The sequence below is a fragment of the Pelmatolapia mariae genome, linkage group LG6 (genome assembly GCF_036321145.2).
Source record: "Pelmatolapia mariae isolate MD_Pm_ZW linkage group LG6, Pm_UMD_F_2, whole genome shotgun sequence".
Lineage (NCBI taxonomy): Eukaryota > Metazoa > Chordata > Actinopteri > Cichliformes > Cichlidae > Pelmatolapia > Pelmatolapia mariae.
The window spans coordinates 36859415-36930655 of NC_086232.1; the positions used below are offsets into that span (position 1 = coordinate 36859415).

At 39.9% G+C, this 71241-nt stretch overlaps 4 protein-coding genes across 10 annotated transcripts in view; 1 reads left to right on the top strand and 3 right to left on the bottom strand.

Moving 5' to 3' along the window:
- Positions 1-11139: 11139 nt before the first annotated feature.
- wiza (WIZ zinc finger a) lies at positions 11140-19384 on the bottom strand. Of its 2 annotated transcripts, none has more exons than XM_063476835.1 (9): positions 19341-19384; positions 18723-18805; positions 18076-18564; positions 16679-17491; positions 16151-16507; positions 14134-14348; positions 13914-14055; positions 13656-13815; positions 11140-11945 (listed from the first exon to the last, which is right to left on the bottom strand). In XM_063476835.1, exons 2-9 carry the CDS (start codon positions 18733-18735, stop codon positions 11789-11791), a joined length of 2346 nt encoding a protein of 781 aa, XP_063332905.1. In that variant the 5' UTR covers positions 18736-18805; positions 19341-19384; the 3' UTR covers positions 11140-11788. The 2 variants fall into 2 exon arrangements, with proteins under 2 accessions (XP_063332905.1, XP_063332904.1); XM_063476834.1 differs by having other exon boundaries at positions 18723-18816; positions 19341-19382.
- A 4769-nt stretch (positions 19385-24153) lies between these two features.
- prdx2 (peroxiredoxin 2) lies at positions 24154-28726 on the top strand. Of its 2 annotated transcripts, none has more exons than XM_063476840.1 (6): positions 24154-24282; positions 25213-25333; positions 25454-25607; positions 27603-27725; positions 27855-27985; positions 28342-28726. In XM_063476840.1, the coding sequence occupies exons 2-6, from the start codon at positions 25231-25233 to the stop codon at positions 28422-28424; spliced, it is 594 nt and encodes a 197-aa protein (XP_063332910.1). In that variant the 5' UTR covers positions 24154-24282; positions 25213-25230; the 3' UTR covers positions 28425-28726. The 2 variants fall into 2 exon arrangements, with proteins under 2 accessions (XP_063332910.1, XP_063332909.1); XM_063476839.1 differs by having other exon boundaries at positions 24158-24286.
- Positions 28727-29758: 1032 nt separating this feature from the next.
- On the bottom strand, positions 29759-31826 carry LOC134629483 (transcription factor JunB-like). 2 transcript variants are annotated; one of them, XM_063476838.1, is made up of 2 exons: positions 31294-31823; positions 29759-31033 (listed from the first exon to the last, which is right to left on the bottom strand). In XM_063476838.1, the coding sequence occupies exon 2, from the start codon at positions 30993-30995 to the stop codon at positions 30105-30107; it is 891 nt and encodes a 296-aa protein (XP_063332908.1). In that variant the 5' UTR covers positions 30996-31033; positions 31294-31823; the 3' UTR covers positions 29759-30104. The 2 variants fall into 2 exon arrangements, with proteins under 2 accessions (XP_063332908.1, XP_063332907.1); XM_063476837.2 differs by having other exon boundaries at positions 29759-31826.
- A 31125-nt stretch (positions 31827-62951) lies between these two features.
- The window catches only part of best2 (bestrophin 2), a 9384-nt gene continuing 1094 nt past the window's right edge, over positions 62952-71241 (bottom strand). For 3 of the 4 annotated variants that reach the window (XM_063475486.1, XM_063475487.1, XM_063475488.1), the window contains 7 exons: positions 69092-69325; positions 68557-68711; positions 68387-68464; positions 65233-65385; positions 65033-65113; positions 64581-64735; positions 62952-64336 (listed from right to left, as the gene is read on the bottom strand). In XM_063475486.1, coding sequence (XP_063331556.1) covers positions 63556-64336; positions 64581-64735; positions 65033-65113; positions 65233-65385; positions 68387-68464; positions 68557-68711; positions 69092-69325 — 1637 coding nt within the window. In that variant the 3' untranslated portion in view covers positions 62952-63555. The remainder of the gene's footprint in view (positions 64337-64580; positions 64736-65032; positions 65114-65232; positions 65386-68386; positions 68465-68556; positions 68712-69091; positions 69326-71241) is intronic. The other variant, XM_063475489.1, reaches the window with a different exon arrangement.

Consider the following 71241-nt stretch of genomic DNA (forward strand, 5'->3'; position numbering starts at 1 on the left):
GACCTACAAAAATCTGAAACAAGGATTTTATTCTTCCTTTTACTAATGACTATTTATTACAAATAGTGCTGAACTTATTTTTAGTGTCTGTTAGGTGCATAGTAAGTGAGATTACTCTGGGATTGTGAGTGAAGCCAGTTATATATTTGACCAAAGCAGGTTTTGGACTTTAAATAATCACAAGTAATATATTAAGATGTTTACTTTCCAACTTAAACAGTCAGACACCTGTTACGTGTAGGGCAGGGCCCTTACCTCAGGTTACCCTCTAATGAGTATGTTCCGTGTTTAGTGCCTGGATCGGCTGAGTCTGGACCTTGTTGACTGTCTGAACGTGTCTGTCATCTGCGGACTTTCAAATGAACCATAGTAACCAATAACGAGTATAAAAAGAAGACAAACTCTCACTGTATACATTTCCTGGAATATATTTACTTGACTTTGATGAGTCAGTCTGTAGAGTTCCCTGCAGCAAAAGAAGAAAAATTAAAAGAACATCACAACCTAGATATAAACCAGTGAGATAAAGCTGCTTGACGACGTTATGTTTTTCACTGTGTGACAACAGAGCATGTCAACGTCTGGAATACATTTGAGCTATTTGATGTGTTAATGTGTGGTCATTTCAGCATTTTATCATGGTTGAGGTGAAGAGGAGAAGGAGAAACAAGATAATAGCAGAATCCAAATGATAACAATTGTGCATCTTCCACTTTCCCATCAAATGTGACTATCCTTCCTACCACTCATACAGGACAAGAAGTCCTGGCTTTTGAGATTGGTTTTCTCTTTAGGTACCAACATAAACAGTGAGGTCGCATTAAGAAGCCCCGAGTTGATTGTTTTTAATAGTATGGGGTTGATCTGAATGACAACTTGATTGTGAACAGCACTCTTATTAGGTTGTGACTTGCAAATTACAATGTAGGTCTGTTGTAAAGCATACTCAGCTTTGTTATTTCTGAATCTAATGGGAACAATAATTTACTAAATGAACTTCAGCTTGTATTCATTAACTGTGAAACAAACTCATCAGGAAAGTCTTTACTGATGTCATAAATGAAAAAAAAAAAAACAGGTCTCCATTTTCCCAATGACTTTTATACAATCAGACTACTTTTTTGCAAGTACAGGATTTCCCCCGATGCTGGTTTTGAGAAATAAATGCAGGTTTAAGGAACCGGCTTATCCTGGTTCACTCTGCATTCGCTTCACTGTTCAGACTTGGAAATTGCATTGATTTTTTAAATACTCTGTGGCGTTAATACATTTTTATTAAACAAATGGATATAACAGTCTGATGACATATATCTGCATTTAGCAATTAACACTGGGAAAAAACTCCAAACAAGCTGTGCCTTTATCCAACGTGCAAACCAAGTTTGTAACAAAGGGGGCGAAGATCATTTCAATAGTTTCAAATGTTTTGAGGGTTAAAAAAATGTATATTTAAAAAACAATAGCGACTGATTTATCGCTTTCCCTTGTTTTTGCACATGCGAGTATGGCGTCTGTCGGGTACCAAAGTATACGGAAGAAAACCCAAGATCAACAAAACACAAGTGTTAATACTTAGGACGATAATACAAATCCTCTTCTTAAAAAGACACGGTAAGTTCGCAGCTCTTGTGACTGGAGGTCTAATATCCATTTTCCATGGTTTACACCTGATAATTCATTGCCTGCTACATTACAGGAACCACATTGGTTTGGAACAGAGTGCGTTTGGCTAGAAGCTCCTCTGTAATGAGCACAGCTAGAGTGTCTGCCTGTGTCCTGTCACACTATCCTAGCAAGTTAAAAATGGTTCATGTAAGGTTATACAGTGTTCGCAGAGGAGACATGGATTTTCAGTGAACTATTGCTGGTGGTTGGAAATTCAGCCACTTTGATGATTTGCTTTCACTCAAAGATTTCTCAGCTCATTCATCTGAAATGAGATTTATCCCTGGGTGGATTTACACTATGTGGTTGATATGAAGGGGGACTGTTAGGGAGGAAAACGATGATTAAATTAAGAGTTCATTAGTTAAAGCTGCAGGGCCTGGGGGGAAAAATGTTTTGAATGGCACATGTTGGCAGGACCCTAAATCTATGGAAACATATTTATATATGTGCATTTTTGCAGTAAGTTAGATTTCATATTTCTTTGAATTGTTAAAAATAGAGTATGAAACAGTTAAAGTGGCATACTGGTAGAAACCAGAAACTCTACAGCATAATGTGCCACAGGATTGCCTGTCTCACATTCCTGTGCAATTTTATTGCTTTTGACAACCTCCTATAAAGAAATAAGCCATTTTACGCTCCACCACATAAGACCCCTTTAATGCTTTGGATCCCCTGTGTGTATGAATATAATTCTGAGTCATATTCTATATTTCAGTCTTCATTAGCCACACTGCCTTGGCACTGTCCCGTTAGTTAAAATGTCAGTCTCAACTTTGGCCAGACCTGACTTAGAAGAAATATTCTGCAGGCCAGATAATTTTAACTGCCACATGTTGGTACAAAGTTTATTTAAAAAAATACGATTTTGTTAACTCCTCTAGTAATTCAGTATTATCTTATGTGGGGTAAATAAGGCAACCAATTCTTTTATCTGTGTAAACCTGTCCCTGATAAATAAAACAACTGCAATTGCTTGCCTGGTTGATCGTCTGTGGAATTGGCACTATGAGTGATATTGCTCATTTAATTCTTGACTGCAGGTAACAATTATTGGACTACAGTCAATACAAATTAATGCAGCCATGGAGGAAAAACAATAAGGCTGACCAATGAGTGTGCAACTAAAATAACTCACTGGAGGAAATATGAACCAATTCAAAGGATCCAGTGTTGAAGATAGTTGCACTGTCACATAGCTTTATAAAAATACAGTGTTGTAAACAACAATATTGTGTGATAAAATAATGACAATGACAACACCTGGGCCCAGTGTGCCAGCGCTCTACAAAAGCTTTCAGATCAGTTGCTTGCTGGTGCTTTCCCCTGAGACATCTCTTTGGATTTTGGTTGCCGCACCCCACCATTCTTCCACCCGTACACTCATCTGCACCACTGATTATACTGACTACACATGCCATGGTTTGTATGAGGCTTCTTTTTTGTTTTATTTATTTAAACAAGTTTTTTGGACAACTCTGGCTGAACGCAGGGTTAAAACTGCTTCAGCTGCATGTTTGGCTGATAAATATTTTCTTATTCACAAGACCCAGTGTGAGTATTTCGGGAAGCCTGAGGGATGTGGAGGTGATGGTAAGTTACGTGATTATTGTGAGGTTTCCAGGTAAGGGGTCCAGGGCAGTTCCAAGCAAGAGCAGAGAGTGTGTGTAAATGTCAGGTGTCAATTCAATGGAAGATGAATTGCCCAGTACTCTGGGCTAAAGAGCGCTTTACTGGGGCTAAAAAGGTGAATACTATTGCTTTAGATTTGGACATGGAGTGTGGTGAGCATGTTGAATGTGCCATGGTTGACAAGCCTGGTAAGTTGTTGCTGCTTTTTGTCAGGGATGGGTGTTGTTACTCTACTCGGGAAGAACACAAAACACGTCAGTGCATTATGGGTATCCCCCCAGCAGCCGACACCTACTGCAGCATAGCAGCATAGCCAAAAAAAACTTATGGCACAACCACTGCACATGGCTACACATAGTAGCTACACATCAATCACTAACTTCCTTAACTGCATGAAGGTCCTGCTGGCTGGCTGGAGTCTTTCGTTCTCCCTGTGCCTGTGTGGGCTCTCTGCAGATATCCCATCTTCTCCCACAACCTAAAGACGTGCTTATTTGGTTAATTAGTGATTCTTAATTTTGGTGTGCAAGTCAGTGTGAATGAATTGTGTTGTGTGACCGACTGACTCTCACCAAATGACAACTGAAATAGGCTTCAACCATAAATGCCATCAGTGCACATATTAGCAGCCAATCAGTCATGCTTTTGCCAGATTGTCCTTTAATGCTTCATAGAGCTTTCCAGTCTTTGTATAGCCTGATCTAGCCTTGCCTCGGCTAAGCCTGGAACCTGAGTAAGAATCACTAATCTGCCTGTTTTATAAGCAGACTTATCTTGAATAAACTTGAGTTTTGCCTATCTCTTTCTTCACTCTGCATTTGAGTCTTTTTTTCTGACACTGATAGAAACCTAGAGCGTAACCAGAGACATTATGTATGTGCTTTACTCAGGGGTCGTATACAACATGCATGGGTCTCAAGAGAGTAAAAACCAGACAAAACACCTATTAATCTGTAGCTACTTGTGGAAACTTTTTTTGTTCAGTTACCAAAATACAAGAAAAAGCTCCACATGAGCTTCAAACACAGACACTTCTTTGTATGTACGGTATTCCATACCAGAGGCGATTTTGGTGTTAAAAGTTACACAATCATCCTTCCAAGTTTTCCAAGGTGCTTGGAACAACCTAGCTCCCAATTAGCTTGAAAAAAGTGCACATTTGTGCTGCTTTAAAGACAAGTAGTAGTTACAAGACATATTACTTGTGTTTATTTTTATCCTATTAACACTACTTTGGATGATTGCAACTGATAAATAGGACTTCTTACCTACTTACCTCACTTAATGTGTGCACACCACTCTACATCCAAACAAACTAAAGGCTACTACTGCACACAGGAGACACACACATCTGTGCATACACAAACCAGATGTGTGTTTGACTGTGTATGCACCCCGGCTAAGATGGGGCTCAAATCTTTGGTTGTAGAAACAATGCAGTGTGACCGTTGTCTGTTCTGAATATTTACAGTGGTTAGAGATTTATGGTCAGGTCTGTCTTGGGGTGGAATAATAAATCTAAAACACTCAAGTAATCATTATCACACATCACTCTTCAGAAAATAAATAACAGGGATGAAAATAAAGAAGCTCTGTGCTCAATTTGTAACTTGGGGATACGAATTCTTTGACATTTTGGCAAAAACAAAATGTTTCTATAATGAACATAATAATGATGAAAAACTTTCACAGAGGGCGAAAATATACAAAAGTTTGTTTTGTCCCTTTACAAAGGGAGGATTGGGGTAAAGTTGCATTAGGCCTGCCCTGCATCTGTTGCATCTGTTCAGTTGATGACCTGGTGCTTTGTTTTTGCTCTCTGGTGCTGCACAGCTTTCACTTGTTAATTTCTTGTGTAGCCGAGTTGTGATACACAAATATGAGTCTGGGCTGCATTTCCAGAAAGCATTTTGGCAGAAAGCCATCCAGTTGTTCCACTGAAAATCACTGTAGTAATTAGTTGTTGGTGGCAAATAGGTTTCAGATTCTCTTTGCCAATCCGTAATCTGAAGTGACCTTAATGCAGGAGTCATCCAAGATCACCTGACAAGCTAGAGGAGCACTGTTATGACACCAGCAGCAACACAGCCCACCCAAAAAAGCTGTGAGCTCATCTCTGGTTTCCAGTGTCACTACAGCCAAGTACACTCACGACCATCTTAAAATCTTCCTGCACGAAAATGACCTTGCAGTAAACTGACAAATGAGGTCATGTGATTTCCTTTGGAGGGAAAAAAATCATTTACCTTTTTTGTTTCATCACAAATCATTAATTCTAATCAGACACATTTATATACAAATATGTATACGTGCTGAAAACCGTCCATCTGTGTGTGTGTGTGTGTGTATGTGTGTGTGAGTTGTCCTTGAACACAAACCAGTGTTGCAATGTATGTGCTACAAAAACTGGAAACAACTAAATGGAAAAGTACAGATATGGTGCCAGAGTTGCACAGTCTTGGGGAATCTGTCCTCTTGGAAAGATGACTGCAAAGCCACAAGTTGTGTGATAAAACTCCATCTTCTGCCAAGCCCCCAAAGCAAACTATAAATCATACTAGAGATGCTGGAAGAATTTACTTCCAGAAACATGACTCACAGACAGACTCGAGAAAGGAAAGAAAGCCTTATTCCCTCCCGATCCACTCCCTTGCTTCCTAGTTTTAGAACAAAAACATAAAATGATTTACCGTGTAGCTGCTAGTACGCTTTATCTCTGGATATTTGTAAAGTGTGCAAAACACCTTTTACACAGCAAGTGATAAAACCATTTTTAAAAAATCGCAAAAGATGGTTAAATTATGAAAATAGAAACTTAAGAACCACTTAAAAATTTTTTCTTACCACTGTGTTTCACCAGACTTACTGCTGGTGTGAGGAACACAAGATATCTGGTGAATGTACAGACACTCTGCAGCTATCTCAAATTTAAGTAGGCACATTCTGGTCAAAGAAGATGCCAAGCTGTGGTCAAAGTGCAGGACTGCATGTTGTCAGTGGTGGTTAAAGTGGTGGTGAAGTTTATGACTCTAGTTTCTGTGTATAGCATGCACTCCCTAATGGAATGAAGTCTCCTTCATTAGCATTCAACAGTGACAGTACAACCATACAGAAATAATGTTGCAGTTATAGTGCTTTGACTGACTCTGAAACCCTCACATCTTTACATAACCTTAGAATACTAAGGTTGAACAAAAACCTGGAAGTCTGTACAAGAAGTTGGGGAGAGTGAGCAGGTAAGGCAAATTTTGAGATCATGGAGCAAAGACAGAAATGGGTAAACACGACATTCTTTAACACTGACTGTATTCAAAATACAGACGTAGCCATGGAAAAGGGTTTTTGTTGTTGTTTTGGAGCTACAAATCAACACAACTAGAGAACTTGAAATGCTAACTTATTAGCAAAAGCAAGCTAGTTTGGTTAGCAGGCTTGCATCTTTCTCTTGAAACTTCTAGTGAAGCTTTCCAACCACTCCCCTTCACATTTGTTCTCTTTTTAAGTTACTTTTGTTCTTGTGTTTTTCTGGTTCTGGTTGGATTTTCTGGTGTATGGTTTCAGGCATTTTTCTTTTTTTATTCCTGTCTTTTACATTGTTTGCTATATTGATTGGTTCCCTTTCTATTTGTGGATTTTATTTCATTTTTATCTTTTGGGTCCTCAAGTGGCCATTGGAATAAAAGAAGCATTTGGCACTTCAGTGTTAGCTTCATTTTTCAGCCCAGAAGATTTTCAGTTGGTCTTTACATAAGCAGGTGGGTGGTTAATTGATTCTACAGTCAGCTGTACCGGCCAGTATTTAACAGGAACTGATGAGTAACCAAACCTATTGTACAAGGATGCAGACAAACTGACAGAGAACGAGGGAGGGGAGAGAAGAAACAGAGAGGAACGAGCATGTCTGCACTGAATGCAAAGAGGGGACATAGATGCTCTGGCTATTGTCATATTGAAGACCAACATTTTTAGCATTAATATGGAGTCATGTTTTGGCACCCATTTATTCTGACAGCAGGTTTACTTCAATAAATCACTGAGAAAAATATTGTATCTTTAGGTTGACAAATGCCATTATGCACAGTGAGGCTAAAATATATGTAATTTAAGTTTTTTAAATGCATGTCATGTTAAAGTTAGCCCAGATGATGCTAGAGGCATCATGACTTGTATTGCCTGCAGCTGATCATATGTAGCTGATAATCTAATTTAAACTCACAGCTAAATAAAAGATGACAGAATACTGCTGAATTTAAGCTACAAAGACCGCAACAGCTGCCCTGAATGCAACGTTAATTTAAAAGTCCATTGAAAGCCTGTTATCCTTAACTTAATAAAATCATTATTAATTAATTATTGCTCTTATAAGGATATGTTACGTCCCCTGGCTAGTCTAGGGGGTTGAAGGGACGAACATAAAGGTGGATAGTGAAGGAGGAGCCAAGATGGTAATTCTAAAAGGTTTATTTAATGCAGGTGATGAGATTTGGGTTCAGACTGAGGTATAACTTCAGGGAGAGCCAAGGCCAACATAACAAACAAAAACATCCCTGATGTAAAAATAAAATAAACTTACCTAACTCCAAAGAAAACAAAATATACAACCTATAACCATAACCTACCTAACAACACATAAACAGGAGAAAACGGGATGTCAAAACAAAAGGCAGCTCTTCCCTACAAGCAGTCTGAACATGAAAACAAAAATGCACATACAAGTCACAAAGCCTGCACAGGTATGGCAACCAAAATGGCCAGAGGGCCCAGAAGCACAGCTCCACAGGCCTTAAGTAGTGCTCTGCTGATTAACAATTAGCTGGGCTCTGAGCAGCATCCAATCAGGGCAGAGGAGGTGGAGCCTAGACAAAAAGAGTTAGGGAGAAGAGACATCCTCCTGGGGGATGTAACAGATATAAAAAACAAGGATTTTGTTTTGATGATCACTCCTGTATTACTAGTCCATATTCGTGTGTACATTTGTTAGGAAAGCCTCATAAGGATTATGGTTGACAAAAAGAAGTAATTGATCGCACTGTACTGACCAGCTTCATTGTGAAAAGCAGCCATACTGAAGCCATGTTGGTTTTAAAACCCATGAACCACAGTCAGGAAACCTAAAATTGTTGGCCACGTCTTCCAAATCCCACAGCCCATGGAAGACAGATGTGCTCCTAATTTGGGCTCCCAATTCAGTAAGCACTTTGAAACTTCTGTCCCTTGAAAGTGAGATGCTTATGCCTGCCTTTGAACCATCAGGTGTTGACAGCTGTGAGCAACAGCCTGGTTAGTTCCTGTCAGGTAGGATAACTTGCTCGCTTTGTAAATGCCTTAAAGGTTGGCACAGCAGCAGAGGAGTGCAGATCAGATTAATCCATCTGTGGTTGGAGGCAGATTTTTGGTTGTAGTAAATCACAGAGAATGACACTCCAGGGACCATTGCTGTAAAGCAAAAAATATAACAGAGACAGAAACAGAGAGTCAGCGGAGAGTGATGATCATATTCCGTCTATTCCACCGGCAGAAAACAGGAGTAATATTATGCTGCCTGGAAGCTTCTAATGGATCTTCCTCTCAGTTCAATCATTGCACAAAAGAGGGTCCCATCATCAACTATTCAATACTTTTTTTCAATTAAAAAACAATTTTTCCTCTCTGAAGACAAGCGCGATTAAATAATTATATTTTTTTTTAATTCATTTTCAGCTTCATTCTCATTCTCAAAAAAATCCACCACAGTTTAGGTGAATTTGAGCAGATAAAGAGGGCGGATGATTACTGTTATTACTTTGGGACAGTGTAGAGTTTACCAATTTAAGGCACGCAGAATCATCCACAGTTCATCAATAAAGGATGAATTACTTGCTGCAGAGGTTGTAAAGGTAGTAAGATTAATAAACCCCATCATCAAGACAATGGTGGCTACAAGCCTGGAAAGTGGAGGAAATTAAATATAAAGCCATGTTTGGAACATTTTGGTCACAGGGAATAGGAGTTTAGAGGAGCTTGGATGAAGATGCACCTTTTTCATGTCCTCAGAAGTTAAATTAATATCTTCTTATAAATTAGTTTACTTATGCTGGGGTGATGATTAATGCTGAAACACAACTGCAAGGGAAACAAGACCTCAAAACCAAACAGTATGACAGGAAACCCTTGTTAGGTGTTCATTACCTGTGGTGTCCCAGGTTTATATCCAGCTGGAGACTCACGTCATTCCCATAGTCTGTAATAAGCACTAAAAATGCCTTGAAAATTATTATTAAAAAAGATATGATTAATTAGTAGATAAAGCGAAGTGAGTTCACAATCAGCTCTTTTAAATAACTATCAATACCGGCAAGCTAACACAACAAAAGGAAAGTGGGGTGCAAAACGGAGGAGAAGCAGTGATATATCACCACATCACAAGGGATCTCAGGGCACTTTATATTATAACGTAAAGAAACCACAAAGTCATAGATAGAAATCCAGTGAGTCAACCATCCTCTATGAGCAATCACATGGCTCTAAAAAAAGGTCTCTTTTGGTCCAGTTCCAGTTTCTTCCCTTTTGACAGGAAGACAGTGGGAGCATCTTTTTATGCTAACTGAAAGAGACAAAAAAGAGATTCACACAGAACCAAGTGCAAACTATAAGAGAGAAAGAAGAGAACGTTAATCGCGTGCAGTAGTGGCTTATGAAAGCACAGGGAATGAGGGGAATGGAGAAGAAGCATCAGGGGGAATCACCCAGCAGCCTGAGCTTATAGAAGCAGCAACAGTGAGAGAACTCTAGGTATTATCAAAAAGGAAAGTTTGAAGCTCAATCTCAAAAGTAGAGAAGGTGGCTGAACCCAAACAATAAGCAAGTTCAAGAGAAAAGCGATCTGATAGCATGAGGCTCTGACTGTCAGTTTTGCACATGGCAGTAATTTCTAAATCAATCAATTCTGGATTTTAAAGGCCACTGTATAAAATCTGCTTCATTTTGGATCTACAGAAGACTTTTCAAAGAGTTTTTGGGACAACATGATAGAAAGGAATTAAATTATTCCAGTCCAAAAGTTAAAAAATTGATATCGCAACACTCTCCAGCTGTTAAAATTTTTAGCTTACACAACCAATTAAAACAAAATAATATTTTATCAAATATAGTTTCTTATACTCTTAATTCTGATAAGCCTCAGTACTGGGCTTTTGGATTTCTCTCCAAATCAAAAATTGAAATAAATAAATAAATAAAAGTTGCAGTAGGAAATAGAAAATTAAATTGTGTGGGGATATATTTGTGTGGTCCTTTATAGCAAAACCTGCTGAACTTTTAGAGTTAAACTGAAACTTGCTTTTAAAGCTCTGAGGCGGTTTATGTTTTATATCATACAAAAAAGTATGAAAAAGTAACCTCTACAGCTTTACAGTTTTTTGTGTTGGTAATAAAAATGAGTAAGCCAATTATGCTACTTTTAAAAGTTCATAAATACAACAACAACAAAAAAAAAAAAAACAACCCAGAAAATATTATTATAATGAAAAGTGCAAAGTTAAAGTAGAAAATAATGACTATGTGCTGTGTGACACTCATACGGTTCAAATGTTTTTGGTTTGCTCACAAATGGCTGTTTCGATTGAAAGGTTGGTGATCCCTAGTTTAGAGTATGGATTAAATGCTAAATCCTAATTTTAAAATATATTCACTTTTCTCGCTGTAGTATTGGAAACGGAGGAAATACCATTCAGAATATCTGGTTAAGACGATGTTCCTGAGGGTTTTAGTGATGAAAGAAGTTCATTCCTATAGAGATTAGAAAAAAGCATATCACACACGATATTAATTATATACAAGATATAATTTATTTTATACAAGTGTTAAAAAAAATTTAAAATCTCCATCCACTGTCAGCTTGTTTTGCATTTTGTAAAGAAAAAGAATGGAAACACTTAACTACCTTCTACAACAATGGCATTAACCTTGTGGTAACAGTGTTGTTGTGTACAGAACGCACAATGAAAAACATTGGCCCTACATATTTAAGGTAAAATGCCATAAACGTTTATGTATAAAACAAAGTTCAAAGGTATTTAAAAGAAAAAAGCTATTTTGAAATGAAATGACCACCACGGCAGTTTACATACACTGTAAAAAAAAAAAAAAAAAGTGAAATTCATGTCAGTCTCTCTAGTTTCTTAACATCAAAGGCTGAATACCATTAAAATACATTTAACATCTGTTCAAATGGAAGGAATTTAAGAGCCTGCATAGAAAAGCTCTGTCTGTCAAAAAAAAAAAAAACCACATCCACAGATCATTACTTTGATCTATGATATCTAATGGATTTAACCTGAGTGTATTAGGTTGTGCTGTGTTTCTCATATGGCTCATGGTTGCCCTCTTTAGGACAAGGAAGGAACTAATTTTTTGACAATTTGCTGACTTCAAGTAGACATTAAGATAACACAACATCTTGGACTTTGACATTTAAAAGACTGAGAAGAAAAACTGAATAAATACACGTCTAGACAGCTACTGGATGGACCAGCGCTGGAGTTGTCACAGGTGTAGCGGGAGGAGACGCTTTGTCTTTATAGCCCAGCGACAGAATGTGTTTCTGCAGGTGTGTGATCCACTGCTCCTGAACAGACAGAGGTCCATGAAATACTTCCTCACAGAACCTGAACAGCAGGACAGAGAAGAGTTTTATTAACTGCATCATATGAAGCTGAAAAACAAAAACAAAAACAAACACAAAAACAAACATTGATATTAACTCAGTCTACACTCACTGGCCACTTCATTAGAGACACTTGTACAGCTCCTCATTAGGCCAATGCATTTAACCATGTCGACATGGTCAACACAACCTGCTGAAGTTGAAGTGTGGCATGTGTGCTGGTCTACCAGCACAACCAGGGTTTATGCAGAAAATATATGGGCTGCCAGAGATCAGAGAAAAATAGCCAGACTGCTTTGAGCTGACGAGAAGGCAACAGTAACTTACTGCATTTAAACCTCTCCAAATGCACAAGCAGATGGGTTGCAGCAGAAGTCCATACCAGGTGCAACTCTTTTCCAGCAAAGAACAGGAAACTCAAGCTACAGTTCACACAGGCTCGCCAAAATTGGATAACCGAGTATTAGAAAAATGATCCATTCTGTATTGATGGTTCAAGGTGATGGTGATGTAATGGTGTGAGACACACTACAGTGCCAGTGAATGTGCTTGTCTGCCTTCACGTGCATAGGAGTCCAATTAACAGCTTCAACTCTTCTAGGAAGGCTTTCCACAAAGTTTGAGTGTTTATGGGAACTTCTGAACAATATTCCAGAAGCACATTTATAAGATTAGACACTGATGTTGGACGAGAAGACCTGGCTCACAGTCTCCTATCCAATTCACTCCAAAGGTGTTCGGTCAGATTGAGTTCAGGACTCTGTGCAGGCCAGTCAAGTTCTTCCAGACCAAAATAGCTCATCCATGTCTTTATGCACTTTGCTTCATGCACTGGTGTGCAGTTATGTTGGAACAGGAAGGGGCTATCCCCAAACTGTTCCCACAAAGTTGGGAGCATGAAATTGTCCAAAATGTCTTGGTATGCTGAAGCATCATGAGTTCCTTTCACTGGAACGCTTAATGCATTGTTATAACACCACTAACTGTTGACTGTGGAAATATTTAGAAGGGAGGAAATTTTACAACTGGACTTGGTGGTATCCTATTACGATACCATGCTGGAATTCACTGAGCTCTTGAGAGCGACCAATTCTTTGACAAATGTTTGTAGAAGCAGTCTGCATGCCCAGATGCTTGATTTTATACACATGTCCATGGAACTGACTGAGCACTTAAATTCAATTATTTGGATGGGTAAGTGAATACAGTATAGTGTATTTTCTTGGTTCCAAATTAGCATAATTTAAATGCCACAGCCTATTTGGGTATTGCTGCTCCCTATCCCTGTTGTGATGCCTGCTTCCAGCTGGATAATACTCCATGTTTTAAAGCTAAAGTCCTCTCAAACTGAATTCTTGAACATGACAATGATTTCACTGTAATCAAATGGCCTCCACAGTCACCACATCTCAATCCAATAGGGATGTGTTGACACAGGAGATTGACATCATGTCACATTGGACAAAAATGTCTAAAGAATTATTCCATTGGAGATGAATGTGTGCCACTGGAAAGGCAAAAGGAATCCAATCCAATCCAGTAAAACAAAGGTGTATCTCATTAAGGGGCTAGTAAATGTATAATAATGCATCTGACATTCAGACATTTTGACAATATGTTTAAATATTGTTCAAATGTAGCTTACCGCTCCATCAAATTTAAGATTTAGACAACCTAAAAGCATTTCTACAGCTGTCAAATAGAGACTCACCTGCACTTGAGGGAATACATTTTACCCACCAGTTTGACCAGTGGAGTTAGTGGGGGCTTTGGCACCAGAGCAGGGATATTGCCGGACCGTGGTGGTTGCTGGGAGTTGCCGTTCTGATTTTCTCTACCTGTAGAGACCCCGTGCTTTTGTGAATGTACCCCTGAAATCCCACAGAGAGGTTTTAGTATTGCTTTTTAATCTATTACACTGCATCTGTATCCAGCTATCTTCCACAACCCTTTAGTCCCGTTACTTCACCTCTTGAGGAGCGCACGCTGTGGTTGCTGTAGTCCTTCCTGTTTACTTTGTATTCATAGCGCTGCATGGAAGACTTCAGACTACCGCCAGCCACACACTCAGAGTCTGTGGATGGTGATGGGGATGTAGGAATTTTGTGGGACTGAAAAAGAAAATTACAGTAAATTAGAATTAATGTAATACACTGATGTTTATCTGAATATCTCAGAGCACAGCCAACCTTCTTGATGTAAAGGTCTCCCATGCGATAACGCTTGGTAATTTCAGACACCTTGGCCGGATCTCTCCTGATCAGCTCACTAAGGAGTTCAATTGGTGAAGTCGCTCCATCTGCCTTCCATTCAATGATGCCCAGCTGTCGGAGGTGGGCCCTCGCGTGACTGGCCAGGGCCTTACGGTTCTCAAAGTCGAACCCACAAAGCTCACAGGATGTGTCTGACACAAACGAGATGGCACACACTTAAACTTCTGCTGCCACACTATTTCAATCAAGTTGAGGTGTGAAATTTATCTGAGCCACTGCGATACCCTACTTATTTTATCTTTCAGGCACTCTCTTGGAGACTAACTGTTGTGCTTGGGATCATTGTCTTGTTGCATGAGCCAATTTTGGCCAAGCTTTAGCTCACGGGGAGGCTTCACATTTGACTCTAGAATACTCTGGTATGCAGAGGAGTTCACATTTCAGAGGAAAGAGGAGGGCATTACTCCAGAAGTCTTGTGATTTGTTCAGATGCAATGATGCAAAGCTAAGTCTAAATGCATCCTCAATCATCCAGGTAAGTAAATCCCAAAAGGTTGTTTCTGTTCATCTGGACATAGCATTGTCTTTTGTCCTGAAGAAGTCACTTGGATGAGTGACGAAACGTTTCTCCCACTGAAAATGCTACGTCCAGATGAACAGGATTAACCCTTTGGGATATGCAAAGCTAAGTTGTGCTGTTATGTTCTAGGGTTTGGGCGATATGTAGAAATTTTCCAACTGACAATCGTCAGTCCAATAATCGACGATTTGCGATATATTCGCGCATGCACAGACTTTTTGATGGGCGGAGCAATGTAATCACGCAAGGACTGATTTGCGTGTTTACAACACAGAAGAAGTCCAAACATGGATGAACTAATTTACAAAAAAAATTAGGGCTGTCAGCGTTAATGCGGCACTAATGCAGTCATTACGATTAAAATTTTTAACGCGCTCAACCCATCTGAAGCGCAGAATGAACAAACCTTTGACAAACTACCCGAAATGCGTTGACAGAGACATTTCAGGGATTTTGACTCAGTCTGCGCTCCAGATGGGTTAATTTTTAATCGCGTTAGTCGTGATGACGGCGCGAAATTTGGAATTTCTTTGGCTTTACACCAGACGAAAGAGGTAAACCTATGGATGTAACCAAAGGGGTGTGCCACTTGTGCAGACATATAATGCGAGCAAAGTACTCAAACACTACTAACTTGCAAGAGCATGTATGTGTCCACCATCCGGCTGAGTATGCTGGGCTATCACCAGCTTCTGCAGCTCCATCAACAAGCATTTGGGCGCACTCTGAGAAGGGTGCATTTGTTCGCAGATGCGCTATTATTATTATTATTATTATTTTTCTGTTGACTGCTTCAATTAGCTCCATCATTATTAACAAACCTACTCATGGGGAAATAAAGAAATAAATCGCCCTTGTAAAAACTATCAATAGTCGATATATTTGTTCAATCGCCCAACCCTATTATGTTCTTTTAAGAAAGAAGAGCCTTTCTCCTGATGAACCTTCCAAACAAGCCATACTTGTTTTTGCTTTCTAACTTTACTGTTATCAACTTTATCTTTTAACGTTAACTGAGGTCTGTACAGTCTGATCTCAATGCTCCAGATCAGTAAACACCCAAAATGTTTCCTTTTATGTAGGTGGTTAAGTTCTGTACTTAGTTAAAATACGCTTTTCTACTTTTTTCTGGAGGTTAAGACCACTGTTCTTTCTGTCAGTTTAAGAGTCTATAGTCCCCAAGTAAGGGTCCAGTCAGGACATTATTCTAACCACACTTCATATTTGAAAGCAGTAATAGGTCAACACTATACACTATTCAAATGTTGAGTACATAAAAGTGACACAAAGAAATAGTTTCACCAAAAAGTTTCAATAATTAGATAATTTCAATAATTCACTAAAGCTTCTGGGAAGAATGCTGTGATAACAAATGACAAAATATTGGTAAGTAAAGTAACAAACTTTACTTACCAAGGTGTATGACTCCACCCTTGCTAGATGGAGATTTCTCTTTCATGGAATAATCAAGAGGCGAGTTCGAAGCTGTCTCCCCAGATGTGAGGCTGTCTAGGGACCTTCTGGAGCTTTGAGAACCCCACGAGACTTTGCCCAATGCTGCAGATCCACTGGGCCCCAACTCTTTCCTGCCTTCTTCACCATGCATCATGACTTCTTTTAGAAGATCAATTGGTGATGTTTTAATAGACCAAGAGAGACCGAGCTGCCGTAGATGGGCACGAGCATGGCAAGACAGGGCTTTGCGGGTGTCAAATAGCTGGCCACAGAAATCACAAAGGACTGTTGGTGGGGACTGCACATCTGCACAAGCTGGGGAAAATTATATATTACAACATTATACATCTGATTTCACTGTACACACACAAACAGAAGGAAATATGCTAAAGCAAAGAGTGTGATTAAGAAAATAACAAATTAAGCCTGTGATAATATAAGATGGTACCAGACATAAAGCATTTGATTAAAAGTGTTTTGCTTTACCTGAAGGTTTTGCAGAAATGGCACCAGCAGACAAATTCTGCACAGGGGAGCTGCTCTCATTGGTGGATGTCTTCAGCTGAACAGAGACCTCCGTCTCTATAGGCTCAGGCTTGGGTTTTCTATGAAGGGGGTCCACTGCGAGCCGAAAACCTTTCTTAGCTTTTGGTGCCCTGTTAACGGGAGGGTGAGAAGCCTGAGAGATCTTTTCAGGGGTTGTAGACAGGGGTGTAGAGGAAAGAGAGGTCCAAGACTGGCTTGGACCTGAAGACTGAGCTGCAGGAGAGGGTGGGGCTGGAGATGGTGTTGCAGATGAGCTTGCTGTATTGTTTGTTTTGGGGGGGTGTACAACTTCTAGCATGCCACTGGATACCAGATCCTCAACGGCATTGATTGCAGAGTTTTTCCCCACTAATTCACTCATCCCTATGTGACGCAGGTGAGAGCGTGCATGGCTTGCCAGGCCTTTTCTATTCTCAAATTCCTCTCCGCAGAGAATGCAGATGCACTCCTCAGATACCTTAGGCCGTTTGCTCGAGGATGACTCGGGTGGAGTAGAAAGGCCAGATAGGCGTTTGGATGAAGTTCTAGATGGACTATTTGAAGTAACCTCTTCATTTTTCTCTAAATCAATAGGCTTGAGGTCCTCCTCTTCCATGACCTGATAAAGAAGATCAATAGGACTACCCTTGATGTCACTGTCAGAGATTCCAATCTGCCGCAAATGTGCCCGAGCATGACTAGCCAAGCCCTTGCGTGTCTCATACCAGCAGCCACAAAGTTCGCAAACGTAGACCTCATCGTGGGGGTCTGAAGCTAAAAGAATGAGGAAATTGGTGAGAGAAATACACAAAGTTAGCAGGAGACTAATGTGAGATCAACATTACAAATTTAAATACCCTTTATTAAGTTGTGCCTTGCACCTGCAGCTACTCTCCTTCAAAATTTTATGTTTCTTATAAATTGTTGCATGGCTTCCCTTACAACCGTCTTGAGGGTCAACCAAGTCAATCATATTTAATTTTTGTTTACCCTGGTTTCATTTCAGTACAGTATGAGAATCATTTTCAGTTTGTTATTTTTGAGACGTGAGTTGGTGATAACCTGGTAGCCTGCTATCACGACTATTAATTTGAACAGAGCCTCACATGGGCAGAAGGACTGGGAAATAGATTACAGGAAACACAGGTTTGTAAGCGTAAAGTTCCTGTCTTATGTTTGCATATCTGTGGATTCTCCGAAACACATTGAAATAAGAAGAAAGAAAGAAATTCAAAGTACAGGGCACGGTCTTTGCAGATAAATACACTGACACACACATCTTGTATGTATGAGTTTAGATATTTTGTAAAAAGAAATCTCTATATTATGTTAAAGAAAACAGCTCTGTTCAGCCATACCTAACGTGATAGGAGCGTCAGTTTCCCGTGGTGCCCACAGTGGCTTTGCTGGGGCTGTGTGCTCTGAGGAAGATGAGCTGCCGCCTTCAGCTGGCTTAACAGGAGAAGGAGATGATGGGGGGACAGTTGTTGAAGATTCATTCAGTTTTGCTGGAGATCCCTGATGATCTACCTTTTGTGGGGTTGTTGTGAGTCTAACCCCGGCCTTGTAAGAGGTATTAGCGTCTTCTTCTTCTGAAGGGGTCTTTGATTCCTGCTGCATTATATTTTTTTGAGGCACTGGCCCAGGTGCAGATGAGTTTGATTTGAAATCTGGAAGGCAGCCATCTCTCTCCTGGATGATCTGGTAGAGGAGCTCTATGGGAGCCCCGCTGCTTTCTGACAACGTCACACCAAGCTGGCGCAGATGGAGTCGGGCATGGCTGGAAAGTCCTCGCCGTGTCTCAAAGTACGTTCCGCAGACTTCACACATTACTGGCTGTGGGGTTGCTGTGGGGGGAGTTAGAAGTTAATGATGACCAGTGAAATGAAATTAACAAGAATGGGCAGAAACCGCACAAGCAGACTCTAAATGACACTCTAAACCCAATTACCTGGAATAATGCAATTTTTGGTAATTCACCTAAAACCATCCTTTGTGTTTTTACCTTGTGAATCCATTGATGCTGAAAAATGCTGCTGGTTTATTCTGAGAGATGAAAGTGTCGTCTTCCTCTGGATCCTGTTAATACTGAATGAAAGCTGAAATTATTAAAGGCAGAGGAGCTGTATTAGTGTTGACAACAATTTGCAGGTCATTTTTATAGCTCATTAAATAAACGTGCAATGTAATTTCCCTGAAATCCTACAGTTTATAACAAAAACATCCAAACTAGCTGCTTAAACAACACGATTCGACTGACACCTAGCATGAAGAAAGCCCTGTTCACAAACGTCTTCACAGCCGTGGATTAAAACCGGACAGCATCTCTTAACACAGCTTACAGTTAAATAAACTCGTCTACTATAAATGTTACTGTACACACTTTAACAAAACCATCTGTAAGCCGTTGAAAGACATTGTAACTTTAAGCTAACTCGGGCTAACCCTGTTACAGCCTTTGTTTTGCTCTATAATGCTAACTTTAGCTGTAGTGCTAGCCTTAAAATAATCTTATTCAAGCTTAGAGAAGACAAGCTACAAATGCCAAGGCCTTAAATGGAAACAAATCAGGAATCCACTCTTTAAAATAAAGCAAATTTTGCCAAAAACCCCAATATACTACCTGTGTGCATCTGTTTCCCTTATAGTAACAAACTCAGCGGAAGTAGTGTTCCACACATTCCTGGCTGTATATTTTTCCAAAATAAAAGTCCAAAGGTTATATTCTCCGAGGTTTTGTAATGGAGCAAAAAAAAGTCACTGATGTGGACAGATATTTTGCTTGTTCTCTCAGTAATTTCAAGCTTTGATTGCAGCATATACAGTTTCGATATCTGGTGTATGCATATGGGGGTGGAATAATGTCTTTTGAATTATATGGGTGGTATTTGTCATGTCAAACAAATACAATACAAAACTGACAGGCATATGAACATATTATAAATAAAAATGTGATTTTAATCCTCCCCTTATGATTTGATTGAAAATTTTTAAGCTGAATATGTCACATGCATAGTGTACTTGGAAACATTTTGAGCTACCCTTTATTTCTTTACATTTTGTTTATAAGCAGCTAAACTTTCAGGTAAAGTGGTCTTAAGAAATAGTTCCCCAGCCTTTCTGAAGGTCTTTCAAAGTTTCATTTACTTTGTTCATTGGCTGCTTTTTCATTAATTGTCAGGCTAGTTTTTGTACCTGACCATTTTCAGACACTGACCTATAAATTATCAAAGCACAAAAAGGGACCTAAATCAACCAATGAACCAGTGTTGTGTCTACACACGACAACTTACCAAAGAACCAACTTTAAGTAGTGTCTTCAGACACTTTGTTGCTAGCAGGGTGTTGCCTGTACCTTTAAGTTCAGTTAGAATGTCACAATGTTTGTCACCATCTAGTGGTGGATCCGATTTACTGCAAAGTGTTCAACCCTTTAACTTTCACCTCTTAGACAGATTTTGCAAGTTAATGGGTTAACTTTAATATCAGAACTTTTTTATAGTTTAATTGAATGTATTTATGAATTTATTTAAACGCTCCAGTAAGTCAATTTAAAGAAATAAATGAAAGTAGTTTTGGCCCAAATATATCACAAGAAGAGAAGAAACTTGTGTGTCTGTGACGGTAAATTGCAGACTGTTAAGTTGCTAGCATCACATTTAAGATCTATTTTTAAAATTTGAGTTTCTCATCAGCATCAGCACACATCAGACATTTTTTGGTAGGCTAGGTTTTTTTTAACCTGGCTGTTAAGAATATTGTCTAGACAACCAAAAAATTTCTAACGGCACAACCACAACTCAGTGCATTAAGACATATAGATATAGTCAAGACGGCCTGTGTTCAAACTGAGCATTAAGATGGGAAGTATGGTGTAATACTCTTGACATCTATAAAGAATATGTGTTTTTTTGTGTTCACATAATTAAATGATGATAATTTTAAGTTGATAATATGAATGCAGTTAATCATTCAGGTAAATTAAAATGAACATGCCTAGAGTTAATGGCTTTTGTACTTATGTTTCATGTCATTTTTGCCTAAATGTTACAAGGTTACTAATTGTTATGTAAAATGTATATTTCTTCTTTTTTAAAAAATAAAATGCTAAATCTGAGGCGTATGTCTCACAATTGAATAAACATTCAGTATTTGTACTTTTTTTTTAATTGGTGTAAAAGGTGAAGAACTCCGTTCTAACCAGTGGGGCCAGAATGTGACCTGAAAGATGTAGAACAGGGTGACGTGATGGAATCACAGACAGTCCTGAGAAAAGCCATCAGTCCTCACAGCAACTGAAAACCCACGCAAACACTTTTCTGTCATCTCTTTCATCCATGTTTCAACATTTGTCATCAAACATGGCATCAAGTAGTTTATCAGGTAAGCCAAAAAATTAACATTTTTGAACAGTAAACTTGAAAAACTAAAATATAGTACTGAACAAAGCTCAAGTCTAGATGGTTATGAAATAAGGATTAGGTTCTATGGCAGATAATCATCTCAACAAACACATAATTTTGTGATTTTTCAGGCTATTCTATCAGAAATGGGAAAATGATTTAGCATCTTGTAATGTTTCTGTTGAAAACTGAGAGTGCCAAAGTGTGATCAGTTTGCTGCAAGCAGTTAACATAAATTAGACATATGAAATTAAAATTATATATATGCACTCTATGAATCAGAATCAGAAAACTTTATTAATCCCTGGGGAAATCGTGTATTTATGTGTTGACAATATAATCTATATGTTGGCTTTGACATGCTCTTTGTAACAGTTTATTTCTCAGACTCAGCAGACCCAGTAGATGACTTCATGATCTTTCAGTTAAACCTACTGAGCTCCAACGATGAGGTGCAAAACTTTCTTGGGGAAGAAAGCTTTGGAAAAGTAGTCAAGTGTGTCCACACTGTATCCAACACAGAGATTGCTAAAAAAAAAAAAAAAAAAAAAAAATTGAAGACAAGCCCGTGATCTCAACTCCCGTGATTTTGTAAGATGGAATAGATCATTCTTCCATGAAGCATTCATTTGTCTTGAATTTGAGCTCCTTGATCTTAGTCTGAAGGAGTATATGCAAGAGAGAGACTCTCACCCAGTTTCAGATCAGGTTTGCCATCTTTACCTATTTCACTGTGCAAATACAAACTTTAAAGAAAAAAAATACTAATTTGCACAGATGTGTTTGGTTAGAACACATTTGTGTGATTCCAGCTGACCACAGTGTTGTTCCTGCTCGAGGCCCTGAAAATCACCCATGCTCATATAAAGTCTCAAAATATTATGGTTTTGGATCACAGATAACAGCCACTGCAAGTCATGCTCATTGATTTTGGCCTGGCTCACCATATCGCCGATGTTGTGCAAAGATCATGTGTGCAGTCATGTGGTACATGCAACCTCGTTAACCTAACAAATAATGTTAAAAATATGCACTGAAAGCTGAAAACTGCATTTTTAAATTTTGAAAAATGAACTGCCCTCATATGCAACTGCTTCACTTTGCAAAGTGAACTTAAAACAGTGGATTTGAGATATTGTTCTTCACTTCTACCTTGTCGATACATTAAAACCTATTTACAGTTCTAGATATGTGTAAGAGAACTCAGTGGGTTTCCCGCTTTTTCCTGGGAACAACGAATATGCTGTAGTAGATATCTTCTGCACAGAAGGGAATTAAGCGCTACTTAATCAAATCTTTATGCTTTTTCCAGAAGAGGTTCATTGTGGACACTCTGATTCAGCCACCAGATTATCAGTTAAGATAAGATAAGATAACCTTTATTAGTCCCTCATGTGGGAAATCTGTTGAACAGTGGACAAAAAAGCCCAAGGTTCATTCACCTTGAAAACAGATGTAACCAGGAGACCTGGAGATTAAAGGTCCCTACCTTCTTTCCTGCCTGCCTACCTACCTACAACTAACTTGTCTAACTTAACCACTACTTCTTTATAGACTTTTCCACAGAAACTGGGCACCACCATAGCGACACCAGATTTATTTGTCTCACTTCTTTAGAGGCCTTGAAGAAGGTAGGGGCTCTTTTTGGATCAGGCAGCCATTAATACAATATAGAATAGTTGCTACAAGGACATCTTCCACTGACTTTCATTATAATTCAAAATATCTTCATGTAGATATCTTCAGTGTAGATAAGCTACAAAAGAAGGGACAGACATCCATTCACACATACTGCTAATTTAGAACCACCAGTTAACCTAACCCTACTAACTGCATGTCTTTGCACTGTGGGAGGAAGCCCGAGAACCCACACAGACACAAGGAGGACTCGCAAACTTCACACAGAAATCCACCAGCCAGATGGTGGATTCAAACCCAAGACTTCCTGTGAGGCAGAAGTGCTAATCACTGCACCACTGTGGTGACCCTGAAAGAAATCAGTCTGAAGAAAATAATATAAAAAAGACTGTAAAATAAAATTTGATGGTTTATGGAAGTTATGTATGAATACGTTTTATTAGAAAAAGGGAAACAAAAATCTAATTCAATTAAAAAAAATGTGACTACACAGAAAGTATTTTGGTAGCCAAGAAGCTAAAAATGATTTTAAATATTTAACATTTTCTTAATGCCCAAATTACATGTATTTACATGCGCATATACATGCACAGCTTGCTAAAGGGTACTGGATTACTTTGCAACGTGAATCTTGTAAACAAGGATTGCTTTGGACTTTTGGTTTTGGTTTTACGAATGGATTATTTTCATCCAAGCCGGAAGTCTGGATTATTGTTAGTTTCTCTGACTTTTTAATCAAAACAGTATTGCAAGTCGGTGGTTAGACTGAAAAAACATTGTGATCTTTGTTAAAGTTAAGACAGCAGCTTTTGTTGTAAGCTAAGCTAACAGACTCATAAATGCAAATTCAACCATGAGACACATCATTGAGAGTGCACTTGTTGTTCCTAAGACATCTTCAGTTGTTTATCATCATTATTTATATTGAAAATGTTTAAATAGTTTATCATACATAAGTTTTTATTTAATGTCTGAAGTAAAAATGGCCATGAAATAGAAAAAGCTGTAAAACTTGTGAAAATACAGTTAAAAAACCAAAATGTTTTTCCATCTTCACATTTTCCAAAGCCTTGACACTCCGTCCCTAAGGTGTCGTAGACATACATCGGTATTTTTTTTTTTTATCTTTATTTTAAGAACATTGAATATACAAGTAATAATTGAGCTCTATATATAAAACTGACATTGCCATTGACCCTGACATTGACACTGGGGCCCCAAGAAGCCAGTCCCACTTTTCCCCCACTACGACATCCCTGCATTTTTGTTCATGTGACAGTGTTTACACGGTGTACTTAAAAAATATCCTCTTATATCAGAGATATACATATTTAGAAACAGCTAATCTTAACTTTTAATCGTTTTTAATCTTAACTTTTACTCTGAAGGGAGTTATTTTTTACTTCCGGGTGGCCTCAGCCGTCTCTGCGTACTTATCGCACGCTCGCTTTTCCACTTTGACTCCTCTATTCTCTTGCAGCCTGCAGACTTCTGCTTCCAACTTCATTCGCGCTTTACGCCAAGGCAGGTGAGTAGGATGTTTATGGGATTCGTCAGAAGTTTACAGCGTGTCTGTAAACTCGACTTTGTATTTCCCCTGAAACAAACCGAAACTAAAGAAAGCAGTTTCGTACGTAAAGCTAACATTAAGCTAGCCTGTCAGGCGGGTGAGCGGCTGGCTCCTTCTTGAAGTGTTTGGCCATGTTTCCTTTCTTTGTCCCTGTGCTGCAGCTTGCAGGATGCACTACTCACTTCCTCTCCGCTCTGTTCGACTACAGCTTTTTCTGTTTTATTTCGAAAACGAAATTTAAACATTAAAAGCTTCACTTTTATGACTGAACTTTGACCCATTACGTGCATTTATCTCTTTAAAACCAAGCACAGTTCCTTGACGATTGTTAGCGTTTCTTCGTATAAATTGTGACGAGGGAGAAATAATCCAGATTTATTCATAGATCACTGAAAAGCATAGGCCTTTGGATTAATACCGACTGCTATTTGTTGTAGTACAGCGTATCTTATTTGCAAGTTTATCGTTTATTTGCACATTAATTTTGCATATAGGCAATAACAATCCAAAGTAGCTGAACGCGTAATAATCCTCGGAAATCGTCTGTATAGGCACAGCGAGAACCCTGCCATTGGTTTGTGCGTTTCATGGTTATGTAACCTTGCTAATAGGCCATTGTTCCCTGCAGGCTGAACATGACTTGCATGTGACACTATCTGGGTCTGCTTAAGTTACCAAGCCTTTGAACCTCTGGGCCTCCTAAGAGCTGTAAAACCTGGCTCTTGGGTTGAACCTCACCGCGTTTATTTTTCTTTTTCTAGTCGAAATGTCATATTTTTTGTTTATCAGAGCTTTATCTCAGGAAACACCCAGCTGAATTTATCTGTGGTGGTCTGCAAGCATTAGGAGTTTTCTGGTAACTGTGTGTGCTGTTTCTCTTTCAGTCATTTGTCTCAAACACCATGTCTGCTGGAAACGCTAAGATTGGCTTCCCTGCCCCAAACTTCAAAGCCACAGCTGTAGTTGATGGACAGTTCAAGGACATCCAGCTGTCAAACTACAAAGGTTTTTAGCTACATCTGTTCTAATTGGCTCATTCTGGCTTTTATAAGCCTATACACTAACAGCTTATTCGACCAGAATTAATACTTAACATTGTTTTTATTTCCTCCTGTTGTGCTGCAGGGAAATATGTAGTTTTCTTTTTCTACCCCCTGGATTTCACATTTGTGTGCCCCACTGAAATTGTGGCCTTCAGCGACAGGGTAGAGGAGTTCCGCAACATCGGCTGCGAGGTTATTGGCTGCTCCGTGGACTCTCACTTCTCTCACTTGGCATGGTAAGACCTCACGGATAATGAAACATAATGAGCATTTGTGGGAATTTGACTACTTCCTGAGCTCTTTACCAATAATAACATCCACACTGCTCACATGTTAGCAGGTGGATTAAGCAGACCTTCAACAAAAGGCTTTTTACCTGTATTACAGTGATTATCTTCGCAGGTGAACTGTATTGCTGACTCTTGTAATTTTATACTAACTGGGAAGAGGTGACCTTAGTGAATCTTCACATGTGCATTTGAAAAAACAACAAAAACTTTGGAAAATCTACTTAACAAAACAGTTAAGTGAAAGCTGTTCTGTGTACTTGACTGTCTTGCTGTTTTTATAGCGAGGCTGTCTTAAGCTGAACTTATCAGAAGTTTATACAAGGTCCATCAAACTGTCCTCGGTTGGCCGTTTCTGTTTAGACAGTTAAGGGTGAAGGATTTTGGCTGCTGTGAAGGAGTGCCCAGCCCAGTTTATCTGCAACGTGTTGATAAGGGCAGCTGAGTCATATAGCAGTTTCTAGAAGGCATAAGAAGACATGTGGCATTACACAACCTGCACAGGTCTTCATTTGGAATGTTGTGTTAAAGTTTAAATGCATTATATTTGTTCAGGAAGATCAGTCAGTATGTTTCCCTCACTCACCTGATCAGATTCATTACTTTAAAATAAGTGTATATAATATATTTAGTGTTTTGTTTTTTCAATGAGAAGAGATTGAATAAGCCGTAAAACCTCCATTCATCAATCTGAAGCAAAATGAGTTGATATTATAACCAACAGTTAACTGCTAAGCTCATAGTTAAAATTCTACACAACATATTTGCTATTAAATATACTGAACAATTAGTTTTGTCAGTCTGTCAGACACTTTATCATTTTATTGAATTTAATAGATGCCTTTCAAGACATTAAAATCAATGTGTCATAGAATTTTAAAAAGTCAACAATGGGCAGGCTTCAATAAAAACGTCTTTTAAAGATGGGGAGAATCGATATTGTGACTGTGGTGCAGGCAAGTTCTAAAAATGAGAAGCAACTTTGGGTGAAAGGTCTGAAGCAGATGGTGAGGGCAATGAAGAAGGAAGAACTGAGTATGGGAACGTATGTAGATCAGAGAGAGATGGATGTATAAGGTTATGGAGAGAAACAGAAACTTGAAATAATGTGGTATTGTACAGAAAGCCAATGAAGTTGTTATAGGATGGGAGTAATATGTTGGAGTATGTTCTGGTAATGACACAGCAGCTGCATGAACAAGATGAAGTCTGGAGAAGTTTGTGCCGTATACCAGAGAGGATAAAATTACAATAGGTAATCCGAGACGTAACCAGAGCACATGCAAGAAAAGCTGTAGCCAATGGGTGTAGCCAACTAATATTACATAAGTGGATATATGCAGACTGACAAATATTGATTTGCGTTTCAAAACTTTAGGTGATATTGAATTTAAACCCAACCTGACTCCTCACCGTCATCTTTGCATGCTCTATTAAGTCCCTGTGCTACTCTGTTTGATTGGCTGGTTAAGGTTAGAAAGATATTCCAGGGTCAAAGCTAACCAGTAGCAGAGGAAAGTGGTGTCTTCGCTGAAGATGGTTTAGTTAACCTCAGAGTGTTGATTCTCACAACGGGCAGCAGAGACCAGAAGTGAGACACCTGTAAACTACATGAAACTGCAGTATGAAGAGAGTTTTGCTACTTGGTGTTTGTCAGACCGTCTTTTGAAGCATTGCGGAGAACCTCTGAATGCAGTGTGTCCTCATAAAGTTGAATAACTGATATGTTGTCCTGTCAGACACCACCTGTATCTTATCTCATCTCTAACGGCGTGTTAAATGACTCTCCCATTTCAGAGAACTACAAGGTCGAAGGGGTGGCGGGGCAAACACAAGGTTTATCAACCAGGAGACCTTCCCTGTGGACATTGCGTGTTTTGTACTTGTTTATAATTTTTTAAAAAAGGGGGTTTTTTTTTTTGTTTTTTTCCTCTGTCTCTTTAGGGTCAACACACCAAGAAAACAGGGAGGTCTGGGTAACATGAAAATCCCCCTGGTATCGGACCTCAGCAAGTCAATCTCCAAAGAGTATGGTGTGCTGAAGGAAGATGAGGGCATCTCATACAGGTCAGTTAAATGCCCTTTTAATATAAAATAATTTTAATAAAAACCCACTGGTTATTGTTAAAAAGCAGCTTGGTCTATTTATACTTTAAAGGATTTGTAAAAACTGCAATATCATCTTGTGAATTTCAGGGGTCTCTTTGTGATTGACGACAAGGGCGTCTTGAGGCAGATCACCATTAACGACTTGCCTGTGGGTCGTTCTGTGGACGAGACTCTGCGCCTGGTTCAAGCCTTTAAGCACACAGACAAATATGGAGAGGGTGAGTAAACTGCCGTACCTTCCCTCAGTTCATCCGTGTTTACTCAGCATACACTGGTGCTCAGGTTTAGTGGTATAACTTATTAATCATGCATTTGTCATAAAAATAACCCAAATACTTGTCATTAATTTTATCTGTAACTTCAGATGCTCTAAACTGCATGTCACACACTTAAAATGGAAATAGTTGATTGGTAAAATTAACTGTGTAGCTGTGGCTAGATTTAGCGGTTCACTTAGTCCTTCCTGTGTTTCCCAACCAGTCACATATGTACTTTGTCCTTTAGATTATACCAAGTTCGGTGTGTATAAATGTCAGCTTAAAGTAAACTTTGTCCCTCCTGCCACTTCACGCAGTGTGTCCTGCTGGCTGGAAACCCGGGAGTGACACGATCGTCCCAGACGTCGAGAAGAGCAAAGCATTCTTCTCCAAGCAGTAAATGTGAACGTCTCCTACCCAGCTGTTTTCCTCAACATAGCACTTGACCTCAGATGAGAGGGATGCCTATAAAGCAGTATCATCACGTCCAGACTAACCTGTTAAAACACACCTCAGCTTCTTGTAGGGAGGAGGAAATGTTTGTTTTTTCATGTCCAGTGTACAAACATTTGGGTAACCTCATCGTCTTGATCACTGAAAGTATAGTTTTGTTGTTCCTTTTTCAAAGAAAGCACTGAAATTTGTTTCCTGGCTGTTGATAATAATTTGCTACCATCTTTATTAAAACATGGAGGAAAGTTATGATCAAGTGTGTGTGGCTTATTTTGGGGTTTTTTATTTGTTTGTTTTTAAATCAAAATGTGAGTGCCTGTCCACTTGCAACCACTAGGTGGCGGCAGAACACTTCTAAAGCTACTCTTGGCTCTTTTTCTTGGTGACTGAGAACTTAAAGTTCTTGGAATGAACCTTTTATTTATGTTTTTTATTGTGGTGTATCATTCTTGGCTCCTGTACCTGGCAGAAGATCTGAGTGCGTCACGAAGCTGCCAAGAGTTGGTTAATATTGGAGTTGCTGTGTTTGACTCAGCACAACAGCCTGTTATTGCCAAATGGTACTGAAGCACATTGGGAAAGATTACTGGATATGATTATATGATAATGACCGTCCTAACCACAACCTGCATTTCAGTTTCACTAAAATTTTTTGATATCTCACTATTTAATATTTCCGATTTCCTGATAACATTTGTCTTATTTACTAATTCAGAGAACAACGCTCCAGTACACAATCCTGCTTGTTTTACCAAATGTTCTCGGCTTACTGGAACATTTTCTCAGTTTTACGCGAGCCGATTCTTGTAACTCAAACTAGCTCTCAGTAATCAGTCTAACATGTTTATCTGGAACTTTTTTTTTAAACCATTTTTCCTCACCTAGTGTTCTCACGGCTTGTTTTGGGAAATTGAAAGCAGAATGGGGAAACTCCCTTAACGCGAATAAACCACTCATTGACAAACCTTTTCAATTACACACACACTGTGGTGTAAAGGGGAGCGCGCAGCCCTTCTGACGGGCAATGTGGGAGGGAGTTCCCGGAAACCTATCGTGATGTGACGTTTGACAGCAACATGCACCATATATGGACTGACGCTTGTGCGTCAGTAAGGAAAAATCCTACGCTGGGACGTCTCCAACGTCAACCAACTTCTGGTGTTGTAAACTTCACTGCTGATCAGAGACAGCAGTGTGGTTTAATGTTCACGAGAAATACAATAATTTTTGAAGTGGCACTTAAAAAAAATACACGACCTCAAAAACAAAGCAACACATTTCTTAATTTCATAATGTCATTTACTTAAATATTTACTATACAGGTAAAAAAAAACAAAAACCAACAAGAACGGTCCATGAGGGTATCTCTAACACAAATAACTTACATAAAAAGCATCACAAATATCAATTAAAGAAAATGTAAACAGGAAACGCCAAGACGACACTTTCAAAAACTTATTCAAAAATGCCCTAAGTGTTTTAGTCTTGTATTATTTCTGTGTATGGGTGATGTTTCTTTAGATGGCAGAAATCACAATAATCCAGTTTTCATACTAAAAACGTATAAAGACCAGGTTGAGTTGTCAGTCCAGGTACTGTCCAGTGTTTTAATAAGTGCATTATTTCTTCAATAAGACTTTACTTTGGGTGCTAGCATGAGCTGGCAGCCACTGCTCACATGCGTCATGACTTTCTGTTTGAGTTGGGCCACCTGTTCCCGCAGTAGAGAAGCCGTGCTTGACAGTCCAGCGTTGTCATTTTTCAACACTTTAACCTTGTCTTCGAGACGGGCGATGCGCTCCAATTTGCGCCTCCGACACTTTGAGGCTGCGAGCCGGTTCCTCAGCCGCTTGCGCTCCGCTTTTATCCGCTCCTGATTCTCCATATCGACAGGAGACATGGGCGGAGAGCTGTTGTCGCTGCTCTGCATGTCGGGGACTGTCTGGGGCTCCTCTTTCATCCCTCCGAACCGCTGAGGGTGGATGCCGGCCCCGGCCAGTGAGTGCTGGAAGTGGTGTGATCCGTGCGCAACGGCTTGAGGATGCTGGTGGTACTGGTGATGAGGCAGGTAGCTGATGGTGGTGGAGGGATAGCTGGCTGCAGAGGTCAGGCTGGGGTTCGTGGTGCAGCTGCTCAGGGTTGTATACTCAAGCGGCTCCGGTTGCATGGATGAGCCGAACACCGAGGCTGGAGCCGAGCAGGCAACCCCGCCTGTGCCGATGGACACGTTTGGAGGAGCCATCTGGTTCATCTTGTGTAGGTCGTCCAACGCTTTAACAAAACCTTCGGCAAAGCCCTCCTGCTCCTCCGTGATCCCGCGGTTGTACAGGTACTGAGCAGGTGTCGGCGTAGTGATGACCCCGTTGCTGCTCTGGACGATCAGTCGCTCTAATTCAGGAGAGGCGAGCTTCAGAGAGCCCACTTCTGCCGTCCCCGCTGGATAGAAATCACTGTCGGCGCGCAGGTGCTGTGACTTGAAGTTTGAGTTCCGATATGTATCGGAGAAGTTCAAGTTCATATTCTGCTTAAGCAGCTTGTAGTCCTGCAGGGCTGCGCCTGGATGGCCATAAGCAGAGAGAAACGAGTCGTCATAAAAAGGCTGTTCCATTATTGTGGACATATTTCAAATCAGACAGTCAAATACAAGAGTGCGCTGCAAAAGATGTTGCTCGGACACCGAGGCTTCAGTGTCCCAAAATGAGTCAATCTCCAGCACAAAAGTCCCGCTGTATTACTATACTGAAGACCAAAGCTATCAAAACAGAGCAAAACTTCCAAATAGTGGAACTGTACTGTACCAAGTCGTCGATTTGTACCTTTAGTTGGAATCAAAGCGGAGTCCAGTGACTAACTCAGATGTTTTCATTCCACTCGTGAGGGGAGTCTGTTCTTCTACAAGTGTGCGCTCCACTTGTGTTTCCTTGTTAATGACAGGCGGCTGACGCGCTCTGCTGTATTTATATAAGCCCTCCAGAAGACGCTCTGATTGGCTGTTTCTGTATTGTCTCCGTCTGATCTTGACTTGACGCAGCTTCCAGGAAAAAATGGACTGTAAACACGACAAGACGTATTCGGCGTGGGGGAAACTGAGTCCAGGTAGGCATAAACACATAAAATAGGCTCCCTCAAGCATTCACACTCATAGTCACTTTTAACAAGTCACTTGAAATGTTACCAACAGCCCAAAAGCGATTCAAAGCCAACCACAAACGGCAACGAGCGCTTTCCAGCTCTGTTCGGACACCTAAACCGCTGCCACTTTGCCTTTCATCCTCAACAGTAATCCCACCAGTAAAGATATATAATCTGGTGCTGAGTCATGTGCTACAAACTGATATCAGCCGGTCCATATTTGGCTATCCTGGCGCACCGGTTCCTCAATGACAGGAGCAGGAAGCCAATCCCATCCTGGCGCACTTCCAGCTCCATCTCTGCGGGATGTGGGAGGAGAAGGGGGAGGAGGTTCGTCGCTGCCCCGTTTTACCCCGCAGGCAGGGAGAGGATGGGTAACTCTTGGGCGAGATGTCTTCAAAAACGCACGAAGCCTAACGGGTGTCTGGCAAGGGAGGACATGTTCGGTGAATCAGAGCAAACTATTAGTGCATTTAAAAAAGCAAAAAAAAAAAAAAAATGTAATAAACAACCTTTAAGGCTTACACTCATAAGATTGAGGGAGATAATAGTCAGCCAACTTGAATTCAGTGCTCAGTGCTTTGAATTTACCATGTTTACTTGCTCATATGTTATTTATGTTTAATTAATAGTGTAAGTGTAGCCTTCTGAACCTACTGTGTTCCTATGGCAGCATAAAAACATGACACAACCTCTCAGGTATTTCAGTCTAAAGACACGTCACGTGCCCCCAACACCTGTTTGATAGAAAGACGTCTTTGTCTCCCCCGTATGGTAATGACCTCTGAATCATGACCCAGAAGGCCATGCGCACACGCACATCCATATTTTTTCTTCAGTTTTTCTGTCTTCTGCTTGCACTTGTCCTTAGGTCACATTCTGTTTCGCTCATGAGTGTACATGTTTTTCCGTTATGGCGGAACCAGAAGAAGTCTAGCTGTATTCTTTAATTGTTTAAAACTTTTTTTTCGGTATCTTGTATAATATTAGAGACTTCTGCCAGGCTGCGCCATGTCAGTAAGGAAAATGTGGCTGATAGCTGGGTAATTGCAGGTCTTTTGGATGGCAATTTGAGCAATTTTGTCTGCATTTGTGGCTTCAAAGAATTACTTCAGCATTTTAGTGCTGTCATTTGATCACAAAAGGCAGATTGAATAAGAAAACTCAATGTAGAAAGAGCACAAGGTGAGATATTTTGACTTTTATTTCCAAGAATGGAATTATTGGAAATGAAATTCACAGAACTCCATAAATCTGAACAACTCTACTTCTGAATCCTACATTTTCTACATCTTTCTTTGCCTCTGCAATTCAAGCCACACACACCATGTTTGAAAATACCTGATTATTATTTTAAGTCTCTTGTGAGATAACCTGATGTTATCACAGTTATTTGTCAGGGTTATTTGTCAGACTTTTGTGAGCTCCTCAAAATACACAAACACAGCAATGCACGAAGAAACTGGTGAAAAAAACTGATCTTCATGTGGAAAATTGGTTTAGTGAACCTTAAACCCTCCAAGAAGAAAAATGAACATACTCAAATTCAGTCTGAAATATCTCCACCGCAATAAAATGAACAACCTTGATCTCCATGGCTGAGAGACTCTTGGGGGAATTTGGATACAATAAATACAATAAACCTCCCAGTCCCCATTACGAGGCCAGTGGAAGACTGGAAAAACTCCAGAGTACACTTGCATTTTTATTTCCACTTGATCAAAGCCAAATTACAGACTACAGAGACACTGATATTACTGAGGCTGTTTTAAGACCTAAAACTGCTGCAGAAATTAAGGAAAATAAACAATATATCCATTTTAATGTTTCATTTGAAGATCCAAGTTTGTAGCCATCCAAAAATGCTACCAATTCTGTTTTTTTAAATGTACCCAAAACACACACCTCCTGATTGAAGGATGCCTGGCACTGCTTAGTGGCCACACAAATTTCATGAGATTGCATTCACTGAATGCGGCGTCCACATCAGCGACAGGCTCGGTTGAAAATTGCAGTAGTTACTTGAAAACAGCTCTAAGTTACCTTGATTCAGCTGTGCCTCTTACCACATTCCACAAATGTGTTGCTGTTACTTTTACCGTTTTATTATCCTCAATACTTTACACCCCCTTTTTTTACAATTATGTGAGTCTAAGTTGAAGTTTGGTCAGCTGTCATGCAGCGGTCAGCCTGTCAGTGCGGACAACACCAGGGGAAACAGAGAAACAGAAGTAGTTCAGGGAAACGGGGCAAGGTATCAGTCAGTGGTCAGTTCCACTTTCAGAGTGATCTCATCCACTTACTAAAAGTCACGATAGTCACTGCTTTGAGATAGCACAAAATTGTGACCTCTTCTCACTCATGGCTTGATACTGACAGCTGTTTGCCTCAGATAAGATGTTAAATAGTGCGATTATTTCTGGTAATATTTTTGTATATGACATATTCTAATGTATATTATTGTGTCATGGAGTTTTTTTTGTCTTTGCTTTTTTTGGCAGATTAGGAGACTGAGAATCTCATACCTGATCTAATCAAGGAAATGAAAATGCTTTCTCTGGCTGGGATATTTACAGCATATAAGGCTTCTTATTTGGCATCCCTAATTGGCATCGTTGTTCTGTTCTGAACCATTTCTTGCTCCCGTGCACATGATTATGTATGGCTATAGACAGAAATTCACAGAATTACTGAGCAAACACCTCATACATGCAATTCTGTCACTTTCTTTGAACACTGGTGTGATTCAGGTTGACGATAGGACAGCAAAGAACAAAAGCAGCAGCCACAAAAAATAAGAACAGTAAAGGATGAAAGCATCCAAGAAGCATATAGGTGATATAAACCACATGAGCATCGACGGAAGCTGTGGCTAAACTGTATAAAGATAGTTTCTGGTTTTTCTGATTGTTTGGTTTGTCAGTGGCTATTAGCACATCACTGACTGAACCCAGCAGAGACGCTGAAGGCAAGTGAACTGTGTGAGGTAGGAGTCCTTAACAGCACATAAGAGAAAGTAATTGAATTTGTCACAGCTGTGAAGTGTGTCATTTAGAAGAAAGTCTATAATGTCAGTGAGACACCTGTATTAGTTTAATTCTGAGTCAGACTTCCAAAACATTTTTTTACTGAGAATTGAACGATCTGGATATTGCCTGCACTGCTGACATTTAACCACAGTATGAGATGAAGTGCAGTAATTGAAGTATTAGAGCCAATATGAGTTTACAGGAAATTAGAGAGTCTGATTTGCAAAATTCAGGTTGTTTGGAAGAATTAACAGGAAAAGTGATGGCGTGAATTCCTTTCTTTTGTGTGAATGTTCTCTCGCCAGAAGGAAAATGCCTTTTGATTGCATCTTTTCCAACCATTTTCTTTTATGCGTCTGTTTGACTTTAAACAAAACTTTAAAAAGGACAAAAGTGAAAAAAATGCCTGTAAGCTGCTGATGTTCATTTGGCCTTGATCTCAACTTTAACTCCCTCCTGTCCTTCTCTCCTACACAGCTTATTCAGGCACTAAAACACTTCCCGGCTTAAGTAAATGAACCAGAACTAACATCTCTCCTGTGTTTTTGGCAAGGTCTTCCATGCTGGAAGCTCAATGACCTGGAAGGGGCCTGTAGGTGTGGTGAGTAAGGTGGGGGTGTTCGTCAGGGCAAAAAAGCTGGCTGTCCCCTTAAGGAGTGGACAGCTCACTGCCCCGCGCAGCATAATAAGTCAAAGGACTGTTAGTCAGTCCTTAAAGACTGTGAGGGTCATTTTAAATCAACGCATTTTAAATCAATTTCTCTTCCACCCCCCTACCCTTCCCTCCGCACTAAACCCCTCCATACACCAACAGCCCTTTACTTTCCTTCTTCCTCCCCTTCATTATTATTTGGCTGCCTGTGGGAAATTGAGCCGCCCTGTGCATGTAATCGCTTTAATGAATGCATGTTTAATCAGCATATTTTTCATCTTTAGCTCCCAGATAGTGCCAAGTAGCCTTGTAGCAATGAGAGACCTTTAGCACAAGGCATGATGATTGCTGGGGCCAAATGAGTGTGGCAGGAAAAGACAGTCAGACCCAGCTGTCCCCGCAGGCTGACGTAACACATATGGAGCTGTCTTTCCCACTTCCTTTCCATCTACACGGATGCTTTAACTCCATGTCACTCTGCCAGTCTCAAAGAAAAAAGGCAAACAGCAGGAAGTGGGGCAATTAGATCTAATCTGATTTTACATGCTCATTTGGTTATTAATTGAGCTGGCTCCTTGTTGCTTTTTTGTTTCAAAAAGATGAAAATATCATAATTATCATCAGTAGAAGGAGAACTGTGAGTGCAATGACGTTAACCACGAGCTTCAGAATCGTTTGATGCGCCACTTTTCAATCAAAGCAGTTGGAGACTGCGATATCAATGTCAATCCATTATTAATGATTGCTTACTGATCTGTTACCTAACACCAGAACTCGAGTATATTGCCTTGCTGGCAGCTTCTTGAGGCACTATGGGGAGTGTGTTCTAAATGCTACATAACAACACGAACAATGACAGTGTTACGTGTTAACTCGTTAATGTTCACAATCTGACTTTTAGTAGGAACATGCTAATGTTTTCTAATTAGCTCTAACACAAAGTTCAGGAGTTTTGTCACAAATAGAGAGATAAACCAAAAGTCATTTTCGCACTGCAGCTTTGAAGTTTTCTAGAGATTTCCTGATTGAGGTGTAGTGAGAGGACGAATGTCTGGCACAATCAGTAGATCAATTATCAAAATGTTTTAACGCTCTAGTTTCATAATATAAAGTCCGTTTCTTGTTTTTTGCCACAAGTGTGAAAGGAAACATAAACAGCTCTTTTTCTTCTTTTTTTAACATGAAAATTTCTTCAACAATTTTAAAGAAATTTTATTCAAAATCACAAATATCAGCTTTATACTGGAAATTGGGAGAAATTAGCCAAAAATCAATAAAATACATCCTATAATGATCACAAATGTCTAATTTATCTAGTCATTTTCAGTCCTTCAGCAGCTTTGCAAACATGGTTCTGTTGGCAAAGCTGCAAATTTCCCCTGTTATTGACTCAAACATTAAAGGAAAATTGTGACTTTTTGATTAATTACAAAACCCCGACTTTATAACCCCTGTTCCTGTTCCTGCAGTAAACATGGCAACAATTAAAACAAAACACACAGACTGTCTCAAAATGGTCCATGACTTGTATCAATGATTTCTTAAAAATAGTGCTAAAATGAAAAAGGTGAGCAAAAAGTCAAACACTCCATTTTCCGCAAACTCATCCAAACAAGACACGTCAAACCTTTGCTGTGAAACTATGAGGGAGGGCTGACATACTGTAAATGACTAAAAGACTCAGACTGTTGTGACATAAAGAGTGGCTTAACCTTTAGTACATACGCCCATGTCATTGTGAATACAAGGCAATACAATCGTCAGATAAAATCTGAACTGAGATTATAGCTGGATTCAGGCTTTCTTTAAACTGCTGGATCAGGGAGAAGAGATGCTGTGTATTGCGGATGTTTGATTCCTGTCTGACACCAACCGAGAGTTCCTCTTTGTGTGAAATTTGGAGAAGTGAATGTGAGCTGGCAGGGGGCCAGGGTGTGGAGGATTTGGGTACACCACATTTTCATTTCCCCAGTAAGTTGCAGTAATGGGTCAGCTGTGGTGCCAGTGTGGCAACAGCAAGCTTTTCAGGTCAGGAATCAAGCAAAAGGACGCACAAGCCCAAAACACATTTAAGAACAAATATTAATGATTCAATGAGAAACTCCAGGTGCTTTATGGACTTTATTGACCTTTAAAAGTCACAAATGACTTTCAAAAGTCATAAACAAAGTCATAACGCAGTAGTCCTTATTGCAGTGCTGTAACTGCTTGCCATGTCTTAGTTGCCGTGGATATATGATTTGATGTCTTACTGCAACTCAGTGTAGTTGCATGGCATTTTTCCCTCCTGTTTTCAGTCTTTATGCTAAGGCAAGCTTACTATTTTACTTACTATTTTTTATTCAACATGATCTGACTGATGTAAACTTCTTTGCTGAGAGAGTGTTTTATTTTTATTGCAAGGGAACCCACCTAAAACTCAAAAAAGGAAGTGGCTCTGTGCAAAAACAGTCCATCACTACAAGCATCTGAACAGCCTGTCTGACAATTCATGCAATAGCTCTATTATAATATAATATAATAGTAATTATATAATAATTTGGGAGAGGAATAATTTGTCTCTCTGCAGACACAAACCTCCAAGATGACTAGAAGAATAAGGAAAGCTATATCTGTGTTTTCCATTTAATGCCTGTGTTGCATATCTGGGAATACAGTCACAGCTTCTGGCAGAAAATCAACTATTTCCAAAAATGTTTCAATGCAGACGGTATGTCTTTCCATCAATAAGCTCTTAGTGAGTAACTTACTTCATGTACTTGCGACACAGTATGCTGTTGCATGTCTATCATGGATTTTAGATTACTGTAATTAACATTATTATTGAGAGCAGGAGCAGGGCTGTGATTTATTTCCATCATGTTAAGGCTTCATTTGTGGGCATGAATTTATCTGTGCCTTATGAATTTGTGCGCATGCATTCCCCGGCAGCTTGTGGTATCTGCCGCATTCCTGCACTAAACCTGTCGCTCCTGTGAAAATTAAGAAAGAGCTAAAATATATGTTGACCTGTGAGAAAGAGAACTCATTCACATGATGGTTGATCATAACATTAATCACAGTAGCGGGTAAATGACTTAGCTATTTACTCTCGGGATGTCAAATGAGAAGCTGTGGTATTGGTTTGAGGTGAGAGCCTCACTTCAGCCTACACAATTTCCCAGCAGGTAATTTAAATGAGAAATGGTAGCTATGTTTATCTTTCAGGGCAGAGTTAGTGTTGCTAATGTTAGATTATGTTACTGATATAGGAAAAAGTTTGAAACCCAAACAGCATACCCAGGAAACAGATTTCCAGGATATCTTGGAAATCTGTTCATGTGTTGTATTTACATAAATGCAATTTTAAAAGTTTTTGATTTGTGTGTAATTTTCATTGTTCCCTGATTGCTAAAACATGAGGGAACAATTTAATAAAAACAAAAATGAAATATTCTGAGTAGTGGTGAGAGTTAGGGTTAGAGTAAAGGATAGGCTTGGGGTCATCACCGATGATGACTTAGACCTCAGAAGGTTAACTGCCATGCAACTGAGAGCACCTTCATTATGAGAAATGTTTACCAAAGAGACACACAAAGGGGGAGGACAGTCTATCTAATTGGGTGTTTACTAGAGATCAATGTTGCGAGTCTTGGTGAAACTGTGTAGGCGCCAAAAGCGCATTTTTGATGCTCTCACTGTCACTGATGATCACTGAACTCAGCACTTCTGAACTCCATTGCTTCCTGGAAAAGAAAGAGACGTGCATAGAAACAGATGCCATGGTATAATAATATGGCTGTTGCCATTATCATCAAAGTCTGAGTGTTGTGCACCAGCAAAAGGGAGCTATATATATAAAGAGAGTGAATCTAGACGACTTGCTAATTTACGTTCAGTGGGTTCAGCGGTTCAACGGTGGTTCCCCCTCCATTGATTCATTCATCAGAACAGCAAGTTCATCATGCTGTACTCAACGCAGCCATGTACATTTTGATAACACTGCTGAATCCTGATGGCCCCGCTGTTCCAGATGACCGCTTCTGGAGACTCTGTTGTACTTTAAAACCTAAACAAAATCAGATTATCAATCTTGTTAAACTTTTAAATAAGCATGTGCAACTTCGAAGTTATTGTTTCGATTTCTAAAGCAATTTCATTACAGCGTACCAACCAACAATATCAAATACTTAACACAAAACTAAGATAATATTATTTTCGTATTCAAATTTCTTACAGTGAGAGGGGTTACAGTCATAATACATGCTAAGTTAATCTCCTAATTAGTCATTCAAGCCCCTCAAACTTTCATCTGAATTCAGGAGTAAGAAGCGTTTCACTCAACCTCATTATTTACTGTCTGTTTCACAGCAATGTAGCGATGACACCAGCAAGTGAAGCCCACTTCTATTTAACTTACCAGAAGTGGTTCACCAGCTTGGGTTTTCACACACAGTCGCATATATGTGCGCGCACTCACACACACATACACGCACACTCACACACGCCGACAGGAACTTTCCTGTCAAAGGATAGTTGTTCTCATACTAAGAAAGCCAAGTGAGAGAGTACAAAGGCGGTCAAAGGGGATTGCTTTTTATATCTACATGCACTGAATGCCTTCACGCAGCGCTATAACTGGCTTCCGCAATAATTTGGGCCAACCTGTAAACGAATCAAACTGTGAAAAGAGGCATTTCAGTCCTTAAATGAGCAGCCTGCCAGTCTGCTCCATCATTTACTGGATCTGCTGTTTTCAAGTCTTTATACTGACGTTTGTGTGTGTGTGTGTGTGTGTGTGTGTGTGTGTGTGTGTGTGTGTGTGTGTGTGTGTGTGTGTGTGTGTGTGTGTGTGTGTGTGTGATAATTCTGTCAGCCTTTTGTACTGGGATGCCTTTTATCTGACAGCTCGCTGATGTAAAAAGAATTTCCTGATAAATTACTCACCATCATATTGCAGCCTACAGATCTTGTAGTGTAATACATATGTAAAGGTGTATAGGTGGCTGCCTTGATCCGCCACACAGTGTGCAGGGAAAGATATGCTAATTATCATGTGACACATATCGGAAAGCCATTTTAGCACCCAGTATTTAACTAAATCTAAGACATATTTGTACCCCTGTAAAATTCTGCCTAGCCACAAGGGACAATGACCAGCCACAACATTAAAACCACCTGCCTAATCTTCCGTGGATTGCCCCTGTGCCACTAAAATGACCCCAACCCTTTTGGGGTGTGGGTATGAGTCCACTGTGGGCGTTTGCGTATGACGTCTGCAGCTGATCCTTTGGGTTCTGTGGGTTGCAGACCCACATGAATCGAGTTTGTTCCAGCACATCCCGCAGAAGCTGTTTTGGGTTCAGAGGAGGTGGAAGCTTCCTTAGGCTTGTTGAACCATTTCTGACCAGGTTTTGCAATATGACAGAGCGGACGGCTCTCCAGGGGAGGCTGCTATTGATAACGTGACTCTAACTCTTTCCCCCTTGAATGCCTTGTTTCTCTTTTCTGAAATGAGAAGTTTCTGTCATATTTCAGGCCTGCTTTCAGAACAAAGTGGCTGGGTGTGCATCAGAAGTTAGTAAGGGTGATCTCTCCCCATACAGCGTACTAGGGCTACCCTTGGAAAAACCCAGAACCTATTCTAATGGTTGTCAAACCACGTCTTTATTGATGTATATACTGTGGTGTCAAAATTCGTCATCAAGGGTACACAGAAGGTCACATGCTGTTTTTATGGGGGAAAAGTTAAAACATTTTCCAAAGAACTAAGAGTCTGTTTTTTAAAGTAACTGTTACTATACCATCAGTGGGAAAAGCAAAGGTGATCGTGTTGTCTTTTTTCAGTTAATAGCTGCCAACTCATTGCACTGATTCTGAAGCACTACAGTTTTGAAACAAGTCCTGCAAAACAGACATAAGGAAACTTTTGTCATTTATAGAGTCAAGATAAAGAGAGTCAAGAGAAAAAGTAGTTTCACTAACTTGATTGTGCAGAAGTGGTCTACAATTGGAAACAAGTGTTAATGTGAATGAAAACTTTTTATCCCTGTGCTGCAGATTTGTTAAACCGAGCAAATGTAGATTGAATCTGCATTTGCATGTAACTTTACATGATGAATTTAAACTTGGTTTTCAAGGCCGTGGGATTGTAAAACTCTTTCAGCTGCGTCACCTCAAAAAAATACATGTGCAACTACATAGGTGTGAAGTGTTTTGGTTTTACTTGTTTTCAGTTTTTGTGGATTCCACTGTGGTTACCTTTCTGCGGTCTGATTACTTTTTAAACAATCTTCTGCATATTATGAATGAGCAAGTTAGCGCTTATTAGCATGCTCATCCTAGAAATAAAATTTAAAAAAACTCCACCTTATCTTTTTTTTTCAAGTAAATCACCCTCATAGACCCACTTTTTCTGTTATGACAAGTAGTTTATGGTGAACCGTGAGTGGGATTCTGTCGTCGACTGCTGTTACTGAGTAAATTCACCGTGTTGCTGATCTGCTCTTTTCTAACAGCTCAGAATTCCTCAGAAATGTCACTTCTGACCACATAATGTGGTTGTTAGCCAAAATTCCAGAGACTCACTTTAAAACAGAAGTAAGGCAGAACTTACCGAAAGCCTGCATTAACTTTGATTTCATAAACCTCTTCATCATTAACCACAACACTGTTTGCTGTTATAATTCCAGTTTGCACAACTATTGCAAAACCGAGCAGTGTTGATAGCATGATTTCCTGATTCCATTGGCCAGTGCACGGGCAAAAGTGTTCAGTACAGCAAAGATTTTGTGAAATCAAGCCTTCTTATTCAGATAGCACGACATTTAATTAATCGGTTAGCGCAGTTTGCTCCACAAATTAAAAGAAAAAAAGGAGTCCAAGTGCATTTGAGCAAGGTACTGAACTTTAGATTGCACCTGATGCATCGATCAGTGTATGAGTGTGAATGTGACAGTTAATGTGGTGTACATGTAAAATACGAGCTGTATGACTGTTTGAATGTGGTTTGAAGAGTTAGAGTGTTTCAAGGAAAGTGCAATGTACATGCCAGTTAATGTACCAATTTGCTTATTCCTTATTCACATTTATTTGTAAATGCTAGCAAAACTCATTTGTCTACTCTCTATCCTCATCTGTTTTTCATTGCATAGTTTCACCCCTCATATTTACCCCCTTAGACTCCCATGAGAGCAAAGGGAAACAGAAATAGAGCAAGGGGGAAATGCAGAGTCATTTGTAGTCATAAAAAAACACCCTCCTGCACAAGCACTGAAATACATAAGTGGTGAACACTTTATCAGCATTTCACAAGACGTGAAGGAAATGCGCTTGCCTCGAGAACTCTTGAGTTTATCAAAACATTTGGATTCATTTCAGAAAGGTGCAAATTATAGAGCAAACACCCAGCCGTTAGCGATGAGGCGCAAGGCTTAAAGATGCGTCCTCATAGCGTTCAGCTGGGTGTCAGGTAGCGGTAGAGACAGGCGTGACTGGGAGAGGGCTAGGGACACTTTCATCAATACTCACTAGAATGAAACTACTAATATATAGAGACTGAGAGAGAAAGCTTTTAGTCAGATAACCACAGCCAGCTCAATTCTGTCTGGCAGTGAAACGGTTAAACTGCACTTTTGCTTTTTCTGCCTCCCAGCTGTCTGGTATTACTGGTGGATCCTGATGCCCAGAAATGAGGTGGAGGGTGTTATCAATCAGATGGGTATGATAGTAACCATTGGGCAATGCGTGAAAAAACGGTCTTTGAGATTTTTCTCGGGAAAACTGTTTCCCTTTGTTTCTTGCTGTCTGTCTTCTCTTCTTATCTATCCATACTTCTACCTGTTTGTCTTCCTCTTTCTTCTTGTGCGCATGCATACATTATGCGTGCTTTGCTGAGCATGGTGTGTGCCCTTTGGGTGTTTTTTTTAATGCAGACATTCTTGGCACAAGCATAGTACTTAAAATTCTGCCCAGGGCAACACTTGACCCTTGTTTACAGCACAGGTGCATCCACAATAATGATGAGATTAAGTCTTCTTGTCATGTTGTTACTTAACTTTAACTTTATAAAACTGAACTTTATAAAACTAAACAGGATTGCAAGTGTGCACATGCAGACGCTTGACTAACTGACGCCTCGCCTTCTGCTCCAGCATGGCACAGAGATCATTGTAGTTCTTTAAGCAAGCCTTTAAGTTTGTACAAAGGTTGTTGAACATATGCTTTTTATTTGAAAGAAATCTGTTTTACTGCACTGACTTTGTACCTTGACTGAAAATGAAATCTCAAGTTGACAATTGAATTTGTTACTTGCTACGTACTTCCCTAAGTGTGCCTTTTTAAGGGTTTTGATATTGTCTGGTTTGCTGTGCAGCAGTTGCCTAATCCAAGATTATTTTCTTCTCTATGGTAGACAATAACGTAATCTTATTTTATAAGCTATCTGCATGTCAAAAAGCTAAGTCTGCAGCCAAGCGGATGGATTACCATTAACATGCCCATAGCCCAAACCTGAGACACTGATGCTAAATCTGATTGCCCCAGAATTAAAAGAAAACGAAGTAGTAATCAGTTCATACTACATGAGATGAAATGAAAATAAAGAAGCTGGAATTTACCCCAGTTTTTCCTGAAACACTGTTTGAAAAGAAAAGAGTTAAAATGTTGAAATGTGTAGCTAGCTACCAGTGTTCATATACCAGTGTTGTGTAGGATTATAATGTAGGTATACTCCACTTTACAGGCTGAGCTTTAAAAACACGTTTTAAATGGTGAGTAATAAAAGTGCAACATGTGGTGAATCAGTTAATTAAAAGCCAGGATTAGCTTGCGTCTGTATGTGGTCAGCTAATTAGCCAGCTATGCTAATTAGCTGCCCACAATGATAAGTGTTAATGAACAAAGCCACAATGAGAACCTGTTAATCTAACTAATTATAATCAGTAATGATCTGGCTGAACACTTCAGATGTGCAGCACCTCTTTGTCGAATGAAGATCACCATCTTGGGTGTTATTTTACAGACTTTTACTTTCCTAAATGAAGGACGATGCTTCTCACAGACAGTTTGATGAAGTAAAGTAATAAATCATGGTGACCTAGTGTGTATAATTTAGCTTTAAATTGCATTTACACTCTACTCTAATAGAACTACACATAAGGAGGGATTTTGGGCTTATTTCAAGAAAACAACTGCAGCCCTGCATGAATAAAACCTTTGAAAAATCTTTAAAATAAATTGATGTAATGAGCTAAATCTAATTCCTGTCTTTGAAAATACTCAGTTGGTTCTCTCAGCATGCATCTTGTTTTTAATTTACCATCTCTCACACTCATACCATTGTGGCATTTTAAAAGACACAGATCTTCATTCATCAAACATGTGGGAACGAGGACCTCATATAAATATGATTACCACTGATTATAGTACTTCAAAAGTACTGTGAGTGAGACTGTGGTACACAGTGAGAGTAGCTCTCATTCATAAGAGACTGAAACACGGCAAAGTACTAACCTCACATCCTGTGTAAAAGCAGCAGGAAATGCTTAATTTCCTGTAGTGAAGTGTAGGTGGGGGCTATTACATATTTGCTCGCTGTGTATATTTGACACATTAGAGTGTATGATTGTCTGTTAGAATCGACATTTTATCTGGAAATCTGTCACCCACTATCTTTCTTTTTTTCTTGTTTTTAGAAAGATCCTCTTAGAAAGGCAACTTGATAAACACATTCAAACATTAAAACATGGGATAAGGGCAGGATTCTTCTGGGTGATTATTAGATTGCCACAGATGCATTAGCATCACTTAAGTGTGAAAATCTTTCTTATCACCTCCATCAGTCATTTAATCAAGAGCACCTGATACTGTAGAATCGATCCGGCTTTGTTGTCATTACTTTGTTTTCTTATTGCCTTAAATGATGTCAGTAAATTTCTAAGAAATTGGGTCATCTGACATAAGAGATCTGACGCACTGATAAGATTAGGTGTCTGTGCTGCTAAATAAAAACTCAAACCTGTTGCCTGAGGCCCTTTACATATACATTGCACTTTTCTTACATTTTATCTACTTCTGTTTGATAAACTTTTATACCTGTAATGACTTTAAGATGGAGAAGTAGTCCTTCTGTTAGTGATGTAAACAGTCGAATTCACCAGAATACATGACCTTGTTTTGCAATTGTGGCCACATCCCTCTTGACTAACAAGGTGCATGGAGCACATGGCCACACACACACACACACACACACACACACACGCAAACACAAACACACACACGCACACACACACACACACAGAGCTGCTACTTCTGATCCCTGAAAATACTATACTGTTGTCAAGGAAACAGCCAAAGCTTATTCTGTGTGTGTGTGTGTGTGTGTGTGTGTGTGTGTGTGTGTGTGTGTGTGTGTGTGTGTGTGTGTGTGTGTGTGTGTGTGTGTTTGCGTGTGTGTGTGTGTGCACATTAGTAAATCTTGGAATAGCTTCAGTGACGCATACATTTGCTCGCACCATGCCAGCTAACCGCCCTCTTTCACCTCCCCATTCTGTTACAACATACATCCATCTGTCCTCTGATCTTTTCCTTTTCCATTTCTTTTCTTTCTCCTCTTCATGCTTCAGTCTTTCTCTCTTTTCTCCTTCTAACTCTGGTGTTCTCTTACTTCTCATCTGTCTTTCCTCCTTTCCTTTCCTTTCATCGTATCCAACGCTCTCTTTACATCTCCTTGATCGATTACTGTTCTTTTCAGTCATAACATCTTATTGGCTCAGCAGAAACATTACTGATCAATCCAAGTCTAATGTGTGTTGAAAAAAAGTTTATAAAAACCAGAATATTTCACCGGGAAAAGAGAATAATGCACCACAGGCTGCCAAAGCTTGTTAGTTCGTGAGATCAGTGTTAGCAACTCTGCTTATGAGCCATGTAAGGTTTATTTTTACAGGCAGTAAAATCCCATGAGGGAGTGATGACTTCATATTGTCTCTGATTAATGGTTCGACATGAGGATGGGGGGAGGATGGAAAGCTCAGCCAGAATCCCTTCTCTTCTGTCCCTTCAAGGCATCTACAACCTACATTTATACAACAACAACGATGATCTGGTGGCAAACATAAATCTTATTTTCATATCTGACTGTTGAGTGAAAGGTTGCCCAGCTGTCACTTTCCACATGACATGGATTTTATTGTTGCTGATCTGATAATTATCCCCGTAAATAAGAAATCTGAGCGGCTCCAAGATCTTGTATAACACTTTTGGCATTTTTTAAGGCTGTGCCACTTAATATGGATTAATTCTGACATGACAACAATAGCTATTTTTAAAGACTAATCCTTAATCCACCATCAAATCCATCCTTCACTACTGATAAGTAACTTAAATGTTTATGTTCACACTTTTATAGCTTCTGAACATATATATTAAAGATGTTTATTCGTTTCTGCTGCATTTATAATCACAAACAGAAGTGAGCACATGTGATGACACATCATATAGTCATATGCCATCGGATCTTCCACCTTTCTGTTCGAAGTGAGGTTAGGAAACTCTTTGTTTCAACTTATATGAGTCCAGCTTATTTAACTCCCAGACTAAATATAACGTCACTCGTCATAATCAGCTTGCATCTACGGGAGCTCAGAGGACCACAACCAATAAAGTTTGTAGCAGTTTGGCATTTTGTTTGCGTGTATGTGAGAGTTTGTGCTGCGTGTGTGTGCATATGACTCGCTCTGAGTCACCGCTGCCCCTCTGGGTGCACAGCCAGGGCAATGAACACGGGTTTATGTGCGAGTGTGGATTAGTGAGAGTGAGGAGAGTGCACATGTTTGTATGCACATGTGTGGATAATAGCATCCATATATTGGTGTGTTTGTGTGTTTATTTGTCCTGTGGAGCTGCCCAGACCTGAGCACTCTCCTCGGATGACTCAAGACTGAGTGCATCCAGTCCTGAATCTGTTCAAATCTATATTCTTTCAAGAGAGTTTTACTGCCTGGTTTAAGTTTCTCCCACACACAGTTCACACTAAAGTTCATCATTTTAAAGTTTTTTGTTTTCTTCAAGTGATTTAATACATTATCTATCATAATGTCACAGTGGTGTTCATATCAAACACGACCAAAGGTTCAGGAAATGAGATTATCAAACCAAGACGTATGAGCCAAAAGCTGAAGCTTAAGATTTTTTCAGTTCTTGTCACTGGATGATGTCATAGAGAGCAGATATTCCTAATACGGTCATCTCAGGCACAAAGCCGGGGCTGTGAGCACAGAAACTCCACCCACTTGGTGTTAAAAGTTTCTGCTCGTGAGGGGCAGCGAATCAGGAGAAAGTGTTCTTAAAGTAAAGAAAAAAGTAGCTAAAACTGCCCCAACACTGAGTAGGATGAGTAGAAATTCTTTTGAATCACAAATAATGTAAATAAATTAAGAATAGTGAGGTATAAATAGTAGTCTTACTTTAGCAGTAAGAGATCATATCAATAGTCCAAAATCACCAGTGAACTCTCAGTCCATAAACAAGTCTAGTGTATTAGATTGACACTGGAAAAAAGCCCAATACCTCTATACAAACATTATACAACAGCTGTCTAACATTTAAAGATTTATGTCTTATTGAAAGAATGAACTTGATGTGAATGCCATTTTTTCATTCCCTTTTGAATTCACAATGATAGCAAGTATTTGAGATAGTAAGTCATTATAGCAAGAACTGAAAATTTGGAGAACAGCATGGACACGATGATGACTTAACGACAGCAAGAAGCCCTCATCCAGCTGGTCTCAATCGTGTGATTGGTCATTAATCAGACCGCCTGTTAAGAGCGAACAGATTCGGCTGAGAGCTGCTCCACCTGAGCTTCAGTGTCTGAGTCAGTCCCACCAGCAGGAGAGCTGGTAGAGAACAGATACCATGGTCTCTTCCTTAGTGGAGTCAATTAAGCTGTCAGCATGTGTGTGTGATTGTAGCGGGACCAGCAGTCTGTGACTCAGGATGATGCCTGTGAACCAAATGGAAAACCAGAATCATTTTGGGGTTTTGTCTGTTTTTGGGGGGGGGTCTCTGTCTGAACTGGGGGAATAGATGTAAAAGATGAAAAGAGAGAATATGGGAGAGTATATTCTCACGAATGTAGTATGACTTTACTGTAAAAATCTTTTTCCTGGCATCATCAAGGGGGGAAAAAGAAACAGTAGCCTCTTACAAACACTCAGCTGTGATTAAACGTGCGGTTTTCTTGCTGGGAGTTTACATCATGTGTGCTTATGTGTGTAATTTTGTGGTTGTATATGTGTGTTAGATGTTTAAGTCTTCTGAAAGATTAAAAACATATTAAACTGTGATGAATGTGTAGCTTTTTTAGAGTTAAATAGCTCTTCCCAGAATATACGGTACCTTTATGACCCCCAGATGAACTGAGTAGACGAGATCAACGATAACTTTCAGCTGTAAGGAACCGCAGTCAGCAAATGAGTTGTTTCAGTTCAGACTGGACAAATAGCAGGAGGCGTGACGATGGAAGGAGCGACAAAATCAACAACATCCGTCTGAGACGACCCACGGAGGTTGAAAGCGCCTTGTGGAGATGTTCAAAGACAAAAAAAAAGGGCCAGTTTCTAACTGCTCCAGTGACTCACTGTTCCTTCTCCCGGCTTTACGGGAACGGGATGTGTTTTTAATTCTTCGCCTTTTTTTTTTTTCCTGCTGCATGCTCAGGTGGAGCAGAGGAGGGTCAGACTGTGGTTTAATGTTTGTCTGTCTGTGTGAATGCTGTGGTGTGTCTGCTTGTTCGTCTGTGTGTCTCAAGTCTATAGCTCAGGGCAGATAACCCAAATTGTTTCACAGGTGTCTAGAGAAAGTTGAAATGTTGAAAGTGCTTCTGTGGGAGAATAAGACCTGCTTTGGAATCAAGTAAATAATTGAAGTTAAAGCACAAATCATAAGTACGTATAGCTATTCTGATCAGCTTAAATTAAAACCAAAACAAGAAACTAAAATAAAAATAAATCTATAGAGTAGATTACTGAGTTTTAGTTTCTGTTAGTTGTGTTAAATGTTTTACATGGTAAACATGAGGGGGGTGTTATTGAACTTAGGACTTGAAGGTAACTGTGAGTCAACTTTCCTCTGAAATTGTTGTTTGTAATATAACCTATAACATCTAATCCCATATTAGTTCCCTTGAAAAATATTCCCAGCTAAAACTGAAAGTAACAAAAAAATAACAAAAACAATACATTGTTAAACTGTCAAACTGAAACTGAAATGAAACTATAATAAAGGTTATGCTTCCAACAAAAATAACTTTTAAATGTCATACTGGGTACCGCTTACCAATGAGAATATGGGGAAGAAACTAGCTTACCTCTTTCCGTAGTAATTTTAAAAGACTGGCCAACATCTGTAAGCTTCACCAATTACACGAACATCTTTTTAGTTTATTTTGTACAAATACTGAAATGTAAAACTGACATGTTAGGTTACTCTCACTAGCTGTCATGTTTCTATTATGAAGTTTAAAAGCCACAGCCACTATGTGACCAACTATTGGTTTTGTGGAGCCATAAGTGACATAATTTTAGACAATTATTATTATTTAGACGATTGCTAAGTTACTGGCCAAGGCCTGTTCAGGGACCACCGGTCGGTAGCGAAAAACACAAAATTCCCCACTGGTTGTAATTTCACAGTTGTAAGTGCTTGCTGGTTGTTGCTAGGTGAAACTCATCACCAAGCGGTGCGTGGTGAAAACCTTTTTGTGATCGCTCTGGTAGCTAGCAAGTTGCATGGAAGATACTCAGTTGTCTGCAAACACTTGCCAGCTACCTGCTAAGTGGTAGTAAAAGTTTAAAAAGTGTGATGCAAACCAGAAGCAAAGAACATTTCACTTCAAGTTAATTCCCTTCAATTTCAATTTTATTTATAGTCACCGGAAGGTTGTTTATAGTAAAGACCCTACAATAATACAGAAAAAAACAACAATCCAACAACAAACCCCCTTTGAGCAAGCACTTGGCGATAGGAGCTTGCTCCTGCTGGAGGTTTCTTCCTGTTTAAAGGGAGTTCTTCCTTCCCACTGTCGCCGAGTGCTTGCTCATAGGGTATTGTCTATTTGTTGTGGTTTTTTCTGTATCATTGTAGTCTTTACTTTACAATATGTTGTTGGGATTCAGTGCTATATACATACAGCTAAAATGAATTGAATTGAATTGAACTGAAACCACTAGTGACCAAGGCAACCTCTAGCAAACAAAAAAATAACAAAGAGGTTTTCAGCTACACCAATTACACGTTTTTCTCTAGAGACCAAGAGGTTGCCAGGGGTTGGGTAACAAGTCTCTAGACCTGTGTAATAGAGGCTTAACTAGAAATCTTGGTTTGCAAGGTGTATTCATAGACTGCATGGGTGCATTGCATAGACATAGATACCTGCTAATTACTACTAAGTGACACATATGAAATACTAGAATTTCTCTCACTGAAACTGGAACAAAAATGTATTGGATAAAGTGAGTTTAAATACCAACACACAGCAAACCAAATTTGACTAATTTTTGGAGGCATCAACATTGATTCAGTGACTTGAATTAGTTAAGGTAAAGCCTAGCGGACAGCTACCAACCTGTCATGCAAAATAGCCATAAACATGTTTATTTCTAATGGAAAATTGGGCATTATAACTTGGAAGACAGACTCAACGGCGACTCCATTAACTGCAGTTTTTACCACGTCATGTTGACTTTATTTTACAGCAAGGAAGTTGCAGCTTGGTTTCTATTGATGCCATTATTTCTTGGCTGGATGCAGTGACTTCCTGAAGTTTTCGCTGGTTTCGTGCCCTATAACCTTATAATGACAGGAAGATAGGTCAAACAATTTCTTCAAGGCAATACCGGGGGGTGAACACAGGTTTAAAACCACAGCACAAGTTAAAAACAGAAGTGAAAATCATGAGGTTTGTCTCCTTTTTTCCTGTTAACCTTTTCAGTCCCAGAACATTTTTTGTTGTTTTGTTAATTTTCCTCTCAGAGGTTTAAAATAGCTTAAAAAACACCAGTATTTTCCATTGCATTTTTCAGAGTAATCTGAACTTTCTAAACTGATGAATATGATGGAATATATTATAATTGTCTTACACTTGCCTCAAAATTATTACAAAAGGCTAATATTTTGGAACAATTTACTAACTGTCGCTACCTATGTGACTTTTCTAGAAAGTGAACTCTTTTTTCTTTCTTTTTTTTGTCAATCTGGAAGTGAAACTCCACAGGTTAAGAAACACTCTCGCGAGAGTCTCTAAGATAGGCAGCATTAACTTACATACTTTTACAACATGGTGGGATTAACCAGAGCTCTGGGAAAAAACCTACTCAAGCATGGGAAGAACGTGCGGGGGCCTCACCTGGATTCAAACACAAGACAGTCTAAACATGCTGCTGTAAACAACTTCTTCAAAGGTCTACAGATATATGGGGGAAGTTGTTCAGTTGAGCTAGGTCAGTGGTTTGCAGATTTTTGTTTGCCCTACCCTACTTCAGACTGAAAAAGCTTCACACTCAGCACCCCACAATTTTTATCAGTCATAGAAAATTAAGGAAAAACCCTCCAAAGTCAGCAATGTAACATCAACAAAGTCTTGTACTTCCGTTGTTCAGTTCAGTTACACTCAGAGTTTTTCCTCTGGTCCTCCACACCCGACCCACAAGTTAAGAACTTCTTGGTTATTAAGTACATTTGATGGAATTCATGAATAGACTCATTAGTGTTCATTAAATCAAAAATGCAGGTAAAAATGGAGCAGCTGTTTCTCGGTAGGTACCTCCAATCCAATACTTTAAGCTCCCGATATGAATACTACATAAATACAGATAAATCTATCATAGTTTGGATTGTTTAATGTTTAGCCTTTAGTACGTTGAATAACATTGCTTCTTAACATTGAATCATTCATATAATAATAATTCATATAAATGAGCTTAAATTGCTCTGTTTTTCCTCCCTTGTACTGCACTTTAGACCTGTTGTGGTTCTAAGAAGTAGTTGTAATGATAGGAGCTTTTATTTATCTGCGTTTAAACATCACTTTAAGTGTTGGAAATGTAGAGTCTTGTTCTGTTGCCCCGTGGCTGCTGTCAGTCAAAAGCATCACCTCCAGTCCAGACCAGCTTCCTTGGAAACTCTTGGCCTATTTCTGTTTGTCTAGGGTTTTTCCAGCCTGAGGTGGCTATTTTGGTCAGATAAATACACTGTTGTTTTGGGAGCAGGGGCTGAGGAGCATGGCACAGATGAGATCACCTCTCAAAACTCCTGAACAGCAAAACAACAGGCAGCAAGACAAGACAAGAACAGAAGTGGAAAATGAAGGCTTGGGAAATTATTGACATCCCCTCCTGGCTTCAGGTTAGCCTGAGGTGAGGAATCGGGAAAGAACCTGCCCCGCAGTCTCCTCACTGAAGAAGTCATTGAAGAAGTATTTGCAATCACAGAACATATTGCTTTGTGAAACTAAAGAGAGGGAGATGTGTTTGATAGGTGTCGACAATATTTTAAGGTCTTTACCACAAAGCTGATGACTATATTGTTATGTGAGTAGTTTGTGTGTGTGTGGCTTTGAGGCCATGGGAAAATAATGCTCACTACTTTAGAAGGGGTTTCTTTCCCCTTGAGAAGGTGGGAGTGTACTGAAGTCTGCTTCATGTTTGCAGAAATGTTTCATGCAGCCTCACTGTCTGTCTGTCTGTCTGTCTGTGAGCATGTCTGTGTTGTGACAATGGCAATGACTTGTGCCCCAGATATCATCTCATCATGGCTACAAATGAGAGTGTGGTGGTGTGTGGGTGTGTGTTGTTATGTACGCTCATGTCTGCTTGTATGAAAGAGAGTCTATTGCCAAGTGGTTGTCTGCGGTTCCAGCCAGGTGTGGCATTAGACGGACGGGTGTTTAGCTTTGCTGCCAGGTACTACACCTATGTGGACAAAAACAGCTGAACACAGTTTAATCTGTGTGTGTGTGTGTGTGTGTGTGTGTGTGTGTGTGTGTGTGTGTGTGTGTGTGTGTGTGTGTGTGTGTGTGTGTGTGTGTGTGTGTGTGTGTGTGTGTGTGTGTGCAAGGACAAACACAGGTGGAAAGTATCCAAGTACATTTACTTATACTGTTTGTTTTCATTACATTATATTACAACAGATTCTTGAAAGCTGGCCACTTTCCCTAGTAAAAAGAAAGAAGACATTATTATGTCATCACAGACCAAGGAAAGTACCAAGTGATAGAGGAGTTCTCCATTTTCTTTCCTTTCTTAATCCTGTAATTACTCTCAGATATTTTTTCTGTTTGACTCTAAACAAAGGGTGTATTTTCTCCATGTTTGCTCAGTTAATTGATGGCTCTAAATCATGGACTCCCTAAGTGTGGCTGCAGCCCACAACGGTCCACTCCTGGGAAGATTGTCACATTTAATACGCCCACGAGTGCGGCAAAGAAAGAAAGTGCATGTCATACTATGAAAGCGCAGAATGAGACATGGATTTCTTTATAAAATTCAATCGTACCAATGTGACCGTCTTAATCATTTTGAACTTTGACATGTACATCAAAGAATGTACCAGCCACTGCACTTATGGTTAAACCAGTTCAGAGGTTCATTTATCATCATGAACCGCCAATTTATGAGCAGAAAAACCAAAGTACACTCCAAGATTCAGTTGCTTGCGGAAGCACCTTCAGCAGCAATAGCTCAAAGTAATTGTTTTCTGTATGACTTTATCAGTCTCCCACATCATTGGGGAGTAATTTAGGCTCACTCTTCTTTATAATGTTGCTTCACTTCATTGAGGTTTGCAGTCATTTGTTTATGCAAAAGTCATAATATCTCACCACACTACTTCTATTAAGCTGAGGTCTAAACTTTGACTGTATCATTGCAACACCTTGTTTCTTTTCTTTTTCTGTCATTGTGTTGCAGATTTGCCGCCGCGCCCGGCTTCAGTCTTTCCAACTGTCATGAACTTTAAGATTTAACTTAGAGCCTGAGATGTAGCTCTTGAGGGGGGGGGGGGGGTTTCGCCCAGTCCTGAGCCTGTGGCATTGTGTTAACACACACCTGAATCCTCTAGACCAGCAAACTGCTTTTATAGAGCTTTTCACACTTGTCAATGATCAGTTGATCAAATGGATTTGATTATCAGCACCTGGCTGCTACTTATTCTCTTATTTCCCACTAAAGAAATAAGAGAGTACTTAGTGCATGAAAACTTTCTTTTCACATGACTTTATTTATAAAGTTTTTGACAATCCGATATGTGCATTTTTTCTGCACAGCTGTAAGTCATATGCTGCCTGGCACACAGCGATAGAAAACCTATATCCCAATGGAGGAAAACGCTCCAGCTGTGACCCTTAAATGAGTGTGGGTATACATTTGTCTGGCCTAAATATTATGTTAAATATAATATAGCATAATAACCGAAATAAAAGGTATGCAACATGACCATGTGATATATAACTTAAAGCATCTGTGCTCCCTCTTGATGTATGTCTTGTAGTTTCCTGCACAGGAGGTCAGATTAGGCAGAAAAGCATGCTGGCTTTCATCCTGCAAAATGTGACCAGTTAGTGTTTTTATACCATAAGTATTGGGACATATTAGCTGGCATACTAAATAAAAAAGCGCTATTTTATGTTGTTGTGGTGCTGCAAAGAGTAAGGGTTCTTCTTGCACCACTGGCTGTGCCTATAAAAGTGTGTGTCTGTATGCAGGCGAGAGAAAGATAAAGATGCTTCAGAGTAATTACACTGTAAGAAAGTCTACAGAAAGTCTACTCCCTGTTATCAACACAAGTTAATGTTATTATTTTAGACTTATTATAATTTAATGATTAAAAAAAGAAAAGAAAAAAAAGAAAAAAACAGCGCACACGTGTTTTTAAGGTGTGTGCATCCTCGTGCATCTGGAGCTCCTTAAAGATTGTGTGGGCGGGCATAGTTATGCGCTAAAAATGAGGTCATCATTGCTGTTGATATATGTGACACACACTATTACTTACACTCTTGTGATTTCACCAACGTCTCCTCTGACAGCATGAATAATGCATGTCCTCACCGAAAGATGACATCTCCCACTTTCCCCTCCCTCTCATGTGCTGTTTTATAAAGTTTACTTCATCATTACTGACCCATGTCAGCGGGAAATGTGGAGTGTTTGTGTGTAAGTGTGCCCCACTTTTATTTCGAGCTTCTGTGCCGATTATCTGCCATCTTCTATCCAGTTCAACAAGTTTGCTGTCGGAGGTTTATGAAATTGCACAACAGGAAGTGGAGAAGAACGTGTGCATGTGTCTGACTGAGTGCGAGGGGTTTTTTTTAAGGCTATGCCACACCCTAGTTTTAAGAAACAATTGACATATGGTGATCAGCTCACTGGTGACACGTTGAGTAACCGTTTCGTCTCAACACAGATGTCAAAATGACTCATCTCAAAAAATATTTCTGTGTTTCATTTGAGTTGAGACAAGTATTGATACCTGCTGTAAAACTACATTTTTGCTATTTCAGAGACATATGCAGTGATTTGCCTGCAGTCTTAGCAAATCTAACTGAACACCAGAGATTAATAGTCATGGATGGGCGGCACATCCTGCTCTCAATGTGCTTTTGACAGCCGAGCTCAGGCATTATTGTCCCTCGAGAAGCTCAAAGACAAGCCACAGGATGACATCTTCAAAAAGCGAGGTCACCATGGTCAGACCAGAATGGGCAAGAGGAAAAAGGGAAGAGCGAAGGAGGGATGAGGAAAGGGGGTGGGAGAGATGGGAGCGGAAGGGTTGGGGTGATGGGTTAGGGAACGGAGGACAGCCGTTACTGTCAGCATCCATCAGGGAGCCCAGGGGTGACATGGGAGCAGGCAAAAGAGGAAGAATAAACAGGGGGGGGGGGTATAGGTCGGGGCAGGGAGTCGGCCTTCGACTAGTCACCCCTCAGCTCTTGGAGCAGCCTTGTTTATTCTCCCCTTACCATCTGTTCACAGTGCAGATGTGCAGCCCTCCAGCTGCTGGATTTATCAAGATATTCTTCACAGGGCCATGATAGTTGTTTTGTTTCTCATCCAAATGTATTTAACTGGAAATAATTTAGACACGCTGATGTTAACTGGCAACATACCATTTATAGTTGGGAGAGTAAAAAATCAGAATAAATGAAAAATAAAGATAAGATAAGATAAGATAAGATAAAACTTTATTAATCCCTCGGGTGGGTTCCTCTGGGAAATTCGGTAAAGCAACCAATTCAGACGATTTTGTGGGAGACATGCGATAGCTGGGCTGATTGCTTAATGAGTATAAAAACCAGACTGATTTTTCACACTATCTGCGCCAAATATTCCAGTAATCATTGTTTTCAGACTGTTTTCAGATCACGTGATCTTTTCCCCCTAGAAGTTAGATTTGCACCACCATCCATGCTGCTGAAGATTTCTCCCTTATTTAAGGATTTTTTCAGTCTCCCATGGTATCAACTTTCTCATGCAAGTGTCAGTGAGATAAGCATAGTTGTATTAACCGCTCATTAATATGTAGATTAAAGAAGACATTATCTGTTGGTCACTTTATGACTCAAATATTGTGACGGTAAATACTTAACAAGCCCACTAAACAAATCAGATCAGTCTTACCAGTAATATTATCTAGACAATGCACTTACATGTAACACACAACAAATACAGTGGTGCACATTTAAAAAAAAATCAACACAACTTAGGCTATTCAGTTCAGAAATTAAAACTAATTAATAGTAATAAAGCCTGATCTGAAGGTTATTTCAAACTTTCAGGGCTCACAGGGAGAAAGCCTGGTTGGCCTTATGTGCCTGACAAACAGTTAAGAATAGATTTCATTTTCATTTTAAACAGAATATAAGAAAGAACGACTAGATCCCTTCCATGATTTCTCCAATACTACCTCACTACCGTGATCAGCTTAAATGGTAGAAAACTGACAAAAAGTGAGAGCGAGTGGCCGGATTCAGCAAACACAAGTGTCGTCAGAGTATTGTTGTGTGTTTTAAAAATAGACAGAAGAAGCAATATGTATAGTGAAAACAGAGGACTCAGCATAACCCCTTCAGGTGCATAACGGCTCAGAGGGCTGATTTAGAAAGGTATTCACCAGTGATAACAAAAGATAAGCTATTTAAACCAGTCCTGATAAAGATATGCTGTGATTACATGATTAATAAAGCATTGAATGGACACCAGTCTTTGGTTTCACTTCTTTAAAAATAGAATAAACTCTTGTCTGTGATTTGGACAGCTGTACTTGATGATGGAGTGTTCAAGGAAAGTTTTTTGTCTTGTTTTTTACTGTTGACAGCAGTCAGCAGACTTTTAGGTGAATTTTTTAAGGTTTAAAGTGCCAGTTTCTAAATCTAATCTCTGCGTCCAAAATCTTTAGGTTAAATTCTACCTCAAATGAAGCTCTGTTAGTTATTTTTTGGGAGTTAAAACCAGTACTGTCAATTTTTTTTTTAGAAAAAAGGAAACTACTTTCATAAAATGGAATATTTTTAAGAACTGCCACCAGTAGATTTTAAAGGGAAACCCCTGCATGACTGGTTATTTAATGTCAGGTGCAATCTTAATCCATTGACTTTCTTAACTGTTTATCCAATTCAGGGTTGCAGGAGAACTGCAGCCTGTCCTAGCTGCCATAGAGCAAGGGGTGGCGTACACCCTGGACAGGTCAGTGTACAGCAGGGTTAATACAAAGAGACAGACTACCATTCATGCTCACATTCACACTTGTGATCAATTTAGGATCATCAGCTAGTCTAACATGCATGTCTTTGGGCTGTGGGAGGAAGCAGGAGTTCCCAGAGAGAACCCATGCAGCCATCCAACTCTGGATTCAAAGCAGCAACTGTGTGCCTGTGAGGTGTCCGTGCTCTCCACTGCATCGCCATGCCACCCTGCAGTGTCGCAAGAAAATTATCCTTTCCATTCTACTTTGAATCCCTCCCCTTTCTAAAATCTACTCCACCTCACTCTCAATAATAACATGCTCAGGTTGACTTGGATAATAAGCTGGAGTCTGACTGTGGAGACATTGTCTGCCCAATTTTCAGACCCTAAAGGGGAAAAAACATGTTTTGTTGCTTCTGGCCATTTCTGAAGGGCTGCAGCCCAGACATAAACATCGATGTGGCCGGGCAGAGGAAGCTCTGAGGCCGCCGCTGCTGCTGCGGATGAAGGTTGGCAGCCAGACGGAGACAGTGACCAACATGTCTGCAGCGCTGTGACACTCAGGTGCAAACTCACCAAATTTAAAACACACACTGGAAACAGAGTCACTTTGTTGGGGAGCTGTCATTTGGCATGCCAACACTTGAAAAGTGAATCTGTAGCGAGCACACTGGGTGTAGGGATTTCAAACCTTTTCATATCAAAGTCTCTTCACCTCCACCCACAGCTCACCATTTGCCAAAAGGAAAAAAAAACTGATTCGGATTATACCATGAACCCTGTTTAATTAGATTTTTTAAAAATGATCCTTTGGAAGTACATCTGAGAAGGTTGTTGTTGTTGTTAAATATAAATTGGCAGAGAATTATATAACTGTCATCTGATGCCAGCAGACTGAAGAACAAGCACCGTCAAGAGAATAGTCCACATATTTACATATTTTGTTTAGGCAATAAGACATGCTTATATTGAATCTGGAATCCTGATATTCAACCCCTGGGCCCCCTGGGGTCTCCTGCACCCTGCTGTGATGAAATATTTGTCAGCGTATGTGGGTAACCAGATAATCATTGTATGTTTGCAAACAGAAGCTAAGCTGGTTTGCTTAGCTTTGCATAAATATTGGAAACGAGAAGCTTGATTATGTCTGAAGGTAACAAGATCCACCCACGAGCGAGGCACTTTAATTAATACGTTGCATCAAATATTACCTTTGAAAGATAAGAAGACTGTTGACCAGCTGAAAAAAGCGCAATAAGGTAATAAGATACATGCTGGGTTAAATACACACTTAAGATCCCTGTAGACACACTTAGCAAACATTTAAGTCTTTGTCTTAAATCTCTAAAACAAGTCTTTGTTCTGCCATTCATCTTGATAACATCATACTGTCAAGCAGACCATTCAGAAACAGTAGGTTCATTCTGTTCTGACAGACGATACTGATAGAGTGGTCTTGTTTAAACAAAGTTGGTACAGAGCAAAAAGATACGAGAGAGACAACCAGTCTGTAACAGACAGGGCTGATAGACAGACACACACAGGGAGAACGAGACAGACGAGTCCTTAAGCACAGAAACTACCGCTTCACGAGGCAGGGCGTGTAAGACAGGGAGTGCCCCGAAACACACACACACACGCACACCAGACAAAAACAAATGTGAAAGTACAGGGTAGAAACGGTACAACAAACACTGACTGCAGTCACATGTGTGTTTACGCAGTTGAGAGAGGACGTTAGACTTTGCTGAGGTAGTAAACGGAGTGTCTGCACACTTCACTGGAAAATCAAATCAATAAAATATTGTTGCTGCCATATTAACGACTTGTTTTTAACGTGTGCATGCATTCACGTGTCTGTGTGTGTGTGCTTTACTATCTATTATAATCATGAAGACACTGCAGCTCTAAGTTCTTTCAGTGGCAATAACGTGTATTTAATATTCTCTTTGTATTTAAACAGTTTTTTTATTATTGTTGTCTTGTGTTGTTTTCATTTGACACAAAAGCGATTTCCTCCCCCAGATTTTGCCAAAATTACAGGAAAGTCTAACAGGACAGGATACACAAGCAATCCGGTGGACAGACAGGTTTCCAAAGTATTTGAAAACAAAACACAGACAATGAGTGTCTGTTGTAAGCTGCCACATTTCAAAACCCGTCTTCCTGATCCAGAGTTGCCCTACTGTACTTACAGTATATTTGCTCACACACACCGTTTTCCTGAGCAATGTAAACGTATTACTGACATTTTGGGCGTGCTCACTTTCAGTTTTAGTTTGAAATAAAGCGGTTTAGGAGCTCCGTCTTCTTGTGGTTGGCCTCACTGATCATCCACCCACTCATATTTAATACACCTGCTGGACTTGGTTGTGTTCCCAGGCCTAAAGTGTATCGGTGTATCATTCCCGATCGAGTTATAGTGAAAGCTATAAATATAGATGGAATAAATAAGAATTTCCTTTAACTTGAGTGTTTTTATATTTATAGGTTTTGGTATGGGTAAGCTGATGCGAGGAAACTGACTGTGATGAAGCAGAAATTTTAAGAAATCGCAGTCTGTGATTCTGCAGCTCAGAAACTGAAGTAAGTAGGAGGAAGCTTTCACAACTGATGTTCAAGCAATGCTAACTAACAGGAATCTGCAGCATTTCTTGTGTCTGTTGTGGTCTTGTGATCCACATCTGTCATAACAAAGTAAACATTCACAGGTTTCATATTCCAAGAAGCTTATCTTGTGAAAGTTTCCTTTCTTCCCACATTTTTTGTTTCTTTTGCTTTTTTCTGTTTCAGGAACACGCTTCTTTTTCCACAAAGTCCATAAACTGAAACTACACAGTGGCAAACACATATAAACAGCATGAGTACTGAAGTGTGCAAACACACACTACTATGTGGTAAATATGGGCTGATTGTTGGACGGCAGAGCGGCTCTGAGTCTTAGGCTTACTGAGATAGTTTCAGTAAGCCTGCTTGCTGACCTCAGTTCTCCTGGTTCCAGAGAAATGCACACTTCTTTGAAATCCTCCCCCACACTCGTGTTTTCACACTTAATGACAGAAGCATCAACCACATTTCCCCTGAAGCCAGCACAAAGACTGGAATGGGTTGACCTTTGTAAAAACTGACTCTGGGAGACTGACAAAAGAGGGCTTCAGTACAAAAGTATAGCCACATGTGGCCGGACAGTTTCTCTGTTTCTTGATGTTCCCTGATATGCAGATACTGCTGGCCTTTGATGCTGGTCAAGTGATAATGAGGGGAACTACAGAATTTTTGGGTCACTGAAACTGGTAATGATTCAGTTACACAGACAAACAAACATGCGTAGTAAGAGCCAGATCTTTGTAGAAATATCAGATTGTTGCGACATGATGCAGCTCATAAAAAGATTCAGTCTCACTCTCTAACATCAATTTATTAGCATTGTTTTCCAGGTCGTAATTTTTGTGCCGATAACACTTTACGACACGCAGCTTTATACCCTATTTATTTCCACGTGTGTCAAGCTTATTGCGTTGTGTCACTGCACTAATCCCCTCCTGAGGGACTGACTGAATGTCCCCAAATCAGCAGGATGGGATCCTTGACTTTGGAGAGGAGGCAGAACACTTCAGAGCACCTCTCCATATTGTTCTGTACGTAAGGTCTTCTGCTCCAAAACAGCCGAGAGCGGCACTGAGCCGTGATGAGGGTAGGTCATGGGCCTTCTGCTGTGTCATTTGGTCAGTCACGCAATTGTATTTTGGTTATATTCTGCTCATATTTGTCTTTGATCTGTCTGAAATAATGAGCAGCAACGCAGAGGCAAGTCTGCACAAAGGCATCTATCTCAGAGGTGAGCTCGTATCTGCTTGTTTCTCTAAATTGATTTTAAGCGTCACAGATTTATTAAACAAGGTCCAGACAGGAAGAAGAGGGGAAATGGATCCTGGCAGCCTGGCAAAGCATTACGAGTACTGCAGTACTGTTCAGAAAGCATACATAAAAGTTAAGAAGAATGGCTTTGAGGATAACACTAACTTAAAAACAAGTCCACAAGTGATTGCATGGATTAAACAATATCACTGTTTGTTTCTTGTTTTTGTTATTTACCCATCTCCTTTGCTTCTAAGAAGATCAGACTGAGCCAGCATCAATACAAATCTAAAAATATGAGTGACCAAACAACTCCCACTTCCCACTTTACTGAGGTGACCTTTTGCACTCCGCTTTTCCACCCATAATAAGTCTTTCACTGCCTATAAATTAACCAAGCCACCTAAAATGATTGCGCCTTAGTCTTGTTTTGGCTCTGGGCAACCCATGCACCCAAATCAGTTCCATTTTATTAAATGTTAAAAATGTAGTTTATTAATCCAAAGAGCCGATATAGCTCTGAGGCAACTGTTAGACATGATCGAAATGGTGATTCGTGAGAGAAAATCACGGGAGAAACTGCAGTTAACATCCTTTAGTTTGAAATGTGAAAATTATTGTATCCTCTTGAAGGAGCAAAGCGTGTGTGAGGCTAAGATCGGGCTTGCTTAAGTATTTTGAGTTTTCTTCTAACTGACTTGAGGATTTCTGTGCCTGTTCTGTTTTTTGTTTGCTGCTATCACCCCCTGCTGGTCACTGTTGGTACAGAATGTACATTTGGCACTTGCAGATAACAGTGTTGTAGCTTTATTATAACTAAAAAATGTGTTTTAAATACTCATTCACTGGTTTGTTGAAACAGTGTATCAAATGTATAAATGTATTTTTGTGTTGAATTATTGTGTTAATTAATTTAAGCCATTATTATTATTATTATTATTATTATTATTATTATTATTATTATTATTATTATCATTATCATTATTATTATTAGTAGTAGTAGTATTATATTCTAATAAGTAGTAGAAAATGAAAACAATAAGTCATGAATGTGTATGAATTTACTTTTTTAAATAATCAAGATGAATTAGATGAACATAGAAAACTGTGTCACGCATGCATTTTGCTTTCTTTTCAGAATAAACTTTGGTTAATGTTAAAAGTTTTAAGTTTTACAACTCTAAATTAAAACCTGGTATCTCTCATCAGCTATAAAGATGCAACATGCAGATTACTCTGAGCTCTTCCCTTTTAAAAAAAAAAAAGGATAGTAATAAAAATAATTTCCCACCTGCTTCCGGTTACAGTAATTCAAAATGATCTAATTTAAATAGATGTTTTCTATCTCAGACATGAGAGTAAAGACATGGATTTCCAAAGGTCATCGTATTCCTTTAAACATATCAAAACATAGTGTTATTCATATTTCCTATCCCTCTCTCCCTTTTGATTTTTGAAACTAATTACAGATCAGTGTTGAAAGCCAAACTTCAGAAGTTGCATGACAAAATCAGAGTGTTTTATGTACTAAACTAATTTCCAAAAACTGTGGCCACGAAGGTGCTACTAACTAGTAAGACTGAAAGTTCCACTTCAGTGACTAACTTCACTTCTGAAAGCATGCACTGCATCAAGCCTTATATTTTCAAGCCATCGCAAGTTCATGTGAACCTACCAACTGTCCACCTAAGACCCTGTGAGCTCTGACCCCATGCTCACACTGCGAAAACGCTGAGGTTCACTGAAGGACGGCACAGTGAGGAAGGACATTTTGTTTCCTCCCAAGGGAGGTTTGGGGGTGGACACAGCTTTGTTGTGACTGATAGCTGGCTGGGAGCTGCAGAGCTCCAGACTAGAGTGGGCAGCTGGGTGAAAGAGGAGAGCAGAGGGGTGACTCGAGGTGATGGGAATGGAGGAGGATGGTCGAGAAGACTTCTCTCTGGAGGACTTAGGTGGGGGAGGAAGCAGAGACACTGGAGCTCTGGTTGTCTCTCCGCTCTCTCCTTTCCCTTCTTCTTCCCCAATCTGGTGCTCTTCGTTGCACTTACTCTCCACTCTACTCAGCTCTTTCCTCTCCTTGATGGCAGGTTGCTCTCCTGGCCTGTCCTGCTCAGACCCAAACTGAATCTCCAGCAAAGGCGTTCTGGCACTCTTCTCATCCCTAAAACTACACACAGTGCTCTGTGTCTCCTGCCCGAGCCCTGATGGCAGAGACCCCGCTTTACCTATTTTACAGCTGTCCTCGTCTTCATCATCGCTGTTGTACTGGTCAATGCCGGGGGAGTGGCGCAGTCTCTGGAGCTGTGCTGAGGTGCGTCGAAGGGCCCCTCCCATTAGGCCAGTCGGTGATGGGGCTGAGTTGAGAAGGCGGTTGAAGAGCGCCATGTTAGGATGGCGAGTTCCTGACTCCTCCAAGTTCTCAGCAATATCTTCCAGAGGCTGGAAGTGCATCTCCTCTTTAGGAATCCTGTCAAGTGATACAGCAATTTATGTTCCATGTTCAGAGTTGTGTTTTGCGTTTTCAGCCTTCCTCTGGGGAACAGGTTTTACCATTTCTCAGCCCTAACTACGTCAAAGTACTTGATTTAATTTAGGTACATTACTTTCATTTTCACAACTGAAATTTTCCCACCATGAGGGGGGAATCCAGTTGAAGGTGTCAAAGTCACAAAGGAAGTACATTTACAATGAGAAGGTAATGTAAAACTTACGCCATGTCAAAAGTGGACCCCTGGAACGAGGGCTTACGCAGGACGAAGAGAGTGGCTGCGGTGTAGGGTGGACGGGGATTGGAGTCATTCCAGTAACGGTCTCTCTCCATCATTGGCAAATCTCCATACATCTCATCCACAGCCATCATGGAAACCTACAGAATGAAATGCAAAGAGATGCACACATAAGAGGTATCCACAATAAGAGAATAAGTCCAATTTAAATCAAGCAAGCACAACAGAAACATCAATTTTACCTGATGGCCGCTCTCTGCAAACATTTAAAACAGATTATAATAACTGCCACAGTGTCATTATAGCAGTCCAGAGATATGGAGGAGAAATTTAAAAAACAAAACAATGAAGAAACTGCATTTGATAATGAGGCCACAAAGTTCCTCCCTGAGAAGTTGATTGCTACAAGATCAGAAAAAGAGACAGCATTAAGAAACCTGGAAGTTTCTGTCTATCAGCCAGTTGGTCTCAAAGTCATCATCATCTTCTCCAAAAGGGTTGATCAGCTGCTCAGCAACCTTCAGAACAAAACATAAAATATAAAAAAAAACAAAAAGAAAACATAATAACTCTCCATGTGTTACTTTTTTTTTTAGAATCAAACAGGGAATAAATGTGCTGTAAGCCTAAATCTGACCTTGAGCCAGCCTGCATAGAAGAAGAACTGCAGTAGAGTGAAGATGGGCACGTAGAGGTCAAGGTCATGACCTGGATAACCTTGACTGGGGTCCAGGAACTGGCGACCAATTAGACACACCAGGAAAAAACTGTACACGGCCAAAGTCACCACCTGAGGGACAGATGGATTTAGGTGGTTTCATGATTTACTCTACAGCTTTTCTTTAACTTCTTTTTTATCATTACAATACTAAAATGATCAAAAAGAAGCACTAAATACATTTATTTTATTTTACATTTACAACAGATTTAAGTGTTTATTAAATACTGTTTATGTGAACATCCACAAATGCAATCTGACTAATCAAAAACTTCTTTAATAGCTGCAAACAAATACACTGTGGTATAATCATTACTTAAATGATATACTTATAAACACTAACAAAGCAAAGAAGTCTTTTTGGTTACTTATTTTTGACTGTTGGGTTTTTGATCCTATATATCATGAAGCCCTAGAATGCAGCTGTAGTTATAGATTTGTTTTATTAGTTAAAATTATTACCTTTTATAAAAATCACTGTAAAAGCTAAGTACGTCCTTACTGTTTCCACTGGAAATAAGAGGATAAGTAGCAGCTAGGTGTTGCTAATCAAATGAACTTTTTTTTTTTTTTTTTTTTTTTTTAACCTGTCCCGTTTGGTTCTTTTGCCATCAGAATTATTGTCTAAAGGCGAAGAAAGATGCCCAACGGATTTACTTTACCAAATGGACCATCCCAGCCTTGCCGTAATGGTCCATTTGATTCAACTTTTTATTGTTTATTTTATTTTCACTTGCTGAATACGGGACAGACTTGACTGGAGGAGAGAATGTGGAGAAAGAAAGAGGGAAAGAAAAAAACCTGAGAAGAGGGACGGGGAAAAAGGGCAAAAAACAAAAACCAACAGAATAAGCAGACAAAAAATACATATATCGATCACCTGGATCACCTGTTGAGAAAGAAAAAAGAAAGCAAGCAGAAGAAAACGAGAGTAATAAACAAGATCACAATGATATATGAGAATATGACAGTAAATACTAAATATTAAACATTATTGTGCAGCACGTGAGATCGACAGCGCACAGTGTGCTTTGAGGTAGGAGCCAAAAAGGGTGTAATTTGTGTGTGTGATCACCCGTGTGTACACCTGTGAGCATGAACGCGCTTGTTTTTAAAAGGTTCCTTCATGTAATGATCTGCTAGAGGGTGTGGGGGGCCACAGTCCCATCCTCCAGGGCATGAAGCAGGTATGGAGGAGATCAAGACTCCAGACATCCAGAGGCCCCCAGAACACAAGAGACCAAGGAAGACCAACAGAGGGGCAGCCGCGCCACTATCCCAGAAAGAGCTGAGGAGAGTCCCAGATGAGGGGTCACTCAGCAGCCGCGGAGCAGAAGCCAGGGGGGGTTGCAGTGACGTGCCCGTGAGCTCCGCCGGCAGCCAGCTGTGCCTGAGTGGCCGAGCCCCGGGCCGTGAGGCCGAGGGCACCCCATCCCCAAGGTGGCCCGAGCGAGCCCCAGGCTCCAGGCCCCAATAAGCAGCCGCCAAGGAGTGAGCCGGTGGGTACCTGGGCGCCCACCCCCGGAGACAGAGAACCACCAACGCACCGATGTCTGAGGGCGTCCGCCACCGGCAGGGGAAGTGGTGGGGGGAGATGGGCCTCCAAACCTTGGAGGGCCTGAGATGTCCTCAGAGAGGTGGCGTCTGATACCCAACCTGACATATAGACACAGACAAACAGGCACACACAGATACAAACATCTATTCCCACCCTCATGCTCTCATATACAATTGCTCAACACTCACCCAACGTGGAGACAGACATAGAGAGACGCTGTACACACAATCACACTCCCCAAGCGTACTCTAAGCCCCGAGTCTAGGTACCCTTGCCCCTGGAGGGGGAAACTGCACCCAGACTCAGGTGGTGTAACCCTTTTCCCTGCGGTGGGGAGAAGCAGACCGCCCCGACTCCGCAGCAGCAGGGAGGCCCCATACACCAGACCCCAGTCGGACGGCCAACTCCTCCTCCTAGCCCCCCTGCTCCAGCAGGCCGCAGAGAACGGGGGTGTAGGAAGACTCCAAACCTCAGCTAGGTGTTGCTAATCAAATGAACTTAATGAAATGATCATCAACAAGTGTGACCACCTCTGTACAAGAAGAGGTTTTAGCAGTTTGCCAGTCTGAAGCATTCAAGTAAGTGTTAACACAATGCCGCAATCATTCCAGGATTGGACATCCCAGCAAATTCCTCCCATGGTTAGAGTGTGTCATGCTCAGACAAATTGCAAGAATTAGACTCTGAACAACATCTCAGACTCTACAGACCTCAGTTAGCAGTCAAATGTTCAAGTTCATGGTAGTACAATTAGAAAAAGACTGAACAAGTATGGTTTGTTTGGAAGTTTCCCCTTGAGAAAGCCTCTCCTCTCTAACGAACATGGCAACATGACTTAAGTTACACCTGAAAGAAACCATAAGACTCCCAGAACAATGTCCGGTGGACATTACACACAGTACCACATTTAATGAAAACCAAGCACAGCATATTAGCATAAGCGCCTCATACCAGCTGTGAAGCACATTGGTGTTTTGGGCTTATTTTCCAGCCACAGGACATGGGCACCTTCTAATCATTGAGTTGACCATAAACTCCCCTGTGCACCAAATGTTATAGAGTCAAATGTGAAGTCATCTATCTAAAACAACTGAAGCAATGAACATTGAAAGACTGATAACGTCATACAGAAAATAATTACTTTGAGTTACAGCTGCTAAAAGGTCGATCTACAAGCTACTAAATCACAGGATGTACTTAGTTTTTTACGAGACTGCATAGAGTGCTGTGAAAACTTTTTATTTCAAATGAATGCACATGACTTGTCACTAGGGACTAATTTATTATTTATGTTTGAACAATTAAAATTTGAGAGATGCAGTCTTTCACCTGTAAGTTTTTGTCACTTCAGCTGGAAGCAATCGCAGTCATTTCTTTGACATCAGTGAATAAAATTGAAACAGATAATATACAAAAGCCTAATGTAAAAAAAAAATGTTTGCGTGAAAGAAAATCATAGTTTAATTAAAGATGTGTGTAAGAGTGAATAGCAGTGCAATAATAGTCAGCACTTACCTGAGTGTAGACCAGAGGAACACTGATCATGTCATAATGAAACAGCATGCTACACTTCCCTCTGAATGCATTCAGTTCCTGCTCACACACAAATAAAGAAACTAGCTGTCTGTGTGAATGCATATCTAAACCTGTATATCCACCAAAACACAACTTTAATTCTGCTGTACCTCCAGCAGTAGTTTGAGAGTGTGATTGTCTTTGATTCTGCCCTCACAGCGAGCCACAGCAGCCAAGTTGGTGAACCAAACACAGGGGATCCAGTACTTGTTATATGGAGAGTGGAGACCCTCAAACTTCTTTCGTTCATCTCTTGTCATGAATCCTGCGTGGACCAAAACCGGACTTGTTTATTGTGTAAGACTTCAGTTTAAATAACAGCAAGAAACTGGGATGACGGGTCATAGACAAAGTCACAAAGAACTGTGTCAGAAAACAAACATAGTCTTCTGTCGCTGTTCAAATCTCTGAGAATTCTTTGTGACTCTGTCAAATAACTTCACATTGCAAATCAGAGCAGGAGAGTCATTTGTGTGTGACTGGGCTAAAACACTTTGGGTCACTTCTTGACTACAGCCTGGGAAACATCTGATCACTTATACTCATCATCAGCATCAGCGAGTGAATGGCTATTTTACATTAACAGCTAAGAATAAACCCACACCTCTCCCATCACCATCTTCCTTCCTTCACCATCCTCCTTACCAGCCTCTACCACGTGGTCCATGGTGGGGAAACGTTTGAAGACAGCAGTGCTGACAGAGCGGAGGATGAGCAGGGCTGACAGACTGGCGTAGCGCATCATGGTGCGTCTCAGCAGACGGCCTCGCTCATCGCTCCCCTGGAGGCCGCCTGACAGGACGCACATGAGTCTGTCAGGAAGTGGGATGCTGGTGTACTGGTTCCACCACCTGTTCACCACCAGGGTCACATAGAAACCTGCAAACAGCAGTGGACAGATGATTACTACTGAAGATCTAAGTTACAAACTGGAACTTTTAAAAAACATGAGATCATATGCTATCTTGTGAGGTCCATAAAGTGGGCCTAAGGGATGTCAAGTGGTTTGAGTTTACTGTTACAGTGCTGTGAAAAAGTATTTGCCCCCTTCCTGAGTGGCTAATCCAAACCTATCCAGCCCTATGTGAAAAAGTAACCCAACTCATGTTAAATCATGAATTAACTGCGATTAACCACGTTTTTGAAACACTGAGTTCACTTTCACTACCCACACCCAGGTCTGATTACTGCTAGACCTGCTAAATCAAGATATCACATAATATAATCTACCCGACAAAGTGAAGTAGGATAAAAGATCTTAAAAGAAATACATCAGGTCGTGGTCTAAAAATCTAAAGCTGAGAAACAAAGTCACTGATGTCTATTAATCTGAAAAGGATTACACAGGTTTTGGGACTCCAGTGAACCAGAGTGAGAGTCATTATTCACAAATGGAGAACATTTGGAACAGTGGTGAACCTTCCCAGGAGTGGCCATCCTACCAAAATTATTCCTAGAGTGCACTGACGACTCATCCAGGATCACCAAAGAACTCAAAATGACATGTAAAGAACGGCACACCTCACCTGCCTCAGTTAAGGTGATGTTCATGATTCAACAATAATCCAATCCAACTTTATTTATAAAGCACTTTAAAATAGCCAGCACAAGACCAAAGTGCTGTACAGTAAATAAGTTAAGAATAATTGATAAAATGAAACAGCAAAAAAAAACAAAAAAAAAAAAAACATAATACATAAAATTTAAAACAGCCCTATATTTAAAAAAACAAAACAACATAAAATAACATACAATCAACTAAAAAACAACTCAAATAAAAATAAAAGAAAAACCAACATCTCACAAGGAGTCAAAGGCCAGGGTGAAGAGGTGGGTTTTCAGAAGTGTTTTAAAAACAGGCAGAGAAGTAGCCTGTTTAGTCTCTAAAGGCAGATTGTTCCACAGTTTTGGAGCTGCTACGGCAAGAGCACGATCTCCTCTAAGCTTACGCTCAGTCGTGGGTACATTCAGGCACAGCTGATCAGCTGACCTAAGCGAGCGGGTGAGTGTATAAGGCTGTAGCAACTCAGAGAGATAAGATGGGACTAGGCCATGGAGGCTTTAAATGCAAATAAAATAATTTTAAAATGAATCCTAAAAGAAATGGGCAGCCAGTGAATTAAAAAAAAGACTGGCAAAAATGGCCTCAATGGAAGAGTTTCAAAGAGAAATTCTCTGCTGACCAAAAACAACACAAACGCTTTTTTCACATTTGCCAAAAAAGAAAAAAAAAACAGGACTTTTGGAAAATATTCTGTTGACTGATGAGACAAAAGTTGAACTTTTTGGAAGGCTTAATGATGTAAAACTAACACAGCATTTATTAACAGTCAAACATAGTAGTCATAGTTGCCATAACTGACGGTACCATGAATTCTGATATCTACTAGAAAATCCTGAAGGAGAATGCTCAACCATCAGTTCATGTCCTGAAGATCAAACACACTCAGATTATGCACCAGGACAATGATCGGAAACACAGCAGCAATTCCATTTACTCAGGTTATCTTTGTCTAATGATAAAATTGTTTGATGATCTGACAAATATCCAGAAAACTAAATATTAGAGGCAAATACTTTTTCACAGCACTGTACATAATGTCTTGTTAAGCCCGATGGATGCCAATAGAGAACCAGTAACCTTAACTAATGACTCACAGGATGCATAAAAATAATTAGGTGATTTACATCCACAAAGTAAAACCAACAAAACATGCAAACAGTGCAAGGACAGATGAACTTCAACAAAAGCTGAGTCGGTAAACTGAAAATCCCTCATGCAGTAAATGCACTAA

What these genes read in the sequence shown, in the direction of transcription:
- wiza (XM_063476835.1), bottom strand. An exon ending in GAGACCTTTACATCAAGAAG is followed by an intron (nt 14,056 to 14,133) that starts GTTGGCTGTGCT and finishes TTTCTTTTTCAG; the next exon opens with TCCCACAAAATTCCTACATC. An exon ending in CAGCGTGCGCTCCTCAAGAG is followed by an intron (nt 13,816 to 13,913) that starts GTGAAGTAACGG and finishes GTGGGATTTCAG; the next exon opens with GGGTACATTCACAAAAGCAC.
- prdx2 (XM_063476840.1), top strand. Translation starts at nt 25,231, where the DNA reads ATGTCTGCTGGAAACGCTAAGATTGGCTTCCCTGCCCCAAACTTCAAA. An exon ending in CCAGCTGTCAAACTACAAAG is followed by an intron (nt 25,334 to 25,453) that starts GTTTTTAGCTAC and finishes GTTGTGCTGCAG; the next exon opens with GGAAATATGTAGTTTTCTTT. An exon ending in GATGAGGGCATCTCATACAG is followed by an intron (nt 27,726 to 27,854) that starts GTCAGTTAAATG and finishes TGTGAATTTCAG; the next exon opens with GGGTCTCTTTGTGATTGACG.
- LOC134629483 (XM_063476837.2), bottom strand. Translation starts at nt 31,097, where the DNA reads ATGTCCACAATAATGGAACAGCCTTTTTATGACGACTCGTTTCTCTCT.